This window comes from Sciurus vulgaris (assembly GCF_902686455.1).
Source record: "Sciurus vulgaris genome assembly, chromosome: 18".
Lineage (NCBI taxonomy): Eukaryota > Metazoa > Chordata > Mammalia > Rodentia > Sciuridae > Sciurus > Sciurus vulgaris.
The window spans coordinates 14,736,832-14,808,920 of record NC_136479.1 but is presented as its reverse complement, the minus strand read 5'-3'; positions in this window follow the sequence as shown (position 1 = coordinate 14,808,920).

The window sequence follows — 72,089 nt, the reverse complement described above, 5'->3', positions numbered from 1 at the left end:
CAGGTGAGGAAACTCACGTGCCAGCAGGGTCACCCAGAAGGCCAGCGGCCGAGCCAGGACTTAGACTGCAATACCTGACTCCAGAGGGCCAGATCAGCTCCAGAGGGCATCTTCTTCCTCCATCGCTGCATGGACTCCTGGGTGGACACCTTGGCCCCTCAGGGTTGCGGAGGACACCAAGTCCACTCCTGGCCTGCCTTGTCCCACCGAATCCAGAGGAGGCTGGCTAGCTGAAAGCTGGAAACCAGGGTGTGCGGGAAGTGTCTCTACCCCACGCGGACGCTAACTAACTCCTCACAGTACCCAAGGTGTATGTCACCTACAGAAAACTGGGGGAGGGCTTGCAGGAAGGAGCAAGGTCAGTCCCTGCCCCCCAGGGCTGGCAGTGTGGCCCATCAGAACTTCCCCCTTGCTGGGATCACAGAGGCAGTTAGTGGTGACTCTATCATAGGAAATGGTCACTGCAGTCCCCCTCCAGTCCCCCAGGCCCAATTCCTATAGCGGCTCCCCTGGGAGGACTCCTCTGGACTTAAGCCTTGTGGCTTCTCTTCCATGCAGTCTCAAATTTCTGCTCGGTGACTGAAGCCTCCCTCAACCTTTCCTACAGTTCTGTTTTTCCAAGTGTCTTGGGCAGCCTGAGGTTATGCTCCTGAGCCCCTCCCCTTGTGGAGACCAGAGTGTGGACAGAAGTGAGGGGAGCCGCCTGCCAGGTCCCTGAGCACTTGCTTGCAGTAAACTTGACAAGGCCGTCTTGCATCTCTTTTCTCCCTTTACCCACACGACAACCCTGTGAGGTAGGTATTAACCATTATTCCCATTGTACAGCTCCAGGTCTTCTGATGCTGAAGAGGACAACAAAGATGCTAGTAATAATGTCCCTTGGCACTAAGCCCTCCCTCCATGGCAAACACTGTTCCAAGAGCTCTTCATCCATCAACTCATAAGGTTCCACCTGTAAATGATGAATATCAGGAGGGACCAAGATTCCCATTTGACAGATGAGGAAACCAAGGCACTGAGGCATTAAATAAAGTCACAGCTGGCAACTGGAGAAGGCAGGAGTCAAACTCAGATGATTTATTCAGGGACCAACTAATTATTGCATGCCAGCTAGTTGTCTGATTTGGTAAATACATTTTTGCTGGAACCCTGCCATGTCTGTTCATTTATTTCTCGTCTTTGGCTACTTCCGTGCTAAACAGCAAAGATGAATGGTTGGAGCAGAGGTCGTGGGGCCCATAAAATCTAAACTTTTCGCCATCTGACTCTGTACAGACAATGTTCGCCGACCCCTGGTCTAGCTCCACAGCCCAAGTTCTGGAAGCGTCAAATGTCATCTCCTTCGGGATGTCTCCCCAAAGCCCAGGTGAGGAGGGAAGAAACACCAGGTCCTCGGATGGCACGCTCTCTGTTGAATTCCCTGTTCTGATGCGTGGTCTCTCTGTGGCACATTACGTTTTTATCTACTATCCTAGTGCTGTGGTGTCCCCCACAGGCCCCCTGTGGTTTGAGACTTGGTCCTCAGGGTGGCGTTCCTGGGGAGTGGTGAAATCTTTGGGAGGTGGGGCCTAGTGTGGGTCCTTAGGTCATTTGGGGCAGGCCCTGAGAAGGTAGTTCTCATGGGGCCCCTCCTTCCAAAAGGAACAGGCCTAACTCCTTTCTTCCTCTCTGCTGTTGGTTCAAGACATAAACGTTTGCTTCCACACACGCCCCTACCATTGCTGTCTGACATCCGCCATTACCTATGAGCTCCTGGCTGGAACTGAGCTGATGCAGGTGCAGTGCCCTTGAACCTCCAGAATTGTGAGTTAAATCAACCTCTTTTTCTTCAGAAGTAACCTGTCTCAGGTATTTCATTATGGTAATGAAAAGCTGACTAATACACTTAGGGATAACTAAATCTTTCTCAGGGGCTTTTGTGTGGAGAGGATTATATGCGACACTGTAAGAAAAGTAGGCAAACATTAGGTACACAGTGCCCAGAAATCACCAAGGGTACAGGTGAGGTGGAGACTCCCTTCACCTCCCCTGCATCTCAACAAAGTGTCGGCTCCATCCTCCGCCCCCGTCTATAGAGAAAGAACACCTGTTATTCCATTGAAGTGCAAAACAGTTCCCATCCATTTCACATTTGCAGGCGATCATCAATATGCTGCTTCAGTTTGGCAGATGCAAAGAGAATATGCCAGTCTCCGGCACAGCCGGCTGCCTCCCTGGTGAGCAAGGAGGAGGAGGCCGAGGAGGAGGAGTGGGAGTATGGGAACAGAGGCAGAGTCCAGCCGGAGCCCTCATGGCCCCTCCATCTCACCTTGATATCCAAGGAGCCCCCACCTCAAGCTGGACAAAAGGCCATTCACAGCCTGCAAGCAAGCTCCCAGAGTCCCAAGAGCCGATCGCGTCCATAGAGTTCTTTAATAAAGGAAGCTCTGCATAGGCCTGGAATCTGTCTGCAAGAGTCATGCCCTGCTCCTCCCCGGACCTGCTAGGGTGAGAGGCGATTGGGGGTGTTTTATCAGACTGGCTTCCCTGGAGAGCTTCCCGGGGCACAGCCAGGAGCACAGCCACCACTAATAGTAATAGCTTTCACTTATTAAGTACACACCCTTCAACACCAGTGAGGAAGATCTCCATTATGCACTGGCAAGAGAGGAGGTGTTTCTGCAGAAGGAACACAGGCTCTGGAGTCAGATGGATTCAGGCTTGAATCCGTGTGACCTTTAAAACAATTTGATTTACTTAGCCTCAATTTTCCCATCTATGAAATGGGCATGATTTCTGTCAATTTTCATGGGCTTCTGTGAGAATTCAGTGAAACATGTGAAGTCCAATACAGTGGTAGGGATTAGAGTAATAATACTAATGGTTATTTTTGCTTTCTATGTCTGTATTAGTTGTTTTTACATGACCAAGACTTCTTCCCCTTCCTGGTAATAAGTAGTACTTTTTTTTTTAGTTCTTCATGCTCAGATGGTTTGGGGGTGGAGGTAATTGTAAAGAGAAGAGGTCGACTCTTAATCACCACCACTTACACCAGACTGACTGGGGGCAATAGTATATACCCCATGACTATGGCGGCTGGTTCAGGTCCCAGCACACAATTCATCCTTTGTTTCAGACTGGAAGGTGTTGGTTGAAATATTTGTCAAGAAGGGCTTTCCTTTAGTCGAGGTTGCTAAACTGGCAGATCAAACTGGAAGCTGCTGTGGTCCACCAGAATGAAACGAAGCAGAGGAAATCGCATCCCAAGGAGGGAGGAAGAGATTTCTATCTACAACACATTGCTCATAGCCCTGCGCCTAGGTACATCTGAAGGGAGAACTTGGGCCTCTCAGTTACAAGAGCCAATCAATTCTCCCTTTTTGCTCAAGCCGGTTTGAACAGAGTGTCTTGATTGATACATCTCCTGAAGTGGGCATCCCTAAGTGACACTTGATAGCCAGCACTCAAGACTCCTCCTTGCCACTTTCCACCAAACACCAACTCTGTTTTCCTTTTCATTTCATCACCTTTTCCTGCCTCTTGCCTTTCAAATCATTTTCTTGCTCTTCTGAGTCGTGGTTTCCTATAGCTTTGAGAGTATGCAAACCCTGCCTCTGTTTCTGCTGGGTCTGCATGCTCTGCAGGTAATGAGGAGCCAAGATCAGACTCATTGTACTTTGGCCAAGAGGGCATCAGGCAGCCTCCCTGCAGGGAATGATGCTCACACAGCTTTGCAGAAATAAAGCCAGGTACCTGGAAGGCATAGCAAGGGGCATTTGTGGCCAAGGCCTTAGCCACCTTCTCCAAAGCTCTGCATTTCTAAGCTGTGTGCATTTCCCCTTCGCTCGTCTGCGCCTCTCGTTTTGGGAGGGGAGGGGAGTATATTTGCTTGTTAAGTGCTGCTATAATATCTGCTGTGGCTTGAATGCTCGTGTCTCGCCAAAATTCATATGTTGAAATCCTAACTGCCAAATAGACAGTGTTAGGAGGTCGGGCCTGCAGGAGGCGATTAGCCAGTGAGAATGAAGCTTTTGCGAATGACATTAGCATGCTCTTAAGAGAGGTCTTGGAGGACTCCCTGGTCTCTTCTTCCATGTGAGGTTACAGTGAGAAGAGAGCGGTCATGAATCAGAAAATTGACCCCTTATAGACACCAAATCTGCAGACACCTCAGCCTTGGACTTGCCAGCCTCCAAATACATTTCTGTTGTTTATAGGTCATCCAGTCTAGGGTATTCTGTGACGACAGACCAAAAGACTAAGACATTATCTTTGAATCAGAGATGTGGAAGGCAAATGCTTTTTGTTCTTCAAGAAGACTAAGATTTACAAGAATGCCAACAAACTAAGAAATGAGCTACTAATAAACAAAGTTGCCACTTTTTCCAGGAACCTTCAGAAGACAGAAGTAAACCACTTCTGTCTACCAAGGCCAGGAAAGCACAGCTCCTGGTACCTCCATTCCTCTTTCTTACTATGGTGTCTTTGAATTGCCCATTCACATTTTTATACCTCCCCTGAGACTGTAAGCTCCTTGCAGACAGGCCATTTCTTATTTACATTTGCATCCGCAGTGCTGAAGTGAGTTGAATGGTGGTTCCCCAAAGAGATATTCCAGGTCCTGATCCCCAGACCCTGTGAATGCTATTATAGGCAAATGTGATAAGTTAAGAATATTGAGAGAAGTTGCTGCTGGACTTATGGACCATAAATACAATCACATGCATCCTTAGAAAGAAGACACAGAACAAAGTGATAACCAGAAGAGGAGGCATGTGATGTCACAAATCAAGGAAAGCCTGCAAATACTCGAAGCAGAAAAAAACAAAGAGTGAGACCTTGAGAGGGACTTCATCCTTGCTGACACCTTGATAATATTATTGACTTTCATTCTCCAGCACTGTGAGGAAATAAATTTCCATTGTTGTAAGTCACCCAGGTTGAGGTGGCTGGAGCAACAACAAAGAACGAAAACAAATGCTTTGCACGAATCTCAGCAGGTGGTAGCCAGGGAGCCACAAGGATCCCACAAGATTGAGCCACTCAGATCAATGGGGAATGCCTGGAAGGATGGGGTGGAAAGACCTGAGTCTGGTCTCCTCAGGGAAGGAGAGGACCATCGACTAGTGCTGTCTGCCATAGGTTAGGAAACGAGATATGAGTGACCCAATACGACACATTAGTACTTCCCATAAGGATGCTCAATAAAAAAAGTTGTCAAATCAATGAGTAAAGGAGACTTCCACAAAGGAGACCCTCTTGATATTTAAAGTATTGTGATTCTTAAAGAGCACAGCTCAGCTCCAAGCCTTCTGAGACTCTGGGAAACTCCAACGGAGATAGATGTTCAGTGGCCTCCCTCCAACAGGCCTCCATGGGGGAGAAAGAAGGAGACCCGCATAATTACCAAACCATATCTCTTTTACCTCGGGTCCTATTTCATCTCCATTTCAGAGAAGCCAAACAGGACAAATGGATGCCCTGGGTAAAAGAATCCAGGTCTCTGACCTGGTTAAGTCCTGGGGTGCCCAATAGTTTTGACTGACGTGTTTGGAAGATGTCACTGATCACGATTTCAGCTGTGAGTAACAGAATTCCGGACCTGAACTGGCTTCAATGATTGGGGAACACGCCATCTTCCCTCCCAGTTGAAACCCCTGAAACAGGATTTGAGATGGGCTTGGCCACCCTTTAGTGTGATGGAGGACCCAGATTCTTCTGACTCCCCTCAGTCACCCTCGGAGCTGGTGTCATCCTCGAGTCCATCGACTGACCAAGAGGAGAGGTCACTTCTGCTGCTCACTCTCCTTTAGGAGCTCTGAGCTTTTCGCAGAAATCCCAGGCGGATTTCTCACCACCTCCTATTGGCTATCTTGAGGTCACGTGCCCACTCTGAACCATCCCCTGATTGGGGAGTGGAATTATGCACCGGCCAATCAGATTCATTCATCGTGCTGGGGCGGGGTTCAGTTTGTGGCGGTTTTTTTTTTTTTTTTTTTCCGGGTAAGGCGGCCAACAACCCTCATTGTGGGAGAGTGGAAGGCACAGCTCCGGGTCTGACATCTCTGAGACGTCACCCTGATCTAAGGCACCACCGTCTCTTGACAGGCAGTGGCCTCCTGTTTCCGGTCCTCCTCTCTTTGCTCCACAATCCATTCTTTCTGGCATGAGGAGTTACATTTTTCAGAAGTACCTCTAATCTTCCTAACAGCTCCCCAGGGCTCCTGGAGCTCTCAAGACAAAGTCCAGCTTTCAAACTGATTTAAATCTCTCGGCATGACCTGGTCCTGCCCATCACCCCACCATTGCCTTGGGTCAGTTTCTTCCTTCCCTCACCAGCCTCATCTATATGCCATGAACTTTGCTCCTTCACCTGCCCTAAACCTTGAAGAAGTTCCTTCTCTTCTTGGTGTCTTTACATACCCCATTCCTTCTCCCGGCCCATTGTCTGCTTCACCAACTGTCTTCTCCTTGCACATAATCTTTTCATATCCAAAGTTAGTCCACCTCTTCTGAAATTTGTTCTCACGCTTCTCTCTTCTTGGCACATTTGTTACAATTGTAACTACAAAGTTTGTGGTGCAGTTAACACTGAACATCTACATCCCCTTGCTAAATTGCAGCCACTGTGAGAGCAGAGATTATGAATTTTGTTTCAACTGTATCCCACAGAACCTGGCATGCAGTAGGTACTCAATAATACAATTATGCAAGACTTCTGGAATTGCAAATGACTCACTGTATTATTTAGAATGCAATTCACTATATATTATTTAGATTTAAGTTATTTAGGCTATAACTCTCACTGTATGTATTATATTATTTAGAATATAGTTTCAGCAAACTATTCTCATAGAGACTCAGAATAACAGAGGCTTCACAAAATAGGAGGGTTTTTCCTCTGACATGTAATGGTTTCAGTGCAAGCATTCCTGGGCTGACATGACTGTCCCATGGTGTGGGGACCCAGGTTCTTCTGAGCCTATCACTGTACCACACTTTGGGTGCCGCCCTCTTCTTTTTGGTGCAAGATTATCACCATGTTGACATTGCTCTCAGCAGAGTCAGGAGGACACGAGCAGGAGAAGATCCACCCTTTTGGTTCAAGGTTACAACTCAGCTCTCTACTTCCATACGATTGGTCAGAATTTAGTCACATCATGGTCCAGCTATAAGTGCTTAGTAGAAAGTATGTTTTCATTTTGGGTAACCATAAAGATAATTAAAAATCACAGGTTATAAAAGAAGGGAAGAATGTATGTTAGGACAAAAATCATTACTACCTTGAACAAGTTTTGCATCATCCCTAAAATATGGCTTATAATCAAACTTCATGAGGGGTAGAGACATTCCTCAGGAATAAGAACTGGGACAGACTCTCCGTCCATCTTCATCTCAGTTCCTTGTTACCTGTCAGCACTTTCTCAGCATGACAGCTGCTGAATTATATATCTACCGATGCCTGTACTTGGACAGAACCTCACCCTCTCTCTCAATTCCTGGGGAAGTTCAAAGTCTGCTTTAGAATAAGCCACTGTGTTCAGGGAGACAGGGCCCTGTAAGAACATTCTACTAAAACCGAGGAGACAGGAAGAAAGATTGGATGAATGGATAAATGAATTTGAACATCAGTACCTATCATCATGTATTTCTGGCTAATATTTCATATGTCAACTCCTTGAAGGCCAAAGCTCATGTCTGATATCTCCACATAACCTGATTCCTGCCTTCCCAGACATACTGAGATAATTCAATGAACGTTTGTTGAGACAGAGTCAAAGAATCAATATTTGACATTAATCTTAGTACCATAAAAATGATCAGTGAACTAAATACATGGAGAACCTGAGAGTAAGGAAACTTAGCAAACATGCAATGGAAAAGGTAACTGAGGACTTGGAAAAGCCCCAGCGCTGTGGTTTGCTGAGCTGGCTCTTTGTATCCAGCCGATAGGAGATCCTCAGGGTGCAATGAGGGCAGCACGTGCTGAATGAGGCCAGAAATTGTCTTCATTACCACAGTGTTTCTGTTATCCTTCATATCTAAATGAGACCCAGAGGGGTAAGTTTGGAACATGATTATCAGGGATTTTGCAAGGTGGCGCATTAACATAATTCCCCTAATTAGACACCGAAGAAGCTCTTGTTCAAAATTTTCCACTAAATATTACAGGGACATAATTCCTGCATCATTTGGTGCCAGCTCTGAATTCTAATTTCAAGCCTCCCACTATGATCTGTGAAGGGCTCAGACCTAGAGGCCTTTCTTTCATTTAATAAACATTTACTGAACCACCCCTGTGTGTTCAGTACTGGGCTAGGTGTCCAGAGATAAAGAGAGACAACGTAATCCTTGACATTAAGGAGCTCACAGTCTAACAGGAGGGACAGAGGAACTGACAGATAATTGCAATGCATGAGAGAGAGAGAGAGAGAGAGAGAGAGACAGAGAGAGAGAGAAGAAAGGAGGAAGAGGAGGAGGAGGAGGAGGAGGAGAAGAAGAAATATGGGCAAAATAAGATAGAGGAGGAGACTTGGGGAAACCTTTCTGGAGGAATTCTAACTTGAGAACAACATATACAAAAGAATAGGACCATGAAAGACGATAAAAGGCAGTGGCAAGTCCGGGAAACTTCAGATATTCCAGAATGTTTGGAACTTAAGGGGTGAAATGGGAAAGAGGGGCAGGCATATCTCTACTGGTGGCTGGGGGTCAGATGTCAGCATGGCTTGGAAATCATGGTCAGGAGCATTTTTAAAAGCTAGGAGAAGAGCCAGTTGGGGTGGTGTATGACTGTAATCCCAGCAGCTCTGGAGGCTGAAGCAGGAAGATTGCAGATTCAAATGAGTTTCAGCAACTTCGGAAGGCCCTAAGCAATTTAGCAAGCCCCTATCTCTAAATAAAAAATAAAAAGGACTGGGGATGTGGCTCAGTAGTTAAGCACCCCTGTGTTTAATCTCCAGTACCAAAAAAAAAAAAAAAAAAAGAAAAAAAAAGCAAAGAGAGACAAGAGGTGAGGGAGGTCACTGGTCAAATGCATTTTATATTTGATGCCCAGCGGATTATCTTCCCAACAAAAGCCCCTTCAGCTTATCCTAGAAACCTCTCACCCACTTGCCAATCCTCCTCTGGCCATACCAGAGAAACCAGGTTACTACTTGACCTTGCTTGTTGGCTTTATCTGATTGGTTTAGAGAAAGATCACCTGATTCAAACCGAACCAATCAGGCTTCAGGAATGCACACAAAATACTGTGTGCCCTCCAGGGAATCAGAGGCCTTGACTTTCTCAGTTTACCCAAGAGTGTACTGGAGTTCTCTAGAGAAATGGAATAAGAGATATATAGACAGATGAGGGGATTTATGATGAGAACCGGGAATTGTGGCGGCTAAGAAGTCCCTCGGTACTCTACCTGCGAGCTGAAGAACCTAGGAAGGAGGTGGTTTCCTGCAGCCTGAGGCCTGAGAACATGGGAGGTCTGAAGCCCGAGAGCATGAGATGCATGTTCCAGCTCCAGAAAAGAGAGCAAATGTACCTTTCTGGGACCTCTGGGGATGCCCACCCCTATTGGTGAGGAAACACCTTCTTTACTCAGTTTCCCGATTCAAGTGCAGGTTCCTTTGGAAATACCTTCAAAGTCAAGCCCAAAAAATAATGCTCAACCAATTATCAGATGTCCCTTAACCCAGCCAAGTAGACACATAAAATCAGGTTGGTTCCAGCCTCATTTTCCTGAGGTGTAAGCTTGGGTGGGGGTCACGGGGTCCCCAGGCCCACAATGCTGCCAATCACTGGCGCCAAGAGAATAGTTTTCCAAAGCATAAACTACCCCAAGCCCTCTGCTACAAATCTTCTACCATATTTAACATTATTCCAGACCTGCCTCTACCTCACTTATTTTTATCTAACATGATACAGTATCTATCTTGTGAGCAATGGTGAAATGGACTGTAATAAATATATTGCCTAAGTGAAGAAAGTTGACGGGAATATAGATACAGGGCATGATATATAAAGCCCCACACCTCCCCATCGCCTCATTTATTAAAATCTTGCCTCGCTAAATTTACAAAGCATATTCATCTCTATATGTGTCCTCATAAAACACCGCTCTTGTGTTGCTCAGATTTAAACCCTCCCCGATTTTACTATTAGCTGACCTTTCTCTATGTAAACCTCAAGGACAGGCTAATGTCCACCAGGGACTCGACATTTCGGGGTAGGATTTAGGTCTGTATTAAGGTGGAAATAGGATGCTCTGGTTAAGAGGCGGGGGTAACGGGGAATTTCTCAAAGAAGGATGCTCTCTGGGTTATCTTCACTCCTAATCACCCATGTCATTAACTCTGAGTCTCAAGTGATCATTCACTTCTCTAGTTAATATTTATTGAACACCTACTATGTTCTCAGTGTGGGACAGAGACGAATTGTCCACCTCTTTTGCCTTTAGAGTACTCACAAAACAATGAGTGGTGCAAATGCTCAAATGTCTACTACTGACACAGTGTGATAAGCAGGGAGACTGGGGAGGCAGAGGACGATGTTGGCAGGTCTGTGCTGCTCGCTCTCCTCAAGATCCATCATGGAAGCCCCAGCGCCAACTTCACATGGTCACCCACCGCTCCTGTGGGCCCACGCAACTTCACCGCCCAGCAAACCTGCCTTCCCCAACCAACAGACTCGGTCTACGCTTCAGACAGGCGGATGTAACCAGCCCACCTTGAATCAGTTATTTACCCTCCATGGAAACAGCTCTGGCGACAGGAAAAGGGAGGAGTGAGAAGACGTGGGAGGAAAGGATTAGTGTATCTTGAACAGACTGTCCCTCAGTGTTGGGATTAAGGATACTCACTTTTTATCCCCCTAATTTTTAGCATTATCCGATTTTCCTAAAGTGACAGGCGTTGTTGATAAGGTGGTGGCGTTGAAAGGTACAGGCTCTGGAGTCAGAAGAAACTGGCTTCAAAGTTTTACTCTTCCCCTCCTTGGCTGTGTGACCTGAGCACTTATATTGAACCTCTCTGGGCTTCACTGTCCTCAGTTGAACTCTGGTATGGGGTGTTCACTTTTTCTTAAGTATTAAGTGAGATGATGTAAGTAAGGCGTTCCGCATGGGATCTCATTCACAGCGATCGCTTAAGAAATGCTACTGTACATTATTATCGTTCGTAATTTGTATAATTAAAAATTCTTTCTAAAAAAACACCTCCTAGCTCCGTGTCCATTTTATTGAGAATGCAGGATCAGACTCTATTGCGACCATCATTTTCCTGACCTGTTCCCCCTTGCAACTGGGATTTATCTACACTGGAAATTGCCACTATGTCCCAAATGACCCTCTGCCATACACATGTCTAATCAATAAACTGAGCTCTGTCTTCCTCCTGGCCCTCATCGCTGGCCCTAATTGACCAGGAGGAGGGAGGCATGCTCAGAAGGTCCCTGGGCTCATATGTTAATTGACTGCACACCCACTTAATGGGGAACTCCCCAATTCCCCAGCTCCCTCCTCCCCCTGGTGCGTTCTGGGAGCCGGTGAAGGACAGAAGGTCGGCAGGTGGTGCATCTGATCAGTTAATTAGGAGCACGACGAGAGGGTTGACTGCAAGCCTAGCTAATCGCGTCATTAAAGCTGTGCACATCCTCCATCTCAATCCCCCATCCCAAAGTCTCTCCCAAGCCCTCCACAACTATTGGTTGAGGGGAAAGACATGATCCCTCCAAGGCAGAGACAGCTCCTCTCGCTTCCTGCTCTTGAGTTTTTTGAAGTTTATTTTATTTTTAATTGGAGGATGAGAAGCACCTACTCCTCACATCTGAACTGGAAAAAAAAAAAAAAAAACGCCCAGAAAATGTTCTTTGAGAGCACCTGAGAATAAAAATGATCTAACTTCCTCAAAAGGCTGCGTGGGGATTAAAGGAAATAATAGAAAGTGCAATGAAGCTTTCGGAGGAGAAAAGCCTCCACCAGCACTGGATCTGCAGGCCCCGCCTACCTCGCCCTCTGGGGTGCTGGGGCTCCCGGCTACTCTTCCACCCCGTGCCCCGGTTTTCCTCTGTTCTTTTCCATGGGAACCTTGTTTTTGTGCAAGGCATCTTTGCGTGCAGCTAAAATAAAATGTGTTTCCCAGGGTCCCTTGAGCAGGAAGTGGTCAAGGGATACCTCCATCCACTGAGATGTTGGAAGTAGCCCTGGGGGTGGGGTGACCTGGCATAAATAATAAGGTGGGGCCCACAGAGGAGGGGACTTTTGCCTCTGACCTCCACCCTTCTCCTTTTTCTTCTCTTGAAGACAAATGCAATGCCTGGATGTAAAAGCAACCATCTTGTCACCATGAAGGGGAAAACAAATTCTCTCTCTCTAAGGATGACTGGTAAAAATGGAAGGAACCTGGATTTCTAATGGCGTCATGAACAGCCATTGACAGCCTAGGCCTTCTCTAATCTGTTGTTCTGTGAGAAATAAACAAGTAAATATGTTACATAATTAATGTGATCAACTCTGGCCTGCAGCTGGACACGCTCCTAACTGACATGGATGCTGACCTTAGCCTGATGCACAGATGGGTCAATGTGTAACAGTAATAGTAATAACAATAATGACATATAATGAGCATATCTCCTGCATAGTATGCTGGCCAGTTTTCCATCACTGTAACAAAATACCTGAGATAATCAGCTTAGAGGCATAAAAGGCTTATTTTCATTCACAGTTTTGGAGGTTAAGGCTCATGACCACTAGGCCCCACTGCTTTAGACCTGTGGCAATACAGTGTCTGATGTCAGGATTGCATGGTAGTGGATGACGCCATTTACCTCCTGACCCAAAGTGAAAAAGAAAGAGAACAAGACCGGCAACCCATAATCCTCTTCGAGAACACACCCCCAACGACCTAATCCCCCTACACTATGCCCCACCTCTTAAAGGATCCACCTCCCCAAAGCACCAGCTGAAGATTTAGCCTTTCACCTATGGACCTTTGGGGGACATCCCAGATCCAAACTGTAGCACACAGGATTACTGGAAGGATTACATGAGATACAGTATTTAAAACTCTTAGTACAGTGGCAGGCACAGGCAAACATACGTAAATCCTGTCTTTTATTGAAACCTGAGGTTGAGAGAGTTTGTAAGACTTATAAAGAAGAAGTAAAAAGAAAATGGGGAGGAGGAATCAACTCCAGAATTTGGGGATCTATAAAAGACATGAATAACATCCCTCCGGGGCTCAGACACCCCAGTCTTCCTGCCAAAGTGTTTTTCCAGCAGCCCCCATAAAAAGCGGGAAGAGAGGCACCCAGCATATTCCTCCCTTTGATAAAATCTCTGAGAGGCCATAAATGACCAGATCCTTGTTTCAGCTAAATCAAACATACTGCAGATTCCGTTGGCATTTAATACTGATACCGTAGGCCCCGGGATGACAAGTGACAGTAATTAAGTTTAATGATTCCAACGAACCCAATATGCTTGATTGCAGCGTGTAGGCCTAATTATCGTCCCTTTTTGTTGTTGTTGTTGCTGTCGTTGTGTGCTTGGTACAGATAAGGGTCTTTTTGGGGAGAAGGCGGCTCTCATTTAAAGATGCATTAGGGAGAGTGGTATCTGTGGTACCGTTTCTGAGGGGCTTGTTCACTTGCTTCAAACCCTGAACTGGGAGAAAGTTGCTTGACTTTTTAAAGGAGGCCAGGGAAGGAAGACTCAATGCTCAGGTCGCTAAACTGTGTGACAAAACCAGGCTTGCCAGCCCAGAGGTGGAACGAATGGGAGGTGGCCTGAGACTCTTGGCCTCCACCTCCTCTCCACACCAGTGAAAGGAGAGAGGAGGCTGAGGGTAGAGGCCAACCCAGGGCTAGAGACGGGAAGCTCTAGCCACTGCACTCAGGCAGGGTGGCTTCCACTCTCCTGGGATCCATTGCACCACTGGCTTCCGTTCCCACACATCTCCCCGAATCTGCATCCTCTGCAGCAAGACTTTCCACCTCTTCCACTGAAAGGGTAGCAGGCACTTCCCCATCCCCCAACTTTGGGTTTGAACATGTAACTTGCTTTGGCTAAAAGGATGAGGGGCAAATGACAGGGTTCCAGCTGAGCCTACAGTCTACCAGCCTGAATGCTCCCGGTGGCGTCTTGTGTTCCCACCATCTCCAAGTGCCTGGCCTGCTGGTCTCAGGTGCAGAAAGGGCAGCATGCCAGCAAGAGGCACTGAGTCAAACCCGGCCCCGATCAGCCCATCCCTGCCAGGCCCCAGATACGGGAACTAACCATATCCTTACTGTTGACTTATTGACTAGATGCCACTGGGATTTTTGTTTTGTTTAAGTTTTCTATGTGGCATGAGGGGCTTTGATAGAATTGCAGAAAACCTTGAAGTGGCCAGGCGCAGTGGTGCACGCCTGTAATCCCAGCGGCTTGGGAGGCTGAGGCAGGAGGATCGTGAGTTCAAAGCCAGCCTCATCATAATTGAGGCACTAAGCAACTCAGTGAGACCCTGCCTCTAAATAAAGTACAAAATAGGCCTGGGAATGTGGCTCAGGGGTCGATTGCCCTGAGTTCAATCCCTGGTACCCTCCCCCCAAAAAACAAAACAAAACAAAAAACCTTGAAATGTTCTTTGAATTTTGTGATGATAAGTGATTTTCTGGGGAAATAGTTTTCCAGTTTCTTTGAGTGTTCTTAAAACTACACCTAATCCAAGGAAAATTAGAAACCCTGTAGCAGTGAACACAGCTAGCTGTGCTCATCAAGGTAGTTGAAGGCTCTTGAGGTATCTGTGGCTCTTCTTCCCTCGCTACACACTGTCTGCTCCTGACTCCCACTTGGTGGCATCACCCTTGTAACTTGGAGTTGGCCCTTTTGGGACCTATTTATACCACATAAACAGAGCAACCCTACCCCGACCTCTGTGTGCTCTAGCTTCCCTGCATCCAGCCGCTCTCCCCATCAGCTGATGGAGTTGTCTTGCTGATTTCCCTCAGCTGCACCTCTAGCAAGTGGCCCCTTGTCCCCGGTCCAACAAGGACATTCTCATTTGTCTTGCTTGGCAAGTGGTCTGGAGCTGCACAGAGTCAAATGATCTACATTCAGATCCGGGCTTGTCTACTTAGCAGTTGTGTGATTCTAGCAAGTTCCCTCAATTTTCTCAGCCTCGTTCTCCACATCCATAAAATGGAAATAACAAGATGGTATCTACCTCTCCATGTTATCAGGAGGAGTCACTGAAATGGCTCAAATAAAGCAGGCAGTGCTCTTCCTGGTCCTGCTAAGCAGGCCCTTGAGTGACAGGGCTCACGACGTGGTCACATTCACACCATCTTCTGTCTTGGTGACTTGCAACATCTTCTAACTGGCATCCGTCCTGTGATCTTCCTTCCTTCACTCTGTCTTCTCCACAGTGCACAGAGAAGAACACAAATAGAATTGGATGCTCCATTGCTCAAACCCCAACTCCCCTTTGCCTTCAGAAGAGAGTCCCATTTTATAAAAGGGGAAACCAGAGTTTGGAGAGGTTGAGAAATTTGATCATCATCATACAAGGAGTAAATGAAATGAGGTTCAAACAAAGGCTTTAAATCCCTACGTTCTCCCCTCTTAACCACTGAGAATGAAAGGGTATGGATGAATGAGCAGATGGAATTCAAGAAACATGGGAGAAGAGAAGGATGGTGGACTCTAGGATGAAGGAGTGGGTGGGCAGAGGAATGGAGGGAGGAAGGATAGAATAGAAAGAGAAATATGAATGGATGGGAGTTTGGAAAAAGATGGAGGGATCCTCCTCACTTGAATATCTCTTTCCCTCTGGCCTTCCCTTTCCTGAGAGCTCTGTCCATGGACGCCTGCCTCAGATGAAAACTCACAATGCAGCAGATCTTAAGGGTCTTTCTGCTTCCTGGTTCCCAATTTCCTTTCCCTCCTCTCGGCTCAAACCCAGTTCATCTCCCAACAAGTCTCTCTTGGTGAGCTTTCAGGGAACTGACCACTTCTGATTTCTTCCAGAAGTTCACCTTTCCCATAGTCAGTGACCAAAATTTGCTTCTTAATAACTAACATTTATTAGGCACCTACCGTATGATAATTATGTGCCCAAGTTGCAAAATACCAAGTGGCGGATTCAGAATAAACTCAGGGAATCAGCCCCCAGGGTCTGCACTCAAAGTGACCACACTCTACTGGTTTCTCTTCTGAGTTACCCCAGTCATTAGCTCCATTCCCCACATTTGGATGGATAAGGCATCAACCACGAGAGGGGGAGTCAGGTTATTCCTACTGATCTTACGGAGTTTCTCACACACCTGCCAAAGTATGTGAATGACACTCATGACTACCTGCTGACTTATGTGTCATCACTACCAAACCACAGCCACAAAGACCACAAGGACTCCTCCCATGAGGGGTTGAAGGGCCACTGATATCTTGCCTGAGGAACATATTCCTGAATGTGACATGGCCTAGTTGGGGACAAAAGACCCATGGAGTTTTGATGAACAAAGTCTGGGGCAATCATGTCACTCAACTTGATTGACAATAGGTTGTGGTGGGTTTTTAAATCTAGCATGCCTATCTTCCAGCCCCAGCTGTGCCATTTAGTTAAAATACATAACCTTAGTGAATTTTAATAAAGTTCGTTTAAAATATCAAAAAAAGTTATAACCTTGGCCAATATTTTACATCTCTGAATCTCGACATCCTTACATGCAGAATGGGAAGAATAATAATAGCCAATACAAACAGGTGTGAAAATTGAAGAAAATTATCTGTACAAAGGGCATACTATTTGAAATGAGCAATTGATACTTATTATAATGGGGGTTATGATATCCTGACTGGAATAGCCCATTTCTGGGCAGATAATCTGCCTGCAAATTTTCTAAACTGTGATAGACTTTTTAAAAACATCTCTCTTTACCATGAAGACACATAATGAAGCATAAATACCTGGGGGAAAAAGACTGCATTTCCAAATGAATCGAACAGAACTTTCCTATAGGCATATGTGAATACAAGACCAGTGAAACTCCTCATCATGTACAACCACAAGAATGGGATCCTAATTAGAAATTATTCTCTGTGTATGTATGATATAATACCCTCTACTGTCGTGCATATCTCAAAAGAGCAAATAAAAATCAGATATTAAAAAATTAGATATTTAAAAATAGATATTTTTTCTTTCTTTTTAATTATTTATTTATTTTATTTTTTATGGACTGCATTTTGATTCATTATACGCAAATGGGGTACATCTTTTTGTTTCTGTGGTTGTACACGATGTAGATTCGTACTATGCGTGTAATCGTACATGTACATAGGATCATGAGGTCTGTCTCATTCCACCATTTTTCATACCCCCATGCTCTCATTTTCTTCTACATAATCTAAAGTTCCTCCATTCTTCTCTCACTCCCCACCCCCAATTATATATCAAAAACCAAATATTTTAAAAAAGACTACTTTTCTTCACTGTATGTGAGTGTGAGTGTGTGTGTGTGTGTGACTGTGCTTAAACACAGTGGAAAAAATAAGACCCATGCCCGTCACCTCCCTGCTCCCTTCCAAAAGCTCCCAAAGTCGCCCCTAAGTCCTCCTGACAGAGGACCCTGGAGGGAACAAATCCTCCAGCCTGATTAGCTTCCCCTTGTTAACTGACAGGGTTCAACGCAATTTAATTTCATTGGGAGGAACTAGTTCAGAAATCAAGGTCATTCAATTTCTGAAAGGCAGCTGAAGTGTTTCCTTTCCTAAACGATCCTTCTGCCATTCATTCCCTTTACAATGAAAAGTTCGGTAGTTAACACAGTGGCTTCAAGGTCGTATTAGACCACCTGTCCAAGGAAGGGAAGAATTCTCCCTACAGGATTTTAATTAGGTCGAGCAGAACTAATTCTTCCTTTGGTACCTTATTCCATCTCCTTCCCTTTCTGTAATTACTGCCAGCATCACGCTCCTCACACACACAAATGGAGCTCAAGAAAGCCCTGCGATTACCCTTTAGTTCCCCTTCATGCAAGAACAGAGGGGGTGATCGGCGGCATTCAGTCTTTGTCAATCTGAGGAGGATGGTCCTGCTAGCTAAGCCATGCCAGTGTCAGCAACACCGTAGGAATGGGGGCTTCCAACGCGATCGCCATCCTAACACCACGACGCTCCTTGTCTCCCCTTCACTTTGTCTACAGACCGTGAATAGGCATCAGGACAGAGCAAATCAACTCCGGCACATGTCGTCCATCAATAAACGTGAATTAAGGGCCAGCCAGGGACTCGGTAGGGTGTTAGGTACACAGGAACGCAGGTCGAAAAAGAGATAAAGGAGCTCTGTTAGGTTTGGCAAAATGTGTAATTAGTAGGCAAAATAAATTCATGATACCCAACTTGGTACCAGAAGAGTCCCCCACTGTGTGTGGGGGTGACAACCAGGGAAACAAGCAGAGGGCTTCATAGAGGAGGAGGGAAGGCATTGGAAGAACAGAAGGATCCAGGTCATTTGCCACTTAAAAATAAGTCTTTCCTGAGGGCCCAATGTTCTAAGTACTTGATGGGCAATATTTCACTAGGTTGTCACTTCAGTCCTCAGGGGCAGGTGCCACCCTCACTCCCACTTTACAGATAAAAAAAAATCCAGATGTTTCTTATCTGAAACATCAAGCGGACTGCTCCAGAACACATCACAATGGCAGCATCAGGTTTCTCTCACTCCACAAGCAAGGCAGAAAGGAGGAGAAGAACAGAACCCACCGGGCAACGCGAGAGCACGCAGGTTGTCTGGACCGGTAGAAAATGGAACCGAACTTTTATTCAGTGCCCTAAAGTCAGGCTCCATGGAAAGTGTGTTTCCTCAAGTCCCTCCCCAATCCCTTTATTTTCACCATAGCCTTTGTCACTACCTGTGATTTTCTTGCTCTGATTCTTTATCAGTGTCCTCCTCCCTCTAAAACATGAATGCCAAGAATGGAAGGCCATCTCTGGCTTGATGACAGCAGAGTACGCAGACCAGGGGCCCTGAGGAGCAGGTAGTAGGTGACCAATAGGCAAGTACATGTGAGATCAAAGACTGAGCATCACTCCCCGAGAGCCAGGAGGAGGGACTCAGCAGCTCCAGCAAGGCACTTTCCATGGACCTCCAGAACCTTGGACAGCACCCACAAGTCGGAGCCGCTACTCAGACTGGAGGATAAAGACAGGAAGGAAAAGCTGATTTCTGGATCAGAAGGACACTCACCATATAGAATACAGTCAGATTACCATTCTGCCTTGCTGATGGACAGAGCCTTGCTGTTAAAGACTGAATCGGAGAGAACTCTGCCCTGAATCCATCCCCGAGAAGACCCAAATGCTTTGTCTGCTCCACGCTCCCGAGGAACCTCCTCTCTTCACACCCCCCTGACCTGGTCCCAGAGCTCAGCACCAACCTGGATTCTCTTCTCATTAATTCATGTTTACCTAAGGAATATTTATTCAGGTAGTCTGTGTTTGGGCAATTATTGAAATTATGTCTAATTATGTGATGATGGTAAATAATAATAATCACCTCGCTACAAACATGTGCTGTTTCTATTATGAGTGAGGATTTTGTGCAATTTGCAAAGAAATGTTCTCATGTACGAGTGCTGATGAGGAAGAAGAGTGTTATTTTGAATAACTGGTTGAGTTATAACTATTTCTACCCAACTGCTAAGCAAGAAAGGTGCTGTGTCTTTTTTTTTTTTTTAATCCAGCCTTGAGACTATTCTTTGGATATTATTATCATTATTACTATTAGTGATAGTTATTCTTCATTCAGCTCCTATGATGTGCCAGATCCACTTTACATCCAAATCAAAATTCACTGCAAACCTGAGTGTCTTCAGAGACCAAGCGAGCATGGTAAATTACCACAGCAGGTGGGTTGGAGATTCAGTGGGGGGCAGTGGGTCCTTGGTGAACTGCAGCTTTCATGGCCCATCTCTGGGAGACACCTGCCACCAAACTGAAACCAAATATTTATTGTCCCGTGGAGAGATGGAAATGCTTCCAGTTCTGATTTTTTTTGGAAGTCAGGAATACGAATTTTAATGTGAAATTTCCAGATTTTTAACCACATTGTGTGCCAACCATCCCTGGGCTGCCTGTGTGTACCCTCTTGGATCTCAGGCAGCCCCCATCAAAAGCCTCTGGGGGAAATTAGCCTGTGAATAGGGACTGTGTCAACTTTGTTGACTGTGATGTGGGGGAAGTGAAGAAAAAATTACAGCGAGCCCGTGTGCAACGTTAAAAGCCCATTTCTCATTTGTATGTAAAATCTCATGGAGGTCATTTCAGAGAACAATAAAATATCATCAGAAGTCTGGCGGGGGAGGGACATGAAGGAGGCTGAAACAGCTACTGGCATCACAGATAAGGGAGACGGAAACAGCCAAGCCGGAGTCATGAAAAAAAGCCACTCTCCTCCCACGGCCCTCAGTTTGGGGGTCAGGGGATGCTACATGCCCCTGGGACTGGCCAAGACAGGGATCTGCAGTGAAAGGGTGCCAAGCTGCCCAAGTCTCTGACTTGCCCTCGGTCAGCAGGACTAGAAGGAGGCTGGACCTGGCTGGACTCTGGACAGGGCACGGAGGGCTCCTCTTCCCTCAGTGTCAATACTATAACTCAGGGAATCTAATGGCCAAGTTCTAGTTTGGAACTTGATATTCTCTCTGGATAAGCCCCTTGATTTCCCATTGTAGTGCTCGTTTCACATGTGATGATCTATTTATGTCAGAACCACCTGCCTTTGTCAACTTGAGAGGAGGGATTTTGTCTGGCTGGTTCGCCACTGCATCCCTAACACTCAAACTGCTTGACACACAGTAGGGACTGTTGGTCAGTTTTGTTCTTCTTCTGCCCCCCCAATGGTGACCAAAAGATCCAACCAAAACAATTGTATTGGGGGAAGAATTTATTTGGCTCATGATTTCAGAAGTCTCAGTCCATGGTCAGCTGACTCCATTGCTTTGGGCCTGACGTGAGGCAGAACATCATGGAGGAAGGGTCTGGTGGAGGAAAGCTGTTTAGGACACAGCAATCAGGAAGTAGAGAGAGCTCTGCTCACCAGGAACAGGATACCAACCCCAAAGTCACATCACCAGCCACCCACCTCCTCAAGCCACACCCTCCCTGTCTAGAGTTAATCCAGTTAATCCCCATCAGTGGATAGACCACACCTCTCATAATCTAATCATCCCACCTCTGAAAGATCTTGCATGTCTTTCATGAGTTTTTTGGGATACCTCAGATCTAAACTATAGCAGGGACTCAATAAGAAATGCTATAAAGGAAAAGTGAACCAACCTCAGGCAGGAGTCACTTCATTGCACAATGCCTCGTTCATGAAACAGGGATAGCAATAGTACCTTTATGACTGCTGTCTTCTCTCTGCCAGCACCCCCTGGAGATGTGTGCTTTACGCACAGCCAGCCTCTCAGACCCACAGGTTCTATCTGCTTCTGAGGATTCAACCAAGCATGGCTCAAAAATATCCCCAAATCCCTGAATCTGTACTGGACTCACAGACATTTTTCATGTCATTATTCCACAAACAATATAGTACAACAACTCTTTACATGGCGTTTGTATTGCATTAAGTATTTTAACTATCTAAAGATGATTTGAAGCACACAGGAGGATATGCATAGGTTATTTGCAAACAGCATGTCATATAGAAGGGATTGAGCATCTGTGGATTGTGGTATCCATGAGGAGTCCTGGGACCCATCCTCATGAACACCAAGGGAAGATTGTATTTGCTCTGTTCTCCACAATAGGTACATGGGATTTTTACTTCAACTTTTTACTGAGGAAATCCCAGCTTGCAGATGTGCCCCAGGTCACATAGAGAGGAAGTGACACAGGGAGATTCCCACCCAGGACTGAGTTGCCATTACCTCCCCCACAGGAATTTGGAAAGGGAGAAAGTCGTTGCTGTAATTGGATCTGGACTGTCCCCTAAGGACTCTTGTGTTAAAAACTTGGTCCCCACCTCACAACCATGGAGTGTGGGTGGCACAGGTAAGAGGCGGGGCCTAGGGAGAGGTCTTTAGGTCATTGGAGGTGCAACCTTGAAGGAGAGAGTGGACTCCAGCCCATTTCTCTTCTCTTGACTTCTCGACCATGGGAGGGGAGGTGACTTTGCTCTGCCACTCACTCTCTACCTCGAAGGGCAGCTTTGCCACGTGCCCAAAAGCAACAGGTCCAGCTGCCCATGGATTGAAGCCTCCAAAAATGTGATAAAAAGTGACCTTTTACTTTTTGTAAAAGTTTATTATGTTGGGCATTTGCTATCGTAATGGAGAGTCAAAACAAACATTCTATCAAACCAGTGGGAACCAAAGCAAGTTTCATAAAGGAGGTGCATTTATTCTGGGTCCCGAGGGATAGATGAGAATCTGGGAGGCAGGAGAAGCAGAGAAAGTGTTCTCTGTGGGAGGAATAACTCAGGAGGAAGTCCCCAAACAAGAAGTCAATTCAAAGAATGATGGTTGGATCAGGTAAGATAAAGGCGAGTCCTGAGAAAGGCTAAATCCGCGTTGTAGAAACTTTGAATTCATTTATCCTCTCAACAATTATTTATTGAGTGGTCATCATGCATGAAGCTCTGTACCAGGAGATGGAGCAGAGCACCCTGCTTCCTGTCCCTGTGGTGCATAAAATCTAGCACTGTGGTTCCATAGTCTTGTTGCAAAGATCAAATGAAGTGGCCAAGAACTTACCTGGAAAAGCTCAACTGGGCTATTTAAATTCTGTTTTCTTCTGTTCTACCAGTTAGATTCTTTATAGTAGTTAAGTAAAAACTTGAGTTCAAAATGGCTTTTACCAAAAGAGAATTCATTGACTCAGGTAAGAGGACAGTAGGAGAGCCGTGTGGCCCTGCTGGTTCCAGGGATGCTACAATGTCCCCACCACTTCTTGGACCCTCCTCTGGGTGTAAGCCTCCACCTTCTCAACTTCAAATCCTACTGAAACAAAACCTACTCTTCCCCAGTCATTTGAACTGAAGGTCAACTTTCATTGGCCAGAAAATGATCAGGTGCTCATCTTAGAATTAATCCTCCAACCATAACGATACGATATGCTAATTACTATAAGCCAGTCAGGACCCCCTTTCTCTGGCCAAGTCAGGGTAAAAATTCAAGCTAAGATTCAAAGAAAAACAATTTTTCAAATGCCATGACAGGAATGATTTTGTCAGAAGAATGGTAAATTCTTGGAAATGAAAGCATGCTTACCAAGATGAGGTCTGTGATCTTAAGAAGTCTCACGTTTTCAAAAAATCACATTATATAATGTGATGGTTTTAGGGCACTGACCAATGTCAGACTTGCAAAGCCAAAGTTAGAGGGATCTGGGGAAATTTTTTCAATAACAACGCTGGTCTTCTTTTTAAAAGTAGGTGCATGTACTTTGTAATTACAAGTTATAAAGCTGACCAGAATGAACAAGGACATCGCTAAACTTATCAGCACCTGAGACTGGTCTCCAGACAACGAGTGTCCAATATGGTGGCTTCCAACCTTGGCAGCACATTAAACCGCCAGGAGAGCTCTGGTGCCTAGGCCTAGCTCACAGTGATTCTGATTTAATGTGTCTGTGGTATGACCTGGATGCAGTTTTTAAACAATGTTTCTCAACTTTGGCTACAATTAGAATCCCAAAGTCCCGGCTACAACCCAGACCAGGTGCATTAGAATTCATGGCTGCAGGATCCAGGCATCAGGATATTTTGAAGCTTCTATGAGCAACACAACAAGTACTAACCAAAGGGGGAAGCAAAAGGACATGCATTGTGTAGGAACGCCAGCGGGGGACGGGCAGACAACTGCTCCATAAAGCAGCTGAGTATTCCTTTATAATGTGTAACTTTTCTTTTCTTATCCATGTTTTCATTCCTGTTATAGGAATGAATGTTATAGGAATGAATGGAGGTTTGATATAGGTAAGTCATGTCCATTAACTTCATTGACAGCATCAGATCAATTTTCTAATTATGAAAACTTATGTAGTAAAAGAAGTGACCTGGGACAGAACTGATTTTTCATGATTCACATGTGAGATTCCAGGAGTCACCAGCACTGTCAATCAGTTGAGTTAAAGATTTGCATTAGAGCCAATATTTAACAAGGACTTTTTGAACCATGTATGGTCCTAAGTTGTTGACATGGACTTGACTTTTTAAATCTTCAGAATAACCCTCTGTGTTATCATTATCCCCTTTACAGATGAGGAGACCCAGACACAGAGGGGCTCAGTAACTGGCCCAAGATGCCATAAGTACAAAATTGGGTGAGCCAATATTTGAGCCTAAGCTGCTCAGTTTCCAAGCATGGGAGGAAGTCTTTCCAGAAGTTAAAAGGAAGGCTCCGTACATCTCTTTTTATGGCCACCCTAAAGAGAGCAGGCACAGCTTGAAGGCAGTCTCCTCTGTGTTTTCATTAGAGATAGTGGTTGGTGGCCTGTGGGCTGGTGGCCTTTCAGATTAGTTCCATGGGTTCCCCTGCCTTTCATTCTCTGACTCAAATGATTAGATGGTTAAAAGATTCTCCAGGGAGGACGACTATTCGACACTCTCCTACCTCATTGTCCACTCAGGGAGAATGTTCCCTCACCACCTACCCCTGATTAACTGCGGCAGCGGCTTCAGTCTTCAGCTCAGGATCACCATGCCCTCTAAGCAACTTCCCCTTTTCAATTCCTCCCACTCCCAGAAATTTCTTCTCTCCCACATGAAGTACAGAGACATAGTCATCTTTTTTGCTGCTGTGATTAAAGAACCCGGCCAGCACAATGTAAAGGAGGAAAAATTTTTTGGGGGGGCTCACGGTTTCAGAGGTCTCAGTCCATAGACAGCCGGCTCCATTCCTCAGGGCTTGAGGTGAGGCAGAACATCATGGCGGAGAGTGTGGTGGAGGGAAGTAGCTCACATGATGATCAGGAAGCAGAGAGAGACTCAACTCACCAGATACAAAATATATACCCAAAGTCATGCCCCAATTCCCACCTCCTCCACACCCTACCTCTTCAATTACCATTTAGTTGATCCCTATGAGGGGATTAATTCACTGATTGGGTTTAGACTCTCATAACCCAATCACTTCTCCACTGAACCTTCTTGCTTCGTCTCAGATGCAAGCTTTTGGGGGAAACCTCACCTCCAAACCATAAGAGAGACAACAATGTTTAGATTAAGAGTTGAGATTTGGGCTGAAGTTGTGGCTCAGTGGTAAAGCACTTACCTGGCATGTGTGAGCCTCTGGGTTTGATCCTCAGGACCACATGAAAATAAAAAGAAATAAAATAAAGATACTGAGTCCATCTACAACTAAAAAATAAATAAAAAATAAAAAAGAAAGAGTTGAGATTTGGGGAGGGAGTTGTACTTTTTCAGCACTGCCACCATGATGAGCAATTTGGGTCATAAAGGACACATCCCAGAGTTTGGAAGGCTTAAGACATCTGTACAAAACCGAATGCCTCTGAATAACAGTGCAGGAGGAATTTGGAAGGTGCTGGATGAGAAAAGTAGCAAAACGTGCAGAGATGTGTAAGGGTGAAGGACAATACTGTGGCTGCAGAACAAGAACTATGAGGAGTAATGTTGGCCAAGGAGAAGTTCTCCCAGACCCCGACAAGTCTAGTGAAAGCACCTGTAGTGGTTAATTTGAATTGTCAACTTGATAGGATTAAGAGATGCAGATGATTAAGAGGCTCTGGGTGTGTCATGAGGGCATGTCTAGGAATGATTGACAAGTGGGTTAGCCAACTGAAGTGGAGCCCCTCCCTAAGCATGGGCAGCACCGCCCAATAGGATGGAATAGAAGCTGGAAGAACAAGGAAGCAGATGAGATGGCAGCTCAGCTCTTCTTGAACAGGTTTTTGATCACTGCTTCCATCCTCTGAGGACATCAGACTCTCACTTCTTCACTCTTCCAAAGCAGACTCTGCCAGTGATTCTCCAGGGAGTTTCCAGAAGCCTTGGTCTCAGACTAGGGTAGCACTATTGATCTTTCTTGTTCTGGGGCTTCTGTGTCTTGGACTGTACAGCTGCTGGTTCTTCCAGCTCTCCAACTGCAGACGGCCATTGTGGTCATTTCTGGTCATGTAAGCCAATCTAATAAATCCCCTTTTATAATCATCCTTCCTGTTGATTCTGTTTCTCTAGAGAACCCTGACTAACACAGAACCTTAGAACAAGGATCTCTGGTAGTTCATTTTAGGTCACTGGCTGTGCTACAGTTCAACCTCTTTATTAGCTTTCTCCACCAAAAAGAAAAATTATTCAGTGAACCTTGACTTTATGCACCTTCTTCAGTTGACTGGCATTCTGGAGAGGCAAGGGAAAGTGACCCTGCTGCCTATTTGGACTGATCAGGAGAGGAGAGAAGAGCCCAGCACAGAACACAGGAGACAAATGCATTAACAGTAAAGGAAATTAGAGCTGGAGATATGAATATAAGCCATAGGAATTAGGAAAATCTTGGGGAAGCCTGATCTAATAGCATGAGCTGCATTTGGGAATATGAGTTCTTTAGTTCTTCCAAGACAATTCCAGCTATAGTTTAATTACACAGGTTTTTTTTTTTTTTTTTTTTTTTTTTTTTTTTTTTTTTTTGGAATGATGGTCTCTCAAAGGCACTCACCTCTCCTGTACAAATTTTTAGCAGGAGACAGGAATCTTTAACAAGCAACTCTTTCAGATGGTCTTGATTCTGGCTGGACAGAACCATTTTATTCTCCTATCTGAAATGCACTTGGTAATCGTCTTAGTCTATTTTAATTTCTATTATTCTTTCAGATCTCAACTTGATCTGTTAATTCCTCTGACATACCAGTGAGGATACTTTAGATTGCCGGTAGAAAAATAAAATCCAGCTCAAAATAGCTTCAACTGTATGCATTCACTTGTGCACCAGACACCTACTGAGTTCCATGACTGAGCTCCATGCTTGCTAGTTGACCAGTAGTCAAGAAAAGGATCACAATGCTTATGGGCTCCCTGGATGCTGAGTCCCTGAAGAGCTGGGGGTGGCACTACTGAATGGGGGTGGGGGAGTTGCTTCCATGCCCTGTGATCACAGAACTCTATCCATCAGGTGGCTTTGTTTGTTTGTTTGTTGTACCAGGGATTGATCCCAGAGACGCTTAACCACTGAGCCACATCCCCAGCCCTCTTTATTTTTTACTTTTTTAATTTTGAGACAGGATCTCACTAAGTCCTTAGGGTCTCTCTAAGTTGCTGAGACTGGCTTTGAACTTGCAATCCTCCTGCCTTAGCCTCTAGAGCCACTGGGATTACAGGCGTGCACCACTATGCCTAGCCAGAAATCTGTCAGCTGATGGAAACAGGAACCAACAAAGTCAAGGCCACAAGGAAGACAATCCAGGTCCCCCTTTCAACCCAGATAAGTTCAAGTCCTGGCCTGGGGTGAGAGGAATCTTGCATGATAGTAAAGATGATGGATATGAATTAGGAGCACATGATCAACCATGGGGCAAGAAACCTAAGTATGAGACTACATCACGGGCAAAGTAGAATGATAAAATGTAGCTGGGTCTTTACTTCATCTTCAAGCAACTGAAGAAGTGCTGGGATGGCTTTTCTTTGTGACACTTGATCATTCTCTTTCTTATTAGCCATTATTATTTAAGTATTACATTGCACTTGGTTAAAAAACTTTCTACCTGATAAAGCCATCTACAATGTCTGCATTTCCAGGAGACCAAGGCCATAATGGCCATCCCTCTCCTCTGACATGCAGGCCTTCCTGTTACTGTAATTACTGCACTCGACGTTCATTGTTCAATCGAACAGAAAGGTTTTTGAAGTACATAAGGTATGCAAGAAAGGTTGAGCCTTGGTTGTGGAGATGATAGTATAAGATTCCTGCTCAGGGCAGTGCACTGAACAAAGTGTTCCCTAAAGTCTCTTATGACAGTGAAATTGATCGCCCTGATTATTTTGATATAAATGTCCCCTTTCCATGTATAAACAGGAAAAAATGCTTTGCTAACCACTGGTGTAGATGACAGTTTGAAGTCCCTTGGTTGTCCAGTGTGGCAGCCCTGGAGCCAAGATTTGAATATGTGTTTAGTTGAGAGCTCTGAGTGAGTGTTTTTCCTACACGCAGAATAGCTAGGAAAATTTTTGTCTTTTTACTTCCATTGTATCTGGCAAATTGCCAAACTGATGGGGACTGGGGAAAGCCAATGTAAAAAAAGTGACTTGTTTGTGATGTGGAGAATTTCTAGCTACATTTCCATTTTGCAGATGATTTGGGTTTCTTGGCTATTCAGAGCAGGCCTGTCCCCATTCTCCTTCAGGAATACAGAAAATGCATATGAAAAATAACCATGTGTCCATATTCCTTTCATACTGAAATGATATTCATAAAGTATTCTCTGTAGTTATGGCTAATGAGTCATAGTTGCTTCCATTCTAAAATTCTGATCAATATACCCTTCAAAAGAGCTTAAAGCTCCAAAGCTCTTCATGTAATGTGGTCTTTAGTCAGCTTTCTGTTACTGTAATGAAACACCCGAGATAACCAACTTATAAAGAGAAAAGGTTTATTTTTCTCATAGTTCTAGTTCTATCCGTGATCAGTTGGTTCCATTGCTTTGGCCCTATGGTGAGGTAGTACACTGTGGTGGGAGCATATGGCAGAGCAAAACCACTGTTATCACAAGCCAGTGTCACAGGCCCCGCCTCTCAAAGTTTCCACCATCTCCCAAGGGTGTCGTCCTGGAGACCAATCCTTTAACACAGGGCCTTTGGGAACATTCAGGATACAAAGTATAGCACTGGCATTTATCATCATAATTCATCATAGTCTATAAGTAACAGAGGAATTGTCTTTGGAGAAAGAACAGAAAATGGAAGATAAAAATTAATCAAATATCAACCTGCAAACAGAAACCTTTTAGAAGTAGCAACGACATTCTAAACTTGTGAAACGCCATTTGTTTAGAAAATGCCCCTGATATTTTCTCTCTCTTCACTGATTGGCTTCTTGCTGGTCAATGGAAAAGAAGAGAACAAAACTGCCATGTGCTCTGTGTGCCTGGTGCTCAGTGAGTCCCTGTGTGCATATGGTCTAAACAGACCATGCTTTTCATTTAAAAGGCACTTTTTAAATTATATAAGTCATGCATGTTCATGAGAAGGCTTTTAAACAGTTATAGGGCATAAAAATTAAGAAGTCACAGTTCCTCTTCAGCTCCAAGACACTTAGTTCCTGGAGATCATTTCTGTATTCCTTGATGCGTATCTATCCATCCTGACTTCCTTCCTAAGCATTTTCATAACTAGACGTACTCTTAACTCTTACATGGATATGTAAACAAACTCTGTTTCATCTCTTCCATATCATACTTTTTTTTTGTACCAGGGAGTGAACCCAGGGGCGATTTACCACTGAGCTACATAAGCAGTCCTCAGTCTTTTTTTTTTTTTTCCATTTTGAGACAGGGTTTCACTAAGTTGATGAGGCTGGCTTTGAACTTGGGATCCTCCTGCCTCAGCCTCCTGAGTTGGTGGGATGTGTGCACCCCTGTGCCCAGCTCCCTGGTTCATCTATTCTAGGATATGCGCTTTTTTTTCCCCCAGACTTAAAATCTCTGAAATAAAAATGCATCATATAATTAAAAGCATTGTATAGAAGGTGCTTTTTTTTCCTTCTCATTATTTCCAAATTTTCCCAGTATAAATAGGATTTCAAAGGCCATCTTTGTCCCCAAATCTTTGATCCCATGCATAGATACTTGAGAAGGAATGACTCCTAGATTGTGGTTTCTTGGAGTTAATGCTTTGTGGTGGGAAGAAGTTGGTGGTGCAGAGTCGACTAGACAGATGTTCCAATCCTGGCTCCAGGGCCGCCATGTTGAAAAACTCAGGAGAGTTCAAATTGTCCTCTAGATTATGATGACCAAAGGCTTTTTCTGTAAAGAGCAAAAGGGTGAGTTTTTGCCAGTTTTGTGGACTCCTCTGTCTTTGTTGCAACTACTCAACTTTACTAACTCAGCACATAATCAGTCATAGGCGAGTATGTGTTGAATTGACTTGTCCCAGTAAAACCCAATGACAAAGACAGTTCCCACGGGCTCTAGACTGCTGACCTCTGGGCTGGGTGCATAGGTCTCAGCAGCCCTGCCTGACTCTGCACCTCCACGGACCTGACTAGAATAAGGCTGGCAGCCTCTCCAAGCTTGGAGTTTTCATCTTTAATTGTGAGAGATGACATACAATTACAGAAATATTTTAAAATGTGTTGTTGAACTAAAGCCAATGCCTGAGTATGTGCCCATGACTCGGTTTCCCTTGACAATTATTAAGAAAGTAAACCTGCGTCCCAGCCTTTGAGAGGATAAACGTGATGCCACATATGGGACATTTGCAGATACCATCAGCCCTCTGTGTCCTCGGGGCCTGAATCCGTGAATCAACCAACCTGGGATAGAAAACATATGTGAAAAAATTACTTCTATAATGAATATGTAGAGACCTTTTTCTGGTCATTATTCCCTAAACAATATAGTACAGCAACCATGGACATGGTGTTTACACTGTAAGCATCTAGAGATGATTTAAAGTACACGGGAAGGGGCACAGAAGTTATAGGCAAGTTATAGACACCACTTTATAGGAGAGATGTAAGCAGCTTCAAATTTGGGGAGCCTCAGGGGTCCCGGAACCAATTCTCCATGGATACTGAGAGGTGACTTTACTAGTTCCTGCTATAGTTTTCAAAACATATTGGTCTGCTTGTCTTTGCAGTGCTAGGGATTGAACCTAAGGTGTCTGTCACGCAGACGAGCCACCTTGTCCATCACTGGCTGAACCCCCATCCCAAAGACACAGCTCCTTTAAAAGCTTTTGTCTTGTTTACTGATGAGGAAACTCATAGTTCCTCATCCATGTAACTACAGCACGAAGCAGGTCACTCCAAAACCCGAACCTCCCCTAAACACCTGTCCTCACAGCAGAGTCACTATGTAGAGATTCTGAACCCATGGAGGCTAAAAAATTTGGCAAATTCCACCTTATCAGGAGAGGACATAATAGAAGGGTCAGGGTCCCGGAGAATCCAGCCAAAACACTGCCCACAAGAAGAGGTGGCTTCTGCACCTTCGAGCCCTGGGACTCGCCGATGTTCCCAGGCAGAGGATTTTCCTGTTATTTATGCCGATTCCGTTTGATCAGAGTTCTATTACCTGGATGGAAACGCAGCCACTGAGGTGTCGATAAAGCTGTCACAGCAAGATGGAGATAGTAAGTCTCATTAATATTAAGAAAAGAACAAACCCATAAATAAGAGAGTACCAAGTGAAATAAGAGAGTCTCTCTTGCAACTTCTAACAAATCTTGTGTGCAAAACCATGTCACTTCCCCCTGCGTCCTCCCCGCCGGAGAGATGTATGCCACATGAATTGCGGAGGGGAGGGAAATCGGTATGCAGAACAGGAGTCGGCGAGGTGACGGGAAGCCTTCTCCCTCTTTGTGTTTTATTTGAGAAGTCACCGAATGTGGAACCGTGGGGTCCAGGCCACACTGATTAAATATCATGGCGGTCCATGTACAGGGACTGCAGTGGGTGATGCAGAGATGGGTCGGTCCCCTGAGGGTGAATGGCAGATCCAGGCCTGACCTGGGGTCAGCTTGGGGCCACTTTCCTAGGTGGGTAGGAACAGGTGCTGCCCCTTTGTGGCACTACCATGCCCAGTACAGTCACTGTCCCCAGCCACTCTGCCCATGGAGGTAAGCTGCCCCTGCCTCCCCTCTCTCTGTGTGGCTCAGTCACACCGACTGTTCCTCCTGGAGCTGATCACACCTAAGGCCACATACAGATTGCGGCTGATTGGAAAATGCGACTTTTTATTAACTTGCTAAAATGTGATTGATGAAGAGCCACATGCCGACAGGGACCATTTGGGTCTGTATCCCCCTGGGGGGTTCCCAACTCATAGCCTGGCTTGTGGTAGGGAATCTAGAGATGTTGATTGATTGGCATTGACTGGAGCCACTAAGGGCAGAGAGGAGGTGGAGGTGAGTGGTCTGGAGCAGATGGATGGACCCGGGGAGAAGAGGTGTAGGGGGATGGACAGAGGTTGGCAACCAGACGGCCAAGAATGGGGCCACACAGGGCAGAGACAAAGAAGGACAGTGGTCAGATCCCCATTCACTGACACAAAGACGAGAGAGACTATAGCCATGGCCTGGGGACCAAAGAATTCCCCAGTCTCCCAAGAGAACCGTGTTTCCTCTCCACGCACAGCTCACTCCCCTTGGCTGGCTAGATCCTTACAGAGAAATGGATCAGGAGAAAAAGTCTTTCTGGAAGAAGCATCGTCCAAGATGGTTCTGGGGACCTGTGGTTGGAAGGGTGGGGAAGGCCTCTACCTCTGACTCCCTGCCAGTTCTGCAGTGGCACTGGGGACTCGGGTATGCTTCTGAACCTCAGCAAGCAGAGGGGAAGGGAGGAAAGACTGGCCCTCTCTGGGCGCTGGACTCCCAATAGGTTCAGTTGTGATGAGAGCAAACTTGGCCCCCACTCACGAACAGCTGAAAAGACCAGTTGAAACAAGGCCGTGGAAATGGTCCTCCCAGAGCACCCCGGGGTGAAGGGCGCGGTGGGTGCGATCTCCCTGAACTCTACTGGCTCTCGTCCTCCCCCTCCCCTTCCCGCTCTCCTCTCCTTACCTTCCTTCCCTTTCCAATCCACCCCCGCCCCACCTTCACATTTGATTTCTATTCCAAAGAGACCTTGATTCCAGCCCTCGGGTCATGAAATATTCAAGCCACTGGGACACTTTTTAATTAATCTGGGGTTCGATTCAGGCCACAGCGCCTTGTCGTCGGCCTCTGCACTCCCATCCTGGATCCAATTAGCCAGGCTTGAGCGCTGCCTGGGACAGACAGGAGCGCCTGCCCTCCAGCACCAGGTGCGCCCAGGCACGGGCCGGGGCACCCCTCCACGCAGGCCCGCAAAAGGTGAGAGCAGGGTGAGATCTGGCCTGCAGGGGAGTCGGAGGTGAGTTTTGAAGGAGGAGAAAAAGAGTAAAAGAGGAAACCACAACTGGAGAGCAACCGACAGCTCCGTAGGCAACTGCCCGGGGATTCAGAGGCGGTCTGGATCACGGATACAGATGTTCCATCAGAACCCAGGACTGTCCCTCCTGGCTGCACCCAGCATCCCCACCTCCGGCACGACTGGATGGCTACAGGATTCATTTGCACTTGTTAACATTTTGCTCTGTTAAAAAAAAAAAAAAAAAAACTAGTGGGCTTTTCATGGCTATTATTGTATTGCGCAGGCAAATCTGAGTGGCAGGCTGAGTCATAAATAAACGAATAAATGAAGGTTTTGAGCACCAATTCCAGGCTCACGTGAGGTGCTCCACAGTTAAGGAGCACTTTGATGACCTGTGGTCGTAATCATCATTGTCCTATTTATTTTAGGGACAGACAGGGTTTTCTGTTCCTCCTGAAATGAACCACACCATACCCAGCATTCAGCTGTTCTTACTAAAGTTGACCAGGCAGCCACCAACTATTTTTGATATTGTTAGTTGTGTATTTTAAAGTAGTTAAGTGGTAAATTTTATGTTATGGGAATTTACACCCCTGCCCAACTCCCACAAAGTATTTTAAACCCCGGAGTGCAGGTTCTCGTCCCTCTTCCACACCCTACAGCTCCTGGGACTGAGACGTTCTCAGCAAACACGGCCGACTGGTTGCCAGTGCTGGTAGAGTCGGAACTTGCTTGATTTTTGACCACTTTGCAACCATGAAAGGCGGAAGCTTTATGGGAATGCAGAAGGTCCCTGTCCCTAGAGTAGCAGCTGGGGCCAGAGGGGACTCTGAGGGGGAGGGTGCAGGGGTCTGGCCCCCCTGTGTTTGGAGCCCCAGGAAGTCCAGGAAAGTGCTTCCCAGGAACCAGGGACACAAATGGGAGAAGCGTCATCGGGATGGACATGGGATAGCAAAGCTCCAAGCCAGAGGAGCAGCTCCAGCTGGAGTTCTGGGGGGACACATGGAGCTGAAAACAGAAGACAAATTAAGGTCAGGGGCTGACAGAATCTCAAGTCTTTCAGGAAGGAGACTGATAATAATATCATGAAATGGCAATAATCAAACCCCTAGATAGAGCTTTCCACAGGCCAGACACAGTTTCAAGGGACTTTACTTATTAATTTATTTACCCTCTTTTTGTAGATAAGGAAATGAAAGCACAGAGAAGTTAAGTGACTTAGCAGAAGGTCACACAGCTAGCCAGTATCAGAACCTAGATTTCAAGGGAAGTGGTCAAGAGCCAGAGGTTGATCTCTTAACCATATGAGGTAAGAAGTTAATCTAGAATGCAGATCCTGGTCTTGTGAAGGGCTGGTCTAGTGAGATAAAGGGTTCACTGAAGATTAATGCTAAAAATAAAGTCTGGAGCTCAAGACCCCAGACTCACAAAGCAGGGGGATAGTTACAAAAGAGCAGGGATCAGGACACAGCCTGGACCAGAAGCCTAGGATGGATCTCAACTCTTCCACTTGGCAGTTGCCAAATCTTGGGCAGAGGAATCCATCCCACTCTGCTTCGGTTTCCTCATCTGTAAAATGGGGATGCGATAATGCCTGTCTGCTAGAGTTGCTGTGGCAGTGAACCGAGTCCATCTGTGCAGAGCATGGCCGACGGTCCCTGGCATACAGCACACCAGCTGTAAAGGCTGAACTAGCCCATTAGAGATAAGAGCCGTAACTGGATGCGTCTTGAGTGGGGAGCTGGGGAAGCAGCGTCCAAGCGGGGGACTTCCCTGCCGCGACACCTCGACTGGAAACAGCACTGATGTCAAAATGAAATGCACCCCATGTCTCCAGCCACCCTCCTACGGGAGCCCCGTGGTGGCAGCTCCCTCTTCCATCCACGCGTCAGGTGGGGATGGCTGAGGTCCACCTGCCTCAAGCTGCCTATGCATTGATATTTAATTAATCTTTTCATTTGATCCTCAGGTTTGCTCAGTGGCTTCCTTTCCTTGATGCTCCCTGGGGTTTGAAGACAGTAAAATTCAGTCCTAATTAAAATGGTTGAAATACCAGAAGTCTCCATTAATAAAACATCATAATAAGACTGGATTTTTTTTAAAGGCCTTTTCTCAAGAACTCTGAGAGGGTGAGCAGAGTGAGCCCAGGTAGGGAAGAAGAAAGTTAAAACAAAACTTTTTTGCCACCGGGCATATGAGGATAGCGTCTCTAATGCTTCTGGTCCTGACCCAGTGGCCAATCATTTTTAGCAGAAAGAGCTCAAGAGTCTTCATCCGGAGACCTGACACCGTGTGAGACCTCAGGTAATCACACCTCCTCTTGGAGTCTTGAGATTTTTCTTTCTCAATTTTTATATCTGCAAAGCAGGGGCCACCAGAACAGATCTGAAAACACCTGGGTGTCAAGTTCTTGGATATCTTTGGTCAAACAGGAATTCTGGAACCGATGTCACCATCCGGCAGTCCCTCCCACTCGTCAGGGCTTTGGGTCATGTAAGCCACCTTCTAGGGACAAGGGACTGCCGCAGAGGTCAGAGCCCAGTCCCAGGCAGCACTGCCGGTCCTACCCAGGGGCCCATGAGGAGTCCTGACCCGGAGAATCCTCCATGCTGGGCAGGGTGGACTCCCCAGCCAGATCTTCTGTCCTGGGGGAACTTAGCATGTGCCTCTCCCCAAGCAGAAGGGAGGAGAAGCAGGGGACAGTTCAGCCGTGGTTGCCAGCGTGGACCCGGGAGCCAGATACACATGGGGTTAAAATCCCCCAGGTCCCGCGCTGCCTGTGCCGGTTACATGGCTGGATGTGTGTCTACGCCTCAGCTTCCCTATGTGAATGGGAGTGCTAATCCCTTCTTCACAGGCTGTGTGAGGACTGATGACTGTCACTGACACAGAATGGGGCCTGACACCCCAGCTCCTGTTATGGGTGTGAGCCCTTACTCTTGATGGTGGTGCTGGAGAACCAGGAGAGAGGGAGGAAGGGCGGGCCACAGCAGAGGAGACCCCGAGAAGGTGACTCTCACACACTCACATGCACGCCAAGTGGGACTGGGATGGAGCTCCCTCCTGGCTCTTGCCCCTGTGCTCTGAAGCACTCCGCCATCTTGTCCAGCCACGGCTCCCAGGACCCAGGCGCACGCCAAGCAGAGCCTCACATTTTCCCAGCGATTGCGACTGGTCCAGGGGTAGGCACGGCCCACTCACGAGACCCAGGTTTCACCCTTCAATATCCAAGACTGCCTCTTGATTTCTGACTGTAATCAAGTCTCAACTATCTATCTTTTGTGATTCTTGAGGATTCTCAAACATTGGTTGGAGGATGAGCAAAGGGCCATATCACAAAGCAGGTGACTTTTCACCACCCTGCCTTCGCTCCCTCCCCACCCCAGAACAAGCCTGGAATCCACCCAGGGGCTTCCAAGAATAGCCCTGGGCTCTGAACACCGTCAGGGGTTTCCCAGCAAAGGTGACTTGCCCTTTGGAAAACCAGTGCTGGTTGAATCAAATGACATCTTCCTACTTCATGGCTTGAGTGTGAGGTGGGCCCTCCCTGAGCAGACCCTGATCATCAGAAGTGTTCCCGGGCAGGAGGGCACGGATGATGGACAGATCCACGCCAGCCCCCTTGCTTGCCTGAGATTTGCCCACACCCCTGGAATCACCACTCCAGACAGAGGGAACCAAGTCCTTGCCCACTGGTTCCCCAAGTCAGAAGTTGTGAGGTCCGACCATCCCACTGGACTTAGAATTTGCTGGTCTTGCTGACATCAGCATTGCCAAGGTTAAACATCTGGGTGAGAATTAATAACACAGCAACAGCCTCCAGTGGGCTGGGGAGTCCCCCTGCTAGGTAATAGAATGATTCATTTGAACTGCTTCCCCCTTCCTGGATGGCGTGGGGCCTGTTTCTCCCCCTGCCAGCCCTTCCCTTTCTAGGAAAAGATGAGCAAGGCTTATTGAATTCTAATACATCATCCTGGCAGCGTCAATAGAGGCAGACAGATGTGAGTACAAATCGCAGAGACCAGTGACCATCCCTGGCAGTACCCCGCCCCTCCCTCCCTTCCTGGCAAATCTACTCAGCACCCCCAGGGAGGCTGAGAGTTCATTATGAACAGCAGCCAAGAGTCAATAAATACGTGGCTGAGATTTCAGTCACCTACTGTGGCTGTCCTCACCACCGACAAAGTAATTGCATGGCCCCAGACTGGGCAGGGGAGGCTTCTGGGGCAGGGACAAGTGACAGGGAGCTCAAAGGAGCCTCTGTAGCCGAATGATCATTTTATAAAGCAAATTTGATCATGTCAAACATCTCCACCTCACTTAAAACTCTACAATGGCCCCCCACGGCTTCCAGGATAAAGACCAATGCATTTAATGTGGCTTACTGCATTCTGCAGGTTTGGCCCCAGACAACCTCTCTGATCCCATATTCAGATGTGTCCCCCGCCCCCGTTCTCAAGGACGCCAGGCACCATGACCCTCTCTCACTCTTTCAGTTGCTTAGTGGGTTCCCAGGGCTCAGACCAAATCTCACTTCCTCATTCTGGAGCAAATCCTACCGTGACCCAGCGGCTACCATCCTTCATGATCATCCTTCATTGCCTTTCTCCTGCCTGTGTTTTAAAAAGTGTAAATAAATAGATACACAGACAGACAGAAATGATGCTCTCTCTACCCACTGTTATGCAACACCCCGAGCTGCTCATCAAGCATCTCCAATTCCTAGCACAATGCCTGGCACAGAACAGGAAATCTGTAGATACTTGCTGAATGAATGTGTGAAGGAATGAGTTACAAAGTAGGATGTGTTCCAAGAACTGGAAGCAACTCCTTTAGACTACAGCGGAGACTGTATGGAATAGAGTGAGATGCGAGGGGAAGAAAAGCAGATGCAACGCTTCGTAGAGCAACCTTCACCAGGCACCTGCTTTCCACCAGGCTCTGGAGAATGCAGAGCTTCTGTTCAGGGCTGCTCCCCTCTGGTACTGCAGGGCACCCATAGAGCAATAGTCCTGGAAGATCTCCATTTGTAGTGCTGTTTTCTAAGTCGTAGCAAAAAATAAATCACAAACCAGGTCTGAGGGGCCTCCCATTAGCAACTGCTGAGATGGTCCTGCACCCTCATGAGGAGACCAAAGAAAACATGTCAGCATCCATCTGCAAATAAATCCACTTTGTGCCCTGTTCATAAGTAGATGGTTTCCTCGGGATGGGTGGAGGGATATGAAGGGTTGATTAAACTGTGCCCCATGCAAGTGAAACAGCAGCAATTTCCCCATCAAACACTCCGCCGTTCCCTCAAGTCCCTCACCCTAACCAGCCACTTCATCTCTCTTCCCTCCCTCCCATACTGCCTCTCAAAATCTTTCTCTCCTAAACATGTCAGCGCTCATCTTCAGCTTGCAAATCCACCTAATGGTAGCCATCTTTCATTTCTCAGATATGCTCCTTGGGGCCTGAGTTTATGCTGCCATATAAACACTGATCAAATTTGGTGAACTTCTTATGAAGGGTTTCAATTCACCATTGGGCCATGCATGACCCACTGGGTGGGAATTGCTGTTACATGGGGCCTTGTTCCTCATGCTAAGGATTTTGACCTTTGCTCAAAAGGCCACATTGAACACAGGAGGTTTTCAGCAGGGGAGTGACCCCTGGGCAGATTCTCCACTACACCTGAGATTTCTTCCTTTCTTTCTTTCCTTCCTTCCTTCCTTCCTTCCTCCTTCCTTCCTTCCTTTCCTTCCTTCCTTCCTTCCTTCCTTCCTTCTTTCTTTCTTTCTTTCTTTCTTTCTTTCTTTCTTTCTTTCTTTCTTTCTTTCTTTCTTTCTTTCTTTCTTTCTTCTTTCTTTCTTTCTTTCTTTCTTTCCCTCAGCTGCCAGGAAGAATCCAAATGCAGCTGTGGGTATCCTTCTTGCAGCATTAATCAGAGTTTCGCCCTGGGCCCAGCTGTAGAGAAGCCTGGAGGGTGGGTCATGGAGGGGGAGCAGCTGCTGCTTCGAAGAGTCTGCAGGCAGCTCTGAGCATCTCAGACCTCCCCAGATACAGGCATCTTCCTGCCAGAGTGGTGCAGGGGTTGCCTTAGGAAGAGGATGTCTCTAAGCTAAAGCTAGAATGTCTGCTTCCCACAGAAGAGGGAAAAGGTTGTGTCCTTGGGTACAAGTCTATGAAGTGCAACTGTCCTTGGGGTTCCTCTGTCTGGTCTCCTCTCAGGACTGACACCTGCAGCCAGGGCTCACCTTGTTAACAGCATGAAGTTGTCCATTTGACAGCCCTGCCTCCTATCTGTAGAGACAACCTCCTCTGGCCAGGACCAGGGGGCCCAGGGAGTTGTCTAGTAATAAGCATAAAAATTCACAATTGCAGCTTTCATTTATTGAGAACTCACCGATGCGATCACTTAACATACACTATCTTAAGTAAGTCTCACAATCATCTGGCAGGATGGAAATTACTCTCACCCTCGGACAGATGAGGAAACCGAGGCTTAGATCTCCTTTTGAGCACTTGACTTCCATTGAAAAGCCGTGTGACGTTGAGCAAGTTACTTAATCTTTCCACTTCAATGACTTTTATTGAATTGAGATTAATGCAAAGTCTTCCTCTGAAGTACATCTGCATCCTTACCCCAAGCCTCTCACCCAGGTCAGGTGACTCTTCGACCACACTCTGAGAAAAGGCAGCAGCTGTGTTCTAAGGTCTCAGGAATCCCATTCTGGAAAGTGAGGATATGAAGCTTAAGCAACCAAACGGGGTCTCGCAGAAGGCTCTCTGCCCATGCCTGCTGATGGGAATTCAAATCTACATTGGATAAAAACCTACAAACTCCCCGAGCGAGCATCCTAAAAAGAAAACCTGACTCCATCTCCCTTCACCTGATTAAAACCACTACCAGCTCCATTCGTTGGTGGTCAGCAATGAAAATGAAATAGAGCAAACTTTAGAAGAGGCAAATGTGAGATCAGAGGGAATTCATGAGAGTTTGAGGGAGCTGATAAGAATTCCTGGTGGCGGAGAAAGAAAGGCATTGAACTCAGTGAGCCTTGTCCCCAAAGAGCAAATTAGTGGGCCATATAATAGAACTGCCAGGTAACCAATCTTCCCGTTTCTCAAAGCCGCCTATACAAATCAGGATGGATACAGGTCCACTGACTTAACAGAGTCCCAACATGACAGTGGTTTAACAAATTAACTCTTTTCCTCTCATAAATATCCTGGATAGATAGAAACAGGCCAGGGCTGGTGACTGAGTCCATTTGTCCAGGACCTTAGCCTCTTCCGTGATTGTGCTCTGCCATGCCTACGTCATGGCCTAAGAATGATCACCTGCCGTTCTTACGGTCGTCTGCCATCCTGCCAGCAGAGCGAGGAGAATGTGAGTGAAGGAAGCAGTTCTTTACTCTAAGGGCACAGCTCAGAAATCATGCACTTCAATTCCACCCACAGTGGCCATTCCGCTGGCCAGAATGCAGTTAGTTCCAGGGCCACACAAAGCTTCAAGGGCAGTGCAGTCTTGAATCTTGACATCGGCTCTACTAATGTGCCACACTGATAATTAAGGGTTTCCTGCTACTTTAGAAGGACTGGCACAGTTGAGTTCCTGGCATCTCTACCATAGCCACCCGAGTCCTCGGAAATAGACACTAGAATGCTGCCCGGATCTGGGGACACATTCCACCTCTCTGTCACTCCTCACTGCTTCTTTGGGGTGTCTGCTTCATTATTCTCTCTTCTCGATTTTCCAAGTCCCTTCCTGCCCAGGGCGCTTGGACCACGGCCACCTTCCCATTTCGAGGTTTATACACACCATGAAGTAAAACAAGGCCAGCGAGGTTTCCAACACAAATGGAACTTGAAATGAGCATTCCCTGCCAAGTGGAGTGAATTTCTGATTTAACTCCTGGCCAGAAAGGGGCCAATCAGAACATAATGAGGCCAGGGTATTAGCTCACAAGAAATAAACGTAAAGTTATCTTAACAGGAGGAATATTAAATTCCCATGCAGATCAGAAGGATGTGCATGTGGCAGGGGTGTGTTTAGGAAGTAAATTAATTCTGGGGGTGAGGTGATGAGATCAGTTTCATTTTAAGTACTCTAGGGAAAAAACCAGCCACAGAAACCCAGGATAGGAGATGCTCCAATCTATCCAAAGCGGGGAAAAAAAACAATTGTCCTTACCTCAAAGGCCAGCCAGCTGGCCCTGAGTTGGAACTGCCCTGTCCAGGCATCAGTAATGAAGGGGCAAGAGAAGAGTTATTCAGAACCTGAAGCTGGTGGGTATGGAGACTTTATTACCTTGAAGTAGGATGTGGATTAACAATGGTTGGAGGAGAGTGGATGGAGATACTCTGGAGGAAAGAGGTTAAATGGAGAGGGCTGAGAAAGGGTAGGAGAGAAAGAACAGCAGAGAACACCATTCAGGTGGCACCCAGGGTCCAGATCAAGGCCTGACTGTCCCTAACACCACAGAGCGTGGCACTTAACACCTGAACCCTAGATTTTTGAGCAGAGAACGTCCCTCCCTGCTCAGAGCCCAGCATGCATGTGGTTCGGGAGCAGCAGTAAGTTGTTTCCAGAAGAGACCAGAAAGTGCTCCCTGCTCCTCCACCAGGCAGCTGAACATCGCCACCGTGGGGCTGAGGTGACAGAGAGGACCCATCGTCCGGGGACAACTGAGCAGAGAAGGAGTCACCTGCAGACCACAGTCCAGGTGTGCAGAGGGCTCGGACATCAGCTGGAGACCCACTGCGCTGATTTGCTAGGCCTGCCAGAACAAAGTACCACAGCAGGGCTAAAACAGGAATTTATTTTCCTAGACATTTTCTTGTAATTCCGGAAGTTAATCCAAGATTTAGGTATTGGAAGGGTTGGTTTCTTCTGAGATCTCTCTCTTTTTGACCTTGAGATGGTCTCCTCACGGTGTCCTCAGGTAGTCATCCCTTGGGTGTTTCTGGGTCCCAGTCTCCTCTTCTTCTAAGGTCAACAGTCACAGTGGATTCGGAGCCACCCTAAGTTCTCATCTTGATTTTATTACTTCTTCCAAGACCTAAGCTCCAAAGACATTCTGAGGTTAGGACGGGAGGGTGAGACTTTGATATGGGTTTTGAAAAGACACAATTCAGTCCCTAATGCCCCAAATAAGGAGCTAAATTGGACACTTACCAAGTAATTCCTATGTCATGTATTAACCACAAGAAGAGACTTACTCAACTCTCAGCTTTGACTGCAAATCTTGGGAGAAGACTTGGGGTCGGTCCATTTTGGGGTGGGTGGTCATCCCTGGCCCTGACAAACATGCCCAAAGGCTGTGGGCTCATCCTGGGTAAGAATGGCTGCCAGGACTCCACCTGAGGAGGGTGGTGTCAGGCTACCTGTTTACGGTCTGGTAAACACTTCATCTCAACCAGCGGAATCAGCTCAACTGTCCAGAATCCTTCCTTCTTGTCCCTTCCATCCCCGCCCCTCAGACTCACCCCTGCCGCGTCTGCACACATTCTATCTTCATCCACGCCAAGCGCACCTGGCCTCCCTGGTTCATGTTTTTGTGTAGGATTTTTCCCTCTACCTGGAAATCCTTTCCTCTCCATCCCCTTTGTCTACCAGACAAGCTCCCACTTATACTCCTATTTCAAAGCTCAGCTGGAGTATTTCTTTTGGAAAATCTTTCCTGGCCTGTGAAATTGGACTTTCTCTTCTGTTTACTCTTGCCTTGTATTTGCCACTTAGAACATCATCATAATTTGTGTTAGATCGCCTTTCCTGTGGATTCCAGGAGGGCAGAGAAAACTTACCTCACCTGCTCTGAAGTCTCTAGCACAGTACTTGCTTGGGACACAACAAATACTTTGACTATTGTGAATGAATAGTGAATATCGTTATTGCGGGCACAAGAGGATATACGGTTTATGAATACAACACAAATCCCTGCACTTTGGGAACCTCTGATTGGCAGTGACTAAGAAAGACATAAATGTGAATAATAATAATGAAAACATAGGCATAAACTATCCAGGTAAAAGAGTCTTCTCTTTCCATTCCCTGAAGATTCAATAATTGGAGTCTATACATCAGTGACAACAGGCAGATTGACAGGAGAAAAAGCATACAAATTTAAGGGCATGGCAGCACTTGGGAGTCACACGAAGTAAGAAACTCAAGAAGGGCCATGTGGTTGAGGCTTACACAGCAATATGAGCTACGTAAAGACAGGTGGGGAGGGAGAAAACGCAAGGTGAACGAAGGATCTTACTACGCAAATAAGTCTCTCAGGTCACAACCCTAGGAAGAACAGATGGTTTCCTGTGGTAAAACCTCTCTGTCAAGGTATCTGTTTTAGTCAGCTTTTTGTCTTTGTGACTAAAACACCCAAAAGGAACAACTTAGAGGAGGAAAGTTTATTTGGGGCTCAGAGTTTCAGAGGTTCAGTCCATAGATGGCCACTCCATTGCTTAGGGCCCAAGGTGAGACAGCACATTATGGGAGAAGGACCCAGCAGAGGAAGGCTGCTCAGCTCAAGACAGGGTCAGGAAATAGAGAGAGCAAGTTCATGGAGGGAAGAGTGGCAGGGAATAACAGCCCTTCCAGGATACACCCTCCTGCCATGTCCCACCTGCCTATAGTTGCAACCAGTCTTTCAAACTAGGATGGACGGATTAGGTTACAGCTCTTACAATCTAATTCTTTTACCTCAGAATATTCCAGCATTAACACAGGAGATTTGGGGGGACATCTCATATTTTAGTCAGTTTTTTCCACTGCTGTGACTAAATGATCTGACCAGCACAATTATAGAGAAGGAAAGGTTTATCTGAGGGCTCACAGTTTCAGAGGTCTTAGTTCATAGAAAGCTGGCTCCATTCCTCAGGGCTCCAGGTGAGGCAGAACATCATGGCAGAAAAGCATGGCAGAGGGAAGCAGCTGGCATCATCTGAAGCAGAGAGAGAGACTCCACTCTCAGATACAAAATATATACCCAAAAGCCCCAATTCCAATCTCCTCCAGACACACCCTACCTCTTCAATTAATTCCATCAGGGATCAATTCACTGATTGGGTTAAGACTCTTATCACCTGATCATTTCTCCTCTGAACCTTACTGCGTTGTCTCACATGTGAGCTTTTGGGGGACACCTCACCTCCAAACCATAACACCTCATATCCAAACCATAATAGTATAAGACCTCTGGTCTCCTCCTGTGAGTTAATCCCTCTGTTTAATGAGATATCAGGGAGGGGTCCAAGACAATGGTACTCCTTCTGGAGGAATTCTGCTAGTCAGATAAGACAACTTCAGAGAAAGCCCTTCCATGGAGTACAAAGATCAGAGGCCGGGTGGGTTGTGGGGAAGTCAGGGGAACCTTGAGTTTGCTTCCATAGCTCTAAGTACTCAGCACAGCAAACGCCGTATTTATGGTGTAATTTTCTGAGCCAAACACAACCAAGGATTAAGGAAATGTGGATAGTTGCCATTTAAACTGGGAGGACAGTGGAAGGCTTCTGGGAAGAGGTGACTTTGGGTGTAATTACAAAGTATAAGTAGGAGTTTGCTGCTGAAAGCTCGGTCCTCGTCCCCAATGCCAATCCAACAATGAGGGCATGGTTTTGAGAAAAAGGAAAAAGAAGGTTTATTGCTTTTGCTAGCAAAGGAGAAACACAGGGGACTCCTGTCCTAGAGGCTGTGATTCTGTCCATCAGCAGGAACAGGGGGCTTTAAAGAGGCCACTCAAAGGCTCCATCCCATGTGTTCTCTTAGAGTCGTGATTCACTTGTTAACGTGGGAGACGGTCATTTCTGAGATCTTCTGCTATACCATCCCCAAAGTCTGGATTACTTTGTTCCTGTGGTGCTGTGTACTCAGGGACAGATAAATCTGCCTAAGATGGGGAAGAAAGGTCATCCTGTTTCCCTGAGATTAGGGAGGAGCAGGGAGAGAAGAAGAGAGACATGTCCATTTAAAAAAATCAGTCACAGTGGCCGAGCAGCCAGGGCTGTATTCAAAGCCTAAAGTGGACACTGTTACAAGCTGGTCAAGTGTTCCAGACACTGAGTCACCACTTGACATGTGGTGTTCCCTTCTGTAGTGTCATTAATTCACTATTTTGTTAGTTCATTCAGCAGTTGTTCAGAACCTATGGTGTATCAGACACCAGCTTAACTCTGGTGAAATTTGAAGAGTTCTAGAAAGGAAAGAGATGGGCTGTTGCTGGGCTTCGTCTAGGATGGGAAACCACAAGGGGAGCAAATGCTCTGTGTTTCATGGGATCATGATACAACTTGCTCAGTGGTAAAGACTTGGAGAAAAGACTCTGGAAATTAATTTCCTCCAGAGTCATAGGTTATGAGTGACACAGAGTGAATGACTGATTCTGATTAGAATGGATAGGTGGTTGTAGGGTGTGGTTGAAGAAAATGTCCCCTGCAGCTAGTTGTGTTGGGTGCGTTTCTTTGTGTCCCGATGGACTTCAGAGTCATTGCGATGACTGGGGAATCAGCTTCTAGACTGAACTGCTAAGAGTGACTTGCACCTCAACGCAGCAGAACTGAGTACCGAAGGAAGCCACCTGCCACGCTAGGAATTTGCACACCACAGATCCAAGTCTCCTCCTCTATGGACCTTACCAGCCGAAAGGGTGAATCCCTCCTTACCTAACTCGGTGCCGAGTTCCAGTTTCAGGTGCATTTGTCTGAAAACCTCTCTGGAAGATAGTTTCCAGAAAGAATAGTATTTTGGAAGGAAGCAGGAATGAAACTGGATTGACCCAATCCCATGGTTTTCCTCAGGAGGGACTATTTAAGTTGTAGATCTGGGACAAATCAGATTCTGTAACTGAACTGAATCCTGTAAACCACCATCAGGATACATGGTGGTATGGGCTTTCCTTTAAAAGACTGACTGAGTGTGCTAATGGGTGCTAATGACCTGTTCATTCTAGAGTCCAACTGCTATAGATATGAGCTTTATGTCCCCAAAGCTCATGTGTGACACAATGCAGGAAGATTCTGAGGTGAGATGATAAGATTATGAGAGGTGTGACCTCATGACTGGATTAATCCACTGATGAATTAACTGGGTGGTAACTGTAGGCAGGTAGGATGTGGCCAGAGAAAGTAGGTCAGTGGAGGTGTGCCTTTGTCCCCTGGAGAGCTGCTTCCTGGTGGCCACATCGTGAGCCTCCTTCCTCTGCCATACTCTTCTGCCATGATATCCTGCCTCACCCTGGGCCCAGAGCTATGGAGTCAGCTATATACAAACTGAGCCTTCTGAAACTGTGAGACAAAACACACTTTTCCTCTTCTATGTTGTCCTTATCAGGTCTTTTGGTCACAGTGGTAAAAAGCTGACAAAAACAATAAGTCAGAATTTCTGTGGTTAGGAACCAGGAAGCTGTATTTTTTTAAGGTCCTGTGTTAATCCCTCTGATCAGTTTGATTTGGGACCATTGAGAAAAACTAATTCATACCAAATAATTTGGTCAATCTTCCCAGGAACATGTGCATCTCAACAGAAGGCAATTTCTTATAACTCAGAGGAAGGTTGTTCCAAGGCCAGAGCAGAGCTTTTTAATTTCATTAAACCAAAGCAGGCGGGCACCACCCATTTCACCCAAATGTAGGCAAATCTTCCCATAAGAGGGTGGAACTTTCCTTTGGTTTAAATACAGAGCAACAATCCTGCCAGTAACTAACTGGAGAGGAGCAAAATTGAAACTCAGGAGCTGGAATCAGACATGCATCAAATAGAGGAGAGTCCCTGGCCACCTCATGCTGACCACCCAGCAGAGCTGACTCCCAGGTGACCTGCAAACAGCTACCATGTGGGGGGAGTGAGGCATTGCCTTGATGGAGTGTGGGCACCAGTATGCAGAAAGCATCAAGACGCTTCTCTACGCAGCCCACGGCCTGTGGTAATGGTGCCTAGCTGAGCTCATTCTGCAGGATGAGTTGGCCAGACCCAGAGACCAGGGACAGGGACAAGTGTGCCCATGTGAAGGGACCCACAGGCACAAAGGCCGGGAGTCCTTAGTGACCTTGGCCCCGTTTGAGAACTGAACTGTGTTCGGCATTGCTGGAGCACAGAAAATAAAATGACTGGTTCTGAAAGTGGAGATTCAAAGGGGAAGCTAGCCCTTTCAAAGAGGCAACGTCGGCAGAAACCCTGGAAGGACAGAGAGACCCAGCACAGACTGTCCTAGGGATGGGGCTGCAATGATCCAGTGGCCAGAACACAGCAGCCTCCACACAGAGAAAACAATAAACAGCAAATCGGACAGGGCTGGCATGAGAAGGCTGTCCCAGGTCCCTTCTACAGGAAAACACAAAGAAGCAAAAGCTTTCAGTGGCTCGAGGGAGGGGCCCGCACGTAGTTCTCATTACCACCGGACTTTCTGCCTAGAGGCGCCCAGAACAGATTGTGTCCTTGCACCAGGCACACTGGGAACACAGCTAATCGTCCAGCAGCGTGGAATGCTTCTTTCAGCCTCCAGGCCCCTTCCTGAGTCTGTTCCAGGCAACAGGGGAAGCCAGCCAGGTGAGCCCAGGACGCTCAGGCATGAACACACACACAGGCTGGGTACGAAGGCCTGGTTCTGACCACTCCTGCCCCAACATCCACTGTGCCCAGCCCTCCCGGCTCCTGACCTCCAGGCTAGCTCTCCTGTCATCATGTCATCTACCTGACCTTCCACACTCAGCCCCGCCTTCTCAGCTCCTGCCTGGTCACCTCTCAGTCATGAATTGAATTTTCCTTCCCAGGAGACCTCCCTGAAAGTGACTTTGATAGACACCTTCTTCAGTGTGACCCGCAAAGTGTTTCATGATGAAAAAACATTACAGGTTCTGGAGCCTTGCTTTGGTGAAGATTGACCTCTTCTGGGCAGTATAACCTTGGGCAAGGGATACAACCTCCTTGAGCCGCAGTTTCCTCACCTGTGAAAGGGAACAGATGCACCCATCTCCACTCCATCTGCAGTGAAGATGAGACAGGAAAAGCAGACACGTGCAAAACGCCACTTAAGTCAACTTGTTCTCATTTCCTCTGCCCTCACCAACCGGAGAGTTTGTATCATGACCACTAGTCTTAAATTAAGTAATTATTGTGATGATCATTTTTTTAGCAAAAATCAGATAAATAGCACTTGTTTAGAATTTTTTTGCATATTTTAGTAATACAAGAATAATCCCTGTAGCATTAATAACAATACATATTTGATTTTTGCCAGGCTTACTCTCAGAAAGCAAACCATTGTGCTGTTGGTTGTTTGGGGGATTGTTTCCTGTTTTACAGACTTTCCTGCTGCCCCTGTTAAGAATTACCTTTAAATGATCACAGTGGCAATGATGAGTTAAATATAAATCCCAAGAGTTTGAGTGGCTCATGTCACTCAGCAAAGCCCTGGCTGTAGCCCCCTATCCTGATGGTCATCCAACAAAGATGGGAAGGACTGACTTGTAAGACAGTCTGCAGTGGGCGGGACTGATCCAGCCCCCAGTGCCTACGTATCTTGTTGAGCAATATCAGATAAAGTTGCACAGAAACATGCTGGGAGAGCTGGCCTGGGTCAAGGATTATTTCCATCCACAGCAAGTTTCCAATTTTTTTCTTACATCCTTAAACATGTATAACAGACATGCAGTAGATTAAACTTTAGCTCCTATTCTGAAAACCAAGAGGGCAAAAGCATCAGAGTACTTTATATTTTATAAATCAAACTTTACCCCAAGCCTCATCCCACTGGTCAGGCAGGAAATGGAATCCTCGTCATTATCAGAACTTCTTCCCATTCTCGAGCATTAGGAAAGAGCCTCAGAGTTGTTAGAAACAGCATAATATTCCGGATGGTTTCAAGCCGTTTAGTCTGCTGTACTCAGGCTGCTCGACGACTATGTGGGTGTAGGAGCCCCGAGAATGCTGGAATCCCACCCGAGTGCACACCCCAGGTGCACCTCTGCCATCCATCCTGAACTTGACACCCAAGGCCCTGTGAGGAACCGCCATGGATTCCAGCCTCTCGCAGAACCTGCCCATCTTCCTAGGCTTCAGATCGCTCTTCTCTCTACCCCTCTCACTCCCATTTCCCTCTCAAAGGACTCACATTTTTCAAGACCCACCTAGCATTATCTCCTTAATAAACTTGGGCTTTTCAGGAGCAAAAGCCAAGAAGCAGATTCACCTTCCGGGCAAAGACATACAAGGATTGGCTACCATCTTGGAAAACACTTCATTTGATCCTGAAGAGCTGCATAAATTTCCTGCCTTCTACCATTTCTGATATCATGGAGCACTTCCACATTGATGATGTCTTAAGAAAGCTGTTGGTCCCAGGAGTCAAGACAGAGTCCTCATCTCCTGGGCCTGCCCGATTTTAGTTTCTGTCCCTGGTGACGTGATTGGACACCTGAGATTTTTCAGTCAACCAACAATTGAAGGACTCTTGAAGAAAGGGGTATGAGTCTTGGTCATTATCTTAAAACCTCTCATTACAACATCTTGGTCAGAGGAAGAGAAGATGTCAACGTCAAAATTGAGTATTAGAGGACCAGAAGAAAATCAGAGACAACCATGGAGTGTCTTTCTGAGAAAAGCCGCGTCACCAACACCCTGAACAGAGGTTGACACTGTGTGAAAAAACACAAATACCAATGAGCACAGATGACTCCAAGTACAGAAATGACCCACAGGAGTCGTTCGATGAGTGTGAACGGTCCTAAGCCTTCTTTGCTTAAGTTTTCCTTTTATGTATCCTCAGGAATGATCATATTCGAATCTCTTTCTCAAGAAGGTTGGTGAGGATTTCATGATATAAAATGAAAATTCTAATTGACAGGAAGCATCGTATCATAACTTCATTTTGTTTTTTTCTTAGTGAAATGTAAAATATGGAATATCTTCAAGGCAATGAGATAAAACACCAGGAGAACCGAGCTCAAACGAAGCCAAACGTACATGAGCCAGGTACGCGCTGCCTAGCTGGGACCTCGGCCCAGCTGAGAGGGAGCAGCTAAAGGCTGGAAAACTGAGATGCTCCCGAAGGAAACACGATGGTGTCAGTGATGGAGGAATTCCAGTCTTTGCCTGTGAGCCGTGATTTCTGGATTCAGTCCCTGAGCCCCTGAGTCCCCAGATCCTGCCAGATGGAGAGAGAAAAGAGATGACTGCAAGCTCCAGCACAGCACGTCCTTAGCCAGGAGCACAGTGGAGGGAGGCTCTGTCCACCAAGTGGCCCTCGAGACCTGGCTGGATGTGCAGTGGACTCACTCTCCAGTGGGTTATCCCCTCTGACCTCCACTGAATGGCTCAGGTCCTCCCGTTACCCTCTGGAATGAGATGCTGCTTTTGGAAACCCTGGGGATCCCTCTGCCTGGTCCCCTAAAATGCATGTCCTGCTTTTCCTAAGCTGGTACAGCAGAAGGGGCCCAGGTTTCTGAGGGGACACAGGTAGCCCTGCCTCTGCTCCCAACACCCTCGGGCATTAGTCAGATGTTGTAAACAAGCTGCTTAATCTCCTCAATACTAAGTTCCCTTCCCTTTCTTTTATCCCTCTCTCCCCTTCTTCCTCTCTCTCTCTCTCTCACTGATATAGCACCCTACATCGCAAACTGCCCTAAGTTCTTTACAAAGTTAATTCATTTAATCCTCAGAACAAAATATAAAGCAGATACTGCCATTTTCAAATCCTCATTTGCTCATTACAATAATATTCTTGGATTATTGTAATGCTTAAATGATATAATCAAAATCCCTGACACATAGTAGGCCTTAATAAATGATAGCCATCAACTTCATTCTCTAAGCCGTTAGTTTTTCAATATGCATAGAGAATGGCAATAAATTCGACTTGTTTTGCTTTATAAATTTAGGAAATGAATTTACCAATTCACCCTGGTTGATTCTTATAACATTTTTACTATCTTTTTTTTTTAACATTTAATAATGTTAAAATACATACTTTACATGCCCTGGGCACAATCCTATGAGACTTATGCATTTAGTCCTAAATTCAGTCTGATAGCTCTGTGAGGTGAGTATTATTATATCCACATTACTGGTCCAAAGAGGTCAAGTAATATGCCCAAGGTCACAGTTAGTAAGGAGTGGGGTGGAACCAGAGAGTCTGATTTTGCTGTAATCCTTCATTCTGTAAGTCCTATGATTAAAGCAATTAAAGCTCATAAACCCTTCGTGTGTGCATGTGTGTGCACATGTGTGTGTGGTTGTGTGCATATGTATGCACACACACCTTCCCCCATTAAACTGGAAGCTCTTGGGAGTACAGCCTTCAGGTTGTTCATCCTCACACACTTGACAAATTATACAAAGTTGACCACATGTAAATGCCATTTTTGACCACATTTGACCTACAGACGTGGAAATTTCATATGGTCCAATCTAATACATACTCATTAAAGACAAGTATATTTGATATCGGGCAGTTTGTGAATTCTTGACTCATAGTCTACAGGCCTGATGTTCTAGAAGACATGTTAACCAAATTTTCTGTAAAGGGTCACATACAAAAATATCTCACACTTTATGTGCTATATGTCTCTGATCCAACTGTTCAGATTTGCCATTGTCACATGAAAGCAGCCACAGACAATATGGTAAATGGTCAAGTATGATGAGGTTCCAGTAAACTCCATTTATAAAAACAGACCAGGCTCAAGAAGAAAGGGAAAATCTGCAGAGATTGATAATAACTAATAAGATTGAATTAGCAAAACACTTCCCACACACAAAAAAGCTTAAGATTGAATAGCCACCCTGACAAATTTTACCAAACATTTAAGAAGCTGACATGGTTTTCCCACAAGCATTTCCAGATAATAGAAGAGAAAGGAGCAATTCTCAATTCATTTATGAAGCCCAAATGACCCTGATACCAAAACCAATCAAGAAAACACAATGCAAGAAACTACACACCAAAGTCTCCTAAGAATATAAATGCAAAAGTCTTCAAAAAACACTAGCAAATTGAATCCATCAATAAGTAAAAGGATTATAAACTATGACTAATGGGACTTACTCCAGAATGCAAGGTTGGTTTAGTATCTGCAACTCAAATAATGTGATCCATCACTTCGTAGAACAAAGAACAAAACCACATGATCATCAGAACAGACCTCAGAAAAACATAAAGCACCCTTTATAATAAAAGTACACAACAAACTAGGAATGGCGGAGAAACTTCCTCAAGCTGACAAAGGGCATCTACCTAAAATGCTGTTAACACTATTAACTTCATACTTCTTCATGGTGAAAGACTGAATATTTTCTCCCAAAGATCATGAACAGAACAGGGGAGACCACTCTCATCTCATAGAGCCAATGCCACACTGTAGGCTCTAGTTGGGGCAATTAGGCAAGAAATATGACTTCTAAAACTCAAGAAATAAGCCCAATAATCAAGAAGAGAAATGGTCTCAAATTACAAAGCTTCTGTATGACCAAGGAAAACAATTGAAAATGTGAAGAGAGAGCCCACAGAATGGGAGAAAATATTTACCAATTACTCTCCCAAGAAGGGATTAATATCCAGAATATGTAAAGAACTCAACAAACTCACCACCAAAAAAACCCCGATAACCTAATCAATAAATAGGCAAAAGGTCTACACAGACAATTCTCCAAAGAAGGACTATAAATAGCCAACAAATGTGAAAAATGTTCAACCACCTTAGCAATGAGGGAAATGTAATCAAAACTGCACTGTGATTTCATATCCCTCCAGTTAAAATGACAATCATCAAGATGAATCAATCATCCTGGTGAAGATGGGGAAATGGTATACTCATGCACCGGTGGTGGGACTATAAATCAGTATAACCACTGTGCAAGTAGTGTGGAGATCCCTCAAAAGACTAGAAATGGAACCTTCATGGGATCCAGCTATCTCACTCCTTGGTATTTATCTGAAAGAACTAAAATCAGCATACTACAGTGAGATGTGCATACAAATGTTTACAGCAGTGCAACTCACACAGCCAAGGACAAGAAACCAGCCCAGCCTGTCAACAGATGAATGGATAAAGACACTGTGGTCTATATACATAATGGAGTTTTACTCAGCCCTAAGGAGAAATAAATTGTAGCATTTTCTGGTAAATGGATGGAATTCGAGAATCATGTCATGTATAATTATAATGCACCAATTTTAAAATCATTAAATAAATGGAAGACCGACCAGCAGAGTAAAGAAAGGGAATCAGGGGGAGCAAGAAGAAGGAGGGAAGGAAGGAAAGAAACTCCTGGAGATTGAAATGTAACAAATTACATTATATGCATTTATAAATATGTCAAAATGAACCCCACTATTGTATAATAATAGATGCACTAATAAAAAATTTTAAATTAAATAAGAAGTATGAAATAAAAGCCTCCACATTAGAAAGGAAAAAAGCAAAATTATTTTCTGCTGGCAGATGACATGATCTTGTGTAGGAAATCCTAAAAAATCTACTAAAAATTATTAGATCTAACAAACAAGTTCAGCAAGGTTTGCAGGATACGAGGTCAATATACAAAAATCTATTGTATTTCGATACACTAGGAACTAACAACCCGAAAATGAAATTATGAGAACAATTCCATTGACAATAGCATCAATAATGTCCTTGGGAATAAATATAACAAAATAAGCAAAGCTACAAAATGTAGTTGAAAGAAATTAAAGAAGAGCTAAATAAATGGAAGACATCCCATGTTCCTGGACCAGAAGACTTAATATTGTTAAGATGGCAATATTCCCCCAATTCATCCACAGCCAAAGCAATCTGTCAGTGCAGAATGCCAAGAAGCAGATAAGTAGAAGTTGAAAACAGCAGAAGGGAAGTCTTGGGTGGACCAGAAAAGCAGCCACTTTCTTAGCCACACTCAACAAAAACTAATGAACAATTTAGAATCGTGAATTAATAATATTCATCATCATTATGTATAACCTTATGCTGATTGAACAATAAACCGTTGTAAAAATTTCAAGCCCAAATTAGAACTCAGTCTTCCCAACTAACCTTTCTTCTCATATTCATAAAACACAGAGTTAACATTTATGGTTTTGGGGTATGGCCTGAGACAGCTATAGAATTGACTGACAATTGCAATCACTATTTCTGTGCCAGAGTGGGCAGGTACATCCATGTGTGAATAGTGCCTTAGCTCATTTCCATCCAGGCAGGCCAAACCGTTGCTCACCTGCGTGGTCACATGGGTAATGACCATCACTAGCATAGAAACCATTGGTTTGTTATCTAGCTGGAAGGACTTATGTGTCTTCTCACTTGCTCAGCCATGCCGTGCCCCACACTCAGCTGGGCACCAGCCACAGCAAAGGACAAGCCCTAATTTTTTGCTCCAAGCCTAAAGTATGAGATTCTAGTGTTTAGAGAACATCTGTTTCACTGGTTTTCAAAACTGGGATAATTTTACATGGCAGGGGACATTTGACAGTATCTAGGGACATGGTTGGTCACAATCAGGGGAATACTCCTGACATCTCCTGACCACCTCCTGAAGTCAGGGAAGCTTCTAAATATTCTGCAGTGGCCAGGACAGCCTCTAACGACAAAGAATCATCCAACCCATAATGTCAGTAGTGCCCCTATTGAGAAACCTCATCAATCGCAGTCTCATTATTTTACAGAAGTCACTGAGACCCTGTAGTAACACACCCAGGATCATCAAGAACCCAGAATCCATGGTTCAATTATACAGTCAATGAATTTCCAGTTTTCCTTTTTTTCAACTGATAATCAAGGGCCCATTTTCCTCTTCCTAGAAGCAATGAGCTCTGCAGGACCACCCTGATAGAAAGCTGTTTCAACCCGCAATAAAAAGGCACTCACGTTCAATCTTCACACTTGCCGCAGGAGATGGGCACCAGACCTGAGCGACAGAGCTGCCTTGTCATGGTTGGGTATGTCTCTAGGCTTTGTTTGAAAGTAAAGATGCTGTGAAGGACAAGCATGGGCGCAGAAGTTCCATTTCTGCATTCTTCTTTTTCTTGTTCATTCACATGATTCAGTGAAAGCACACACGAGTCCCTCCTGAGTGCTCAGCACCAGGCTGGAGCCTGGAGACGGGACAGAATGACACACATGTACTGCTGCACCCAGAGTGCACAATAAACAAGATGGGCAGGCAGGCAAGGCACCTGCACACAGAGGTAGCTGTGCTGTGCAGGCTAGCACCGGGTGGAGTGGGAGTGGGCCACCAGGGCAGTGGGTGGCAAGCCACAGAAACTGATGCTGGCTTAATTGGGCAGAAAAGGGATTTACTGAAAAAATGCCAGAGAGCTCCCAGAAACAGGACCTAAAGGACAAGGTTTGGAAAACAGGCAGGATAAAGAAGGCTCTGAAGCAGCTGGTATCCCCGTCTCAAAGCTGCCATGGTGAAGACTCTTCGGTCCCAGCTGGGGAACACCAGCCATTACTCTTCAGCAGCACGGCCCCAGCACTGGACACGATACACTGCTCTGGACTTCCACCCTGTTCCTGGAACCAGCGTGTTGCTGCCGCAGCCGTCCCAGGATGGCTTCTCCATTGTCCCAGCTGCTTTGGATCTCCAGGTCCCAGGGCAAGGCTTTTGGGTTGGATTATCCCAGGTTACCCATCCCCACTCCAGCTGCAAGGAATACTGGGAAAGCAAGCAGGTTGCCTGAGTTTTTCCCCCACCCAAACTCTTATGGACAGTTCTGCTTCCAGGCTTGGCTCAACTGTCACCTTCTCAGTGAGGACCATCTATCTAATACTCTGATACTCCTTTTTATCCCCCATGAGATATTTCCCCCCATGTCTATTTATTTATATGCTTGACGATCTCTCTCTTCTCAAATATAAGCTAGAGAGGGAAGAAAATTGCATATGGCTTATTCACTGCTAGGTCCCAGGGCTTGGAACACCGCAGGCCCTCAGTACATAACTGTCAAACAAATGAGAAAGCAAAGGAAGTCACCAAACACAGGGGGTGTCAAAGATCCCAAGAAATGCAAATCTCAACAAAGAGCCTCTGGGAAAACAGGTAATGTAACCCAGCCTAGGGAGAATAAGGCACGCAAGAGCGAGACTCCAAAAGAGGTAATGCAGTCAAACAGATCGGGACAGCAAGATTTAAGCAATTAGATGGCATTCCAAGGATGTGCTGTTTTCTGGTTCATACAGCTCTGCCAAAGGCTGCTCCCACATCTTTTCTGGATGAAGGAGGTACAGGTCTGGAGCAGTACAGCTTCAGTATTTACCACCAAAAGCCAAGATTCAGAAAATCCTGTCTTTGATGGCCACATGGATGAGCCTGGAGAATATTCCATTAAGTGAAATAGGCTAGGCACAGCTAGCCTATGAAATACCCCTATGTTCACGTTCACATGCAGAACAGAAAGAAGATTTCATGGGAGTCAAGAACAGAAAAGTGGTTACCAGAGGTTGGGAAGGAGTTGATTAATAGGTACAAAAATACCATTAGGCAGGAAGAATAGTCCTAGTGTTCTGTAGGACAGCCAGGGTAACTATAGCTAATAATAATTTGTTGCATATTTCAAAATAGCTAGAAGAGAGGATTTTGAATGCTTCCAATGGAAAGAAATACTGAATATCTGAGGTAATGGATATGCTAATTGTTCTGATTTGATCATTAGGCATTGCATACATGTATCAAAATTTCACACCATACCCCATAAATATGTACAAATATTATGTGTCATTTTTTTTAAGGCCAAGATTCAGAACTTGGAAGGGGAGGGAAGTTGATTCAGCACCCAAGAGTTGCCCTGGCAAGAACCTCGGCGTCTAGGGTGGTCAACTCCAAGGAACACCTGGAGTCTGATCAAAGTGGAGACTGTTCCTCTGAACATTATTTTGGAGAAAGGCAATCAGTGAGAGAATAAATAATGATCAGGCTTAAAAGGCAAGTGAGTTTTTTCTTCGGTTTAAAAGTGCTTATTACCTGGATAGCTTTTTGTTTAAGTGATTATGTTGCCAGAGGACTTTCTGTAATTCATCAAAATTCAGAGGACATGAAAGTCCAGGAAAAAAAAAAAAAAGAGTAGGTGGCAGGGTTTTTAAGTGGAGTTCAATTCAATAAATATAATATATTTTTCTATGGCGTCCTTTATGCGAAACCTTGCCAGCAGCTTTACGGTCCAACAAGACTGCGTTTGAATGACTTCAGCTACTTGCTCTCAGACCCAAATGGACATTCATGAACACTTTGACTTCCCTGTACTAAATGAAGTGATCTACAGCAATGCTCTCAATAATCTGTCACTGCCATTATCTTTTCTTGCTTCGGCTCTTCCGCAGCGCTCCAGAACAACCATAAAGTGGTAATTGCTGCAGGATTTCCCGATCGTTCCAGGAGAGCCTTTCACAAGATGCTGGGAGGTGCAAAGGAAAGAAGGGAGCCGATCAGGACAAGACCCTGGGACAGCCCCATGGCCTCCCTTTACGACAGAAGCAGTGGATTCAACCACAGCTGTCAAGCAGGCAGAACTCCAGACCCTGCGGATGCTAATGTGACCCACATACAACCTTGTCACCTTACCTCATCTCCTTATGACACTCAAATAAATAGTCACGGAAAGGCAATTTACATCTCTACTGCAATTTCTGCTGAAATGGAGGAGGGGGTTAGACCTGCATAACACACAGCAAAAGTCAAAAACCCTCTCCTCGATCTCCTCTCCTTCCTCATTTCACATTCCCTAAAACTCCTTCATAAATCAAGACATTGCCATCTTTCTGTTCTCCCTTAGCTCTCTGACTCCTTCCGTTCTTCTTTCTCTACCATTGCCTAGACACTTGTACCAGGGAGAAGTGAGCATGAAGGGTCTGGGGCAGAAAAAGATTGCAAGATTTATAACTTAGCATGCTTTTTCCCCTTCCAAGAGTCCCCTTCTGAGCACAGTTGTGTTTGAGTTACACCTGGAGTGTAAAGTATTATGTTATCGCCAGGACTTCTGGTCTGTTTACAAGTAAGCCTTAGAATTGGACCCCAAAAAAGAGAGAAAGAGAAAGAAAACAATTGTGCATAATTGAACATGAGCATAGAAGATTTAATTACCTCCAATGTGATCCAGGAACACGTCCTGTGAGAGCAGAGAAAATCCCAGAAGAAATAGACTTGATTTTCCCCGATTCCCATAACCAATGACAAGTCCTTTAAAATAAACCTGGAAGTTAAGCTATACTTTTAAAACTTGTGGGAAAACGAGCCCAACATCAAATTATCAATCTTAACCATTTCAAGCATGCCATTCAGTGGCACTAAGGACATTTGCCATGCTGGATAACCATTTGCACCATCCTTGATGGTGCTTCCCATCATCCCAGAGTGGAACTGTCCCCATTAAACAACACCTTATTGGCTTCTTCCCCGCACCTGGGAAACCACCTTTCCACTCTGTCTCTACAAACTTGACTACTGGGTACTTCACGTAAGTGGAATCCTACAGTATTTATTCTTTTATAGTTGACATACTACACAGCATCACATCCTCAGGAGTCATCCAGGTGGTAGCATGAGTCAGAATTTTCCTCCTCTTTAAGGCAGAATAACATTACACCTGCACGGTAGCATCTTTTGTCCACCCATTCATCAGTTGATGGACATCTTGATTGCTTCCAACTTTGAACTATTGAGAATAATGCTGAGTACATGCATATTCTCCAGTCACCATATTTTGTCCAACACAGAAGTCTGAAGTCCATTTTGTTCCTTCTGGATTTTTACTGGGGAGAGACACAGCAGCACTAAGTGTGCAGACCCTTTGCTCAGCACTGAAGTGGATATTCAGAGGCACTCAGCAGACCCTGTCCGGGTTCTTTAAGAACTAGAGTGATAGACTCAACTCTTCCCATTATAAGTGGCTCCACCCCTCTGTGAACTCAGATGATTGGATGAGGAATAATCCTGGCCAGGCAAAGCCAAGCCATTGGCTGAGGTAAGCCAATTAAATTCTTCTCGTCTGTCTGGAATTAGCACTTGGGTGGCTGGGATGGCTGTCTTTGAGTACTGGGTTTGTACAGCTTGTAAGTTCAGGATGTGTGTGGGGAATGCTTGGGCCAGTCATCCTGTTCTCCAAGGTGGAAAATGGAGAAAGAATCTCTGCTCCTGGAGGGTGCATTTCCCATTCCTGGGTTCCATAAGATACCCAGCATCCTTCCAAAGCAGTTCCTAATTTGCTTAAGCTATTTTGAGTGACTTTTCTTCTCTGTAACCCAATGTGTCAGGATAATCTATTGAGATATTAATTTCTGTCTTGTTTCTCAGCTAGAGAAGAGAAAGATGAAAATGGAATTTTCTCTTTCCTTCCACCTCCTTGAAGAACAGCCACGTTTTCGTTTTTGTTTTATGGTAAAATTTCACTGTCCAATATGGTAGCCATTAGCCATATGTGGCTTTTGGGTGCTTGACGTGTGGTTTATGCAAATGGAATGTGCTCTAAGTGTGAAATACACACTGAATTTCAATAACTTAGTGCCAATAAGGGGATGTAAAATGTCTCACAGATAATGTTACATTGGCTGCAAGTTAAAGTGGTAATATTTTGAATATATTGAGTTAAATAAAAATATATTCATATAAATTTCAATCATTCTGTTTTACCATTTTTAAAGTGGTTACTAGAAAGTTTTAAATTACATATGTGTCTCAAGTTATATTTCTCTGAAATGGTGCTAACTGAAAGTCAATGCTGTTCTTAAGGGAATAAGCAGTAGCCAGAGGTCCTGAGTATGGAGGTCCTTCTGAACACGGTCTTGCTGGTCAGAATGACCACGGAACTAAGCTGGAGTTGCTGTAGAAGGACTGGTTCCATGAAGAGAGGTGAGGAAGAATAGTGCCATCCTGGGGAGAGGATGGAGAGGCAGTTTTCAGGAGAGCTAGAAGCCTGTGTCCTTCTCTGTGCTTGGAGAGAAAGAATCCTCAGAGGTGGTCATGTCTGGGTCCTAGGGGTGGTTAAAGACTGTCAGACCCCTGTAACTAAGTCATAGCTCAACTCAGCCACCTAACAGACAGCTCAGGACAAGGCTCTTCTGGCACCAAAGTAAGCTCCAGGATCTGATGCAATCCCACCAGGTGGAAAAGCCACCCAGTGATGACAGATCTTGTCCATCTCCTCAGTCATGAGGGTGGAGGCTCAGAATCAGATTGAAGCGGTGTGAGATTTTCTGCACCCTAGCAACTGGGAAGCAAATTCATGCCTGTTTCACAAATAACCTTTGGCTAAGGAAGCCAGGCACCTGCACGTCTTTGAAAACGTATTCGTAGCATCTGAAGCCAAATGTCCGTGGGCTCTGCGTATCTGGCTGGCCATTAGCCCTTCTGTCCCATAGCTTTCAACCTGGAGCAACGGGACGTATGTGTTTTCCAGCTGGCCACGTCTTCTTAGGACTATATTAAGAAGTTACAAGGGCTCGAAGCCAAGAAAATGACCACAAATGCAGAGGCCACTATCACAAAACCTCGGAGTTCAGAGGGATCTTGGGGATAATATAGTGCAACTCCCTTGTTCTGCTGGGAAGAAACCAAAGCTGGTTGGGAGGCCAATAGGACTTGTCCAAGGTTCCACAGACAGTGGTCAGACTTCTAACGGGAAAACATCCTGTTTTCATTCTCTCGAGCGTCTCCAATGGTCCTCCTACAGCTGAATTCTCAAGACTGCAATGTAAGGTCTTTCACTCTCCAAAAAAAGCCACACGATTTTTATGATTTCAGGCAGAGCCTCTCTAGCCAGAAAACAGGCAGGTATCTAATTTGAGATGTTTGAACTATACAGGGAGGGCATGACCTTCACCAGAACTGTGCACATGCACTCATTGCATGAAGTTTAACTTAGTTTAGCTGCTGTAGCTGCAATAACCAAGACCCTCAAGAAGGTAATTTAAATAAGAAGTTCGTTATTAACCCACAAGACAACTTAATAGGCAGTTCAAGGCTAATTAGTAAGGAGGCCCCGGAGTGCTGTGGCCCGGGATCCTTCCATCTGGTAGCTCTCCCCACCTAAGCCGATGCCCTTGACTCTGGTCCAAGATGGTTCATCTTCATGCTGCATTCCAGCCAGGGGGCATGCAGAAAAGGGAAGGATGTGGACAGCTCATCCCTGCCCTTCGAAGGCATGGTCCAGCCTTGGTTCACATCACATCTGTTCATACCCTTGGACCAGAACTTAGTCACGTGGCCATTCCTCACTGCCTGGGAGATGAGAAAGCTGTCCTTGGGAAGACTTGCACCTCACAGAAAGTCTCTCATCGTAGAAAAATGGAAAATGCTGAACACGAGGGGCAAGCAGCAGTGTTTTCCTCATCCTTCTGAGTGCATCTGGGTGTGCCCAGGCTTAAGCCAACAAGCTCAAGTGAGAACACACACTTGGACATCAATCCACAGCATGGTGCCCACAACACGTAGATCCACTCACACACTCAATCGTGCCCGTAGACCACTGCAGTCCCTTCACGGGTTGGTTCCTAGGCCTGTGCACAAGGCACATGCTCCAGTGCAGTTCTGTCACTAACACACATACACACGTGCCCAGATGCGTGGAAAGAGAAAGAGAGAGGCCCTTCCAAGCCTACCACTCTTCTTTGTAGTGCTGTGAGGATCACGTCCCAGCCCTTGCTCCTCCCCACTCACGGAGGATGCCCCTAGTTCTGTGGTAAGTATACGTTCTTATTCCTACGCTTGGAAAGACACCTAGAGTAAGATCCAGGGTGTGCAGTACAACACGACGAAAATATGGTGAGATCAAAGGAAGGTGCTCATTAAGAGATCCATATCCATACCCACTAGGGGAGCAGATGCCTCACCCTCTCTTTTGGCAGCACGCCAGTTGCATAGTTGAGGTTGCCCTGCACATCGGGAGGACATGGCAAATACTAGCTGTGAGATCAAGAGGACTTCTAAGACCAACTGGCATGGGAAGAGAGGAAAAACAAGACGCAAGCCCAGTATGTTGTGGAATATCCAAAATCCAAGTATGACCTGACATGTGGTAAGCACTCAGTTAATGCACATTGGGTGGATGCATGGATGCACAGGAGAAGCAAAGAACATTCTGCATCCCACCCCCACTTCACTCCTACAACTCAACCCTGTGGCAAGAACCAGGTCCAATAAACTCAGTGCTCAAACAATAATGAAGCCAACCGATGGGATGGATAGATAAACAATTTAGGAGCTTTTCCATTCTTTCTGAGATAGAAGTGTTTGCCCAGGAAACATTCTGAATTAAATAGATCAAGGCATGGGGGAGGGGAGGAAGCATTTGTTGGCATTTACCAAACTTCAGTCTGAACAGTTGCTTGACTGTCACATTTAATTCTCAAAAGAAGCCCATGAGGTAGGCCCTATTATTATCTTCCTCATTTTACAGTTTATGACCACTAACTTTATGTGTCAACTTGACTGGGATAAGAGGTGCCCAGATAGCTGCCAAACATTATTCTGGTGCCTCATGAGAGCATTCCAGAATAGATGAGCATTTGAATCTGCAGGCCGTGTAAACTAGATGACCCGTCCCATGGAGGCCCTCCATTGAAGGCCTGAGTAGAAAAGTAATAGAAGAGGAAGGACAAATCCATACTGTCTGTTCTTGAGCTGGAACATCCATCTATCTTCTGCCATGGACACTGGAGGTTCTTGCTCTTGGATCTTCAGACTCAGACTAGGATTCACACCCTAGTTCCTCTGGTTCTGTTGCCTTCAGGCATGGATTGGACCTAGGCCACTGGCTCTCTTTGGTCTCCAGCTTGCAGATGGCAGACGGTGGGACTTCTCAGTTTCCACAGCCATGTGAGTCAATCCATCACAATGAATCTCTGTACCCCTTTATGTATCCTATGACCTGTTTCCATGGATAACCCTGATCGATACACAGGGGATGAAATTAAGGCATAAGAATATGAACTGTCTCGCCCCAGGCCACTTGCTCATGTTAGTAAATGGGGAACAGGGATTTGAACAGGGCTGTTGACGCTTGCTTGCAACCAAGCTGTAGTGCAGAACTCTTTCCCCAACTGCGACGTGTTGTGGAGCCCAGTGCACATGCCAAGTGAAGAACAGCTGTGGCTGTGCTGACTCTGGATCCCAGAGCTCGGCTGCACCATGCCACCCTCTGCTTATCCCCAAAGACACCTCTGAGGACCCAGAGAGCGCCAGGGAGCATGACATCAAGTGATGTATGACCACTGCTCTGTGGGCTTCTCCAGGGCACTTCCTGACCCTGTGCTAAGAGGCTTTCTGGTCGACCACAGCCAGACAAAATTACTCACCCCAAAGCTTCCAACCAACAGGGGTGAACGCTGTGGGGACACCACCATGAAAAGAATCCAGCCTTCAGTGACTTATCATTTTCCTCAGATGTAAAATGGGCCTAATAATGTCAACTTCACAGGAACGAAGTTAGGATGAAATGAAATGATGAGTGACTGATTGTGCTTAGCTCTGTGCGTAGAACATGTCACAAATAAAACGCCAGCTGATGGTTATAGTAGTGGAGGCCATCTCAAAATAGTCTAGTTCTCTAGACCCAAAGGAAGGAACTCCTGGTTCTTTGTCTCTTCTGGAAGCAGGAAATGATAAAAACGAAAATAAATTAGATTTAGATTAAAATGCCAAATCTGTGTGACCCTAGTAAGTCACGTGACCCTCTATTTCTACTTACTGAAATGTGGAGAATGTTTCCTAACTTGTGAGAATCAAATGAGATGAAGGATAAAACATGGTACCCAACAAGTGCCTGAGCATTTGCCTTTTCTTTCTATTGCCCAGGCTTGACGGAGACCCACAGGCATGTGCCTTGGGATACAGATCTCCAGTTGCTCCCCACCCCGGGTCTACCATTCTCTCCCCACTGAGTGGGAAGATGCTGGCTTCAGTACTCTGCTCTGTGGACAACTCCTCTTTATTATTTATTTATCTCCAAACCACAGGGAGAAGGAGTGGGCTCGCCCTTGCCTTAGGCAGGCTAGCTTCAGAAATATAAATTGCTCCCGTATCCAGCCAGACAAAGAAAGATCTGGAGTCCTGGATGAACGGCCTGCACACTCCTGCCCCACACCCTCAGCCCCGGGGAAGAGAAGGACGCCGCCACTCCATCATTAAGCCGGCATACGGGTCGCCGGGATTCCTGGGAAAATGACATCTGAGAGGAGGTTTTTCGGAGCCAGCGAGATGATTTGCTAGTCCGCTGTACCGTCTGAGTAACAGTGCCCGGATGTCCTCCCGACACCTCCATCATCTTATGCAAAGGATCTCTGAGCAAGGGAGGCGGCCTGGGCAGAATCCATAATGGTAAGAGGTAATTAGCTGTCATACCTGCATTTGCGGCGACCAGGGGTTGAACATCTCTCTCACTCTAGAGGGTTCGCAGGTGTAAGAGTGGGGGCGGCAGAGGAGTGAGGCTATAGGCTCAACAGTCATGGCGGGCGGGAAAGAAAACCACCCCCGAGGTGAGGTTTCCTGACTACCCTCTAGATTGCCAAGTCTCCTTCCAAAGGTTTTTGCAAGAACTACTCATGTATCATTACGGCGACTCTAGGAGGTGAGCTCTCTGGTTGTGCCCATTTACAGGTGAGGAAACTAAGGCACAGGAAGCTCTCCTTCCCTCTGGTCATACAGCAGGGAAGTGGCAGAACCTGAATTTGAACCTAGGATGTCTGGCTCCCAAGCTTGTGCACCTCTAGAGAACGACTTTCAGGACCCATCTCTGGATCCCAAGTTCCCTTACGTACTAAGATCCAGCCCAGCAAGCAAATGCGCGCTCTGTCTGCTTGACCCTTCCACAAACAGGCCAGGAGCACCAATGCCGAGCTGGGCCCCCCCGGTTATATTGAGATGAGTCAGATCAGGATGCTGCACGGATAGTCATCAGAAGGACTGGTCACATATACCAATGTCTTAACGTAATAGCCATTATGTGGGGCAGGGTGCATTAGCTTCCTCGTCTGCACCGTCCCCTTATGAAGCAGGTGCAATTCTGTTTCACAAATGAGAAGAGTAAGATACGAAAGTGATTTGCCCAAGCTCACTACCAACCATGGCAGGAGCAGAAATGGACACCAGACCATGGAGCTGCACCCACCCACTCCACATTGGGCTGAATGTATGAGGCCATGTGAACATCCAGACAGAGCTACAAAGGGGCCCTGGAAACTTCCCTAGATCCAACCCTGGCTGGGAGGCCTTGATGGATGGGGGATTTGGACGGAGGGGAAGAAGCTGGGTAAGCATCCAGACCCATGAAATGGCACGAGCAAATGGACAGATGGGGTATCACGTGGGCTCAGAAAGTGGACAGGGTGCCACCCAGCCTCACTGACCAGTGGAAAGGGTTCCAGAAGAGAAGGTTGGTGACAGCTGGCTCAAGCATCAGCTGAGATCATTAGACTCACAGGGTTTCAGAGCAGAAGAAAGACCAGCTTGGATCCATGCTTTGCGGCAAGGGGAGTGTAACAGTCAGCTTTTTGTTGTTGTGACCAAAACACCTGCCAAGAACAACCTGGGAAGGAAAGGTTTACTTTGTCTCACAGTTTCAGATCGTGACCACATGGCTCCAAGTCAGGACCATCAGGGCAAAGAGGCATGGGAAGGAAAGTCAATCCGCTCATGGTAGCCAGGAAGCAGAGGGTGGGGCAGAGACTAATACAATCCCCAAGGACGAGCCCCCGGGGGTCTACTTCCTCCAACCATGCCCCATTTGCCTGTTTGACTCCCTTCAAGTTGTGAATCCACCAAATGGATTAATCCACCTACGAGGCCCAAAGCCCTCACAGTCCGATCATTTCCTCCGAATTTTGCTGCACTGGGCAACCAGGCCTTCAACACTGTCCAGGTCCCCCACCACAACGGGGAGTAACAGAGCAGAGGAGCGCATGGAGGGGCCAAGCCCCTAGGGGCAGGGAGGGAGGTGCAGGCATATATGAAAGTTGCTGTGAGATTCCAGGAAGACCAGAGAGGAAACAGGAAAGAAGGAAGGGGAGAAATGAGCCCCAGGGAGAAAGAAGAGAGAGCAGTCAAGGAAAGCAAGAAGGCAGACAGGGCAAAGGGCTCCTGCAGGTGTCCCAGGCTGTGCACAGCCTTGCCTTGTGCTCCCTAAACACAGAGCCATGAATCCGATGTCAGGAACACACCAGACAGGACCCGAGGCAACGCCCAGCCATGAGAAGAAACATGCCTGGATCTCGTAGTAAGAAGGACGATCGCCTTGAAATTTCTCTTCACTCCAGAGGGAGCTTCGGCGTGAGGCTCACACGTCGGCCAGCCCTCTGGTGCCTGGCGGAGCAGACACTGACTCACAGCCTTCCTGGGCCATGGGAAGGAAGCCAGCCCCAGAGAACATTATTTGTTTTCATTCTTATTATGGAGTCAGATTTAGGAAAAACCACAAAGTTAGTGCTCCCAATGACCAAAGTACAGATTCCCCATCCCCCAGCTGTGCCTTAGAATCACCTGGGAGTTTTCAGACATACAGGTGCCCCAACTGCACCACAGAGATCCCAACGTCATGGGCTGAGATGGGGCCAAGGTATCAGTATTTTTTAAAACTCCCTGGGTGATTCTAAAGAGCAGCTGCAGCTGGGAACCACTGGCTTCTGCCTTGGAAATATCCCATCCCCTGGTTTACATCATTACTTGCCTGTCACTCCTCGAGATAGTGACAAAATTCCCTACCTCACATCATTGCTGAGGACGAGGGGAATCCCGGTCCCGAGTTCATGCCTGGCTCCTGCCCCTGTCTTCATGTCAGTGCCTGGGAGGCTGGGTCCAGACCCAGGATCATACCAAAGTCCTTCGGGGGCCTCTGCCTTGATAAAAACCATACCAAAGGTGAACCCACGTGAGACACATGAGCTTTTGAAGGACCTTTCCGCCCCAAGCCAGGTTGCCAGGTGCCCATGGCCCCGGCTTTGGCAATATGGCAATTCAACAGGCTCGCCGAGGAGCCTGGGGAATCCTGTGTCCTCTTCCCAACCCAGCACAGTCCATCCATCCCCAGTCGAGGAAGCTGGCATGTGGTGTTCTTTTAATTAAGTCCCACGTCAGTGCCAAGCGCTCCCAGAGATGGAGGTGTAGGAGGAGTCTCTGAAGTAGGAGGCAGGTTGACAAGGTGGGGGTCATGATGGATCTTCCCACACCGGAGCCAATTTGCTTCTAATGACTTGTGATCCAGCCAGCATCAATCCAGGCTCGCAGGAGCTCCCAGGATGCATTTGTGTTCTTTGCATAACCAGAACAACTTTTCACTCCAGGGAGGTGAGCTCTCGGAGATGCGGTTCTCGGAGACACATTAGATTGCAGATCAGGTGCTGCAACCCCCCAGTGCTCGCGGGAGCCCGCGTGAGAAACGTCAGTGGGTGAAGCACACAAGGACAGGGGCGGCGCGGGTAGACGGGACTGTGGCAAAGCGGAAGCAGATGCCCAGGGAGACGGGAGTCTAGACCTGCTGTTGCTCTGGGGATTGGGGCCTGATGTTGGTCCAGTCTTCTGGTGTTTTAGGAAAGCAGGATTCCTACTTCACTAGAAGTCCCAATCCTGACAGTAGCTTCCCAAATTCTCCCCGACCATCTCCCCTGTTCCAGGCCCCATCTTGAGACCTCACCTCCTACCACTCCCACCCCTCTGGGCTCTGCTCCAGCTGCTCTGGACTTCCTGCTAAGGGACCATGTACACCGCAGCCACAACGCCCACCAGGGCCAGTGCCCTGGCTGCTCCTTCTGCCCTGGGCTTCCCACAGGCTTATTCACTCACCAAGGTCAGATCTTTGCTCTGACCTCCACCCCATAAAGGAGGCCCAACCTAACCGCCCTGTCCACTGCCATCTGCCCCACCCCCATCCTGGCCAAGCCCAGAATCCCTTTCCTTCCGTTATTTTTTATTTTTTCCCATAGCATTTATCATTTTTAGTCCCACAAAGAGAAGTTCTATTTTATTTACTCCTGGGTATCCTTAGAACCTGGAATTGTGTCTCAAGTCTAAGTGCTTCCAAAAACACATTTGTTCAGTGAATAACTGAAATCTGGTGTCATAGACTGAATTATGTTTCCCTTTCCAAATTCAGGGGTGAAAGTTCTAACCTATGAGACGTCTACTATCTATCTACGATAGATCCTTTAAGGAGATAATTATGGTTTAAATGAAATCACAAGGGTGGACCCTAATCCCATAAAATTGGCATCCTGATAGAAGAGGAAGGAATGCACTCAGAGAGGTCACATGAGGATAGAGAGAGAGGGAGAGAGAGGAGAACAACTGTCTGCAACCCAAGGTCAGAGGCCTCGGGAGAAACCAACCTGCCAGTCCCTCCATCTTGGAACTTCAGCCTCCAGAACCATGATAAATAAGCATCTGGGGTACTTTGTCATGGAAGTTCTGGCAGAATAATACATCCGGACATCTAGAATCTCCTAATTCAGAAATGCTGACCACTGCTTCAAAATTTAAAAATAAATTCATGAGATCTTCCTACAGACCTAACAGGGTGGGTTTGCAAACTAGACGAAGGTCCCAGGTCCTGGTTTGTGACGTCAGGTTTACTAGCAGTCAGACATCTGAAGGAAGGTTTGTGTTCTGCTTTAGATTCCCAGCCCTCAGTTACCGTCCCTCAACCAGGGCAGGAAAAGGTGAGCTTGTTCAGGTGCCTCTGCCAACCCTGCTCCTGTGCAGCTCACCAGAGCCACAGAACCCTTTCCAAAATGCCAGCCCACCCACCCAGCCCCACCTGAATCCTGTGGCTCCCTATTCCTCTTAAATTAAAGCCTTACCTCCTTACAAGACCTCTTACAAGATCTGCCATCTGGTCACCTCTCCTCGGACTCTTTGCGTCTGAAGGGGGGGTGCAAGCCCTCCCGGATTCCCTTGTCTGGCTTCTGCTTACCCAGCATTCCCATGCTTTGGTGACAAAGCCACGCCTTCTCTCTCGGGAGGAATTATTCTTGTGTACACCATGGGTGGAAATGGCAGGAAAGGCTGGACCCTCCCTCGTCCATTTTCCCTTCCTTGGCAATGGGAGTATAGAGAAGTAATAAAGGCTACCTTCATGCACACACACACACACACACACACATCCAACACGGGAGCGCCCTTGTTCTCCTTTCCCTTCTAGAACAACCACATTGAAGATGGCGGGGTCACATGCTGGACAGAGCCAGGATCCCAGAGTCGTCGCTTGGAAGGCATCCAACCCCAACCCAACCTTCATCTGGACCATGATGAGTAAGAAATAAACCTTCATTGTTTAAACATGAGTGTGTGCTGGGAGCGCAGAGTCACTGTGGACCTTTCCTGATTTTGACAGTGCCAATGTCCATCAAAGCACATGCTGTTGCTGTTTGATCCAAACTTGGCCAAGGGATGATCTCTCAGCATGGAGAGAAACAGAATGCTCTTGTCCCTGACTCATCCAGCAGAGGTTTGCTGAAGAGACCATCCGCTCATTCCTGCTCCTTGGAGCCTCTGAGGGTCTCTGAACCCTGCTCTTTGGAAGCCGGGGGCCAGGTGACTCTGAATTCTTGATTCCACTGTCCCGCCTTGACATCTAACTCTGACCCATGAAACTTACTCCCTAACCCTAGTGTCTTAGTCCATTTTCTATTGCTATAAAAGAATACCTGAGATTGGGTAACTTATAAAGAAAATAGGTTTCTCAGAGTTCTAGAGGTTGAGAAGTCCAAAGTCGAATGTCTGGTGATGACTTTCTTGTTGGTGGGGATTCTCTGCAGAATCCCAAGTCAGATCAGTGCATTGCCTCATGCCGGAGAGAGCTTATTTTTAAAACAAAGCCCTTCCTTTGATAACACATTAATCCATGACTGGATTAGCCCATTCATGAGAGGAAAGCCCTCAAGATTCAATCACTTCCATGTACTGTTAACTTATGACATTGTGTCTCCAACACGGGGATTCTGGGAGACAAACATTTGAACCCCAGTACCTGGCTCTCCCACCACTGATCTGCCTTAACTAGCCAGACTGCATCTGACCTCACCTAAGAAGGAAGCCTCCGTTGAGTCCTGATCACTCATGGTCCATCTCCAGTACTGACCCCGGAAAGTTGTCCTGGCCACACCAGGAAGGCCATACCAGTATCCAGGCCCCGAGTTACTCAATATGGCCACAGAGTACTTTGTTTTCTGTTTTTTTTTCTCCCTTCTGTTTTAGTCAACGTTTTTTTTTTTGTTTTGTTTTGTTTTAAGGTTTCTGGGACCAAAAGACCTGATAAGAACAATGTAGAGAAGGAAGCTTATTTGGCTCCCTGTTTCGGAGGACTCAGTGCATAGATGGCTGACTCCATAGCTCTGGGCCCAAGGTGAGGCAGAACATCATGGTGGGTTGTAGCAGAGGAAAGCAGCTCAGGACAAAACAACCAGGAAGAAGAGAGCACTCTGCTCCCCAGAGATGCCCCCCGTGATCTGTTTTCTCCAACCACACCCTACCTGTCTAAAACTACCACCCAGTTAATCCATCAGTGGATTAATCCACTGATGAGGTTCCGACTCTCATTTCACCTCTGAAGTTTCTCACATAGTCTCACACATGAGCTTCTGGGGGATACCTCATATCTAAACCATCACACATTCCTAGTCCACTTATGAATCCCTAACGATTTCAGGATGGAAACAGATTCATGTGACTCAATGTTTGGGAGTCTGGGATCTGGAATCAACCTGGCTTTATTTAAATCTGATCCCCATTAATCACTAGCAAATGACCTTGGACATAACTCTCAAGAGTCCCAATTTATAAAGTAGGCCTAAAAACAGTCCCTATTCTCAAAGTTTTTGTAAACTTTTAATGAATTAATAGGTGTGAATTATTTAGAATGGTTTCTGATACATACCAAGGGATCAATGAATCTAAGCTCTTAATACTGGGTGCCAAATACTAACTTCATATTCACACTTAATCCTGTCAAAACTAATATCCTATTCTTCCTTGTACAGATGAGGAAACCAGGGATATTGGGTCTAACTACTGGCCCTTGTCAAGCAACTTGTCAAAGGTGTGGTCAAGATCAAAGCCATGCCTTTTTGCTCTACTCACTTCTTTGAGCCTCCAAATTCAGTCGAGAAGGGAAGCCAATTTTATTAAGCACCTGCTGTTGCTTTTGAGTGTACAGTTTCACTCATCTCCCCAACATCACTTGAAGCATACAACAGCATCCCCAATTAGCACAGGAAGAACCTCTTAGCCAAGTGAGATAAATCGCTGAAGATCAAACCGCTAAGAAGAGTAATCGGTCTTTGAATCCAGGTCAGTTCAACTCCACAAGGTCACTCCACTGTGCCTGGTTAGCTTTCGTAATAATTAAAGCTATTTACTGAGTTTCTTTTACATGCCAGGCAAAGGACAGCTTTCAACTCCTTGTGAGACAAAGCGAGTCGTCCTTATCACAGCAACAATGGAGGCTCACGTAGCCAACCTGGTTGCCCCAGTGCACGTGGCTCATGAGGGGCAGAGGGGGGACCAAAGCTCAAATCTGCCACCAACAGTGTCTGTTCTTGCCTGACATCAAGCTCCAGAGCCCAAAGGCCACCCATGGTGACAAAATTCTTCTCCTCACCCTGTGGCCACATCATGCCTGTGCCATTGTGGCTCATTGATTTGGATGCCTTTACTGTAATTCAAAATTTATGATATTTTGACCAAAATTGAAGTTTCTCTGCATGCTGTAAAGAAAGGACTGAACTAACAAATGAGTGAAAATAAGATTATAGGATCTGGGCATGCGTTCTTTAAAATATTCACGCATCTAAGAATCATATCCTTTTAAAGGAACGATCTCCCCAAAATTATTGGAAAGGACTTCGGTATCTAGCTTCAGCAGTTGATTAATTGCCTGTCAGCTGGTGACATCAGGAGCTGCTGAGGAGGTCCAGCTCTGCACCACACATAAGAGATGCTGCCAACCTCAAACTCCCCTGGTGCCCCTCAGCAGGAAGGCGAAGTGGAGTCCCAGCCAGCCTCCATGGGACTGCTGCCCTGGGAGAGGGGGTGTGGGACCTGGGGGTGGGCCCAGCTCCTTCTGCACAGCCCAAACGAGGGCCTTCAGGGACTTTCGGAGAACCAAAGCTTTCCCCCACAATGGATTGCTCCA